Raw genomic sequence first — 62,957 nt, 5'->3', positions numbered from 1 at the left:
TTAAGCGTTTCTCACCAACATGTACAGACGTAACATGCTGCTTCTATCATATGTTTGTGGCGTTTTATTGGTATGAATCGACTTACGGCACATTTGAAGGGATTATTATCAATACGAGTCACACATTAAATTTTGTTTCTCAAAATGGGTAAACTGGGTATGGCGCCATACCCAACATTTTTTGCGGAGTTTTCGTTTTCTTTTTTCAAATTAACCTTTCGACAAAATTAATTACTCTAATTATTACTGCATGATTTTCTCAACCCTAACACTAAACGTAACCCATTTCCTTTCTGGGAGAGGCCTCCCATACCCCCTGCTGACTGTGTTTGCATTCAGTCCCATGGTCCCATAGTATGGGACCCATATCCAAAAATGTCTTTCTAGCCGAAACATTGTTATTGGGAGGAGGTGGGGGATGGCGGTGGGGAATCCAACGCCATGTGTGTGTGTGTGTGTGTATATATATATATATATACACATACACACACACGCCATTGATTGGGTAGATTTGGCTATTTCTCGTTCTAGCCAGTGCACCACGACTGGTATTAAAGACCGTCGTCTGTGGGATGGTGCACATAAAAGATTCCTTGCTACTAATGGAAAACTGTAACTGGTTTCCTCTCTAAGACAAGGTATTAATCTAGCTTAAATCCAGCCACGCACTGCATATTTACCCCCACTCTCCACAGAACTGCCACCTTGCATCTTAAAATCTGTGTTCATTTTCAGATGACCGATATGACAAGTTATGTGCCTGTCATGCACAGAACTCTGGCGATGTCAGAGATTGTGCCCACGACAGGTGTGCTCGAACAGTTCTCTGATGGAAGCATGCCAAAAATTACTCACACCCCACGAGTTATGTCTGCATTTCCAATCAGTAATTCAGTCCTATTCAGCGTTTCACTTCGGATATATCAGTTATTACGGGTATAACAACAGGTTTGCTAAATAACTAATTCATACATATTATAATCAATGTTTCATCAGATACTGGATTAATGTTTTGTGTTTATAATCGCAAAATACAACAAAGTATCCTAATAACCTGAACTCACCTGTGTGCGGGCAAATACAACAAAGTATCCTAATAACCTGAACTCACCTGTGTGCGGGCAAATACAACAAAGTATCCTAATAACCTGAACTCACCTGTGTGCGGGCAAATACAACAAAGTATCCTAATAACCTGAACTCACCTGTGTGCGGGCAAATAGCTATATCAACACAAATGAAACGGATGTAGACCTATATTAGCTCCGGAAATTTCTTTTTGACCGACCACGGTCAGGCTGCTGGTGCTCACTTACACCTGCCAGTGCAGGCGGTCCCTCGCCCCCACCTTTCCTGTCCTGGACGGAAGAGCCGAGGCCGAGGCCGGCTCTGGTGCCCAGGACAGGCGTGCGCTACAACAGCTTGCTCTGAATGTGCACGTAAAGCCCCATAACCTGACCGGGGTGGGGGGGATGATCCCCCGGGAAATTTTAACAACTAAATGTTTTGAAATGCGTTGGGTTTTTGGGTCTTTTTGGGGGGAGGTCTTTTGTAAAAAAAAATTGTATTCTACAAGAGTAAAAGGAAGGAAATGGAGTTTTTAACGACGCACTCAACACATTTTATTGATGGAGGAAACCCACTGTCGCCACTTCATGGGCTACTCTTTTCGATTAGCAGCAATGATTCTTTTATATGAACCATCTCAAAGACAGGATATCTCATAGAGCCTAACAGGTATTATATTTTCAAACAAAAGGTACACGTTTAAGAAAATAAACACTTGTTCGGAACGAATCTGGATTGAAATGGTGCATCACTTGATATAAAATGTTCATGAAATTCGAGCACTTTATAAAGTCTAATATACCCATCACTAATGATGGTTGCTGGTAAATGAAACGCTTTAAAACAAAAATGCATTTACAAATAAAAACACGCACGCGCGCGCGCACACACACAGACACACGCACACAGACACAAACACACACACACACAGACACAAACACACACACAGACAGACACAAACAAACACACAGACACCAGCACACACACACACACACACACAAACACAGCAAAGTTTGGTGTCAGGTGATCAAAAGGTAGCGCGTGTTCTGTAGTAATTGGATTAGTGTCCTATTAGAACCCCAATCTTTGCCTACCGTGTGTGCTCCCTTAAACCGGCCAGCGCAGGCGGTCCTTCCTCCTACCCTACCCCCCCCCCCCACCTTTCCTGTCCTGGACAGAGACACCGGTTGTGGTCGGTGTCTGTGCCCAAGACAGGCGTGCGCTACGACAGCTTGTTCTGAGTGTGCACGTTGAACAACCCTTCCTTCCTCCTTACCGTGTGGTAGACAGCCACCCCGTGTTCTCGCTATACAGATACACATATCCGTCTACCGTGTGGTAGACGGCCACCCCGTGTTCTCGCTATACAGATACACACATCCGTCTACCGTGTGGTAGACGGCCACTCCGTGTTCTCGCTATACAGATACACACATCCGTCTACCGTGTTCTCGCTATAGTCCTTTCCAATAAGGTATTACGCAATGACAATAATTATCTCCCTTTAGTGCTCTCGTGTTTATAAAAACACCGTAAAGTCGTACGATCTAACGACTTTCACTTCCGGAGAGGAAAAGTGCACTGCTGTGAACGGTGAAGCGTGTTAAACGATGGACGAAAAAATATCAAAGTCAAAATCTGTGAATCGGCATTATTGTTGTGTGTGCAAAAATTACAGGGGGAAACTTGTAGACTGTAAAAATATAACATTACACCGATTTCCCTCGAACGTAGTTGTGAGAGCGGCCTGGTTGAAACGTATCAAAGTTATTAGTCAGAATTTTAAACTGAATGAGAGATACGATCGTCTATGTTCTGCTCATTTTAAAGGTGACTACGTGAAAGGCAACGTACCTTCGGTATTCATACTGGATGATGGGAGAGTCAAGACCTTTGCAACAAATACAGTAAGTTTTTGGTTTTATTTCACTTGTGAATTTATTTCGTTAATTTTTAACAAAAATAAATTTCCAAGAAAAATATTGTAAATTAGGCCTGCATCATAGACCTATAAATTAAAAATAAAATAAAACGAAATACATTTTCACACAGATTTGTTTTTATTACTACTTCTAGGCTGAAACAAATATTTATATAGTGTACATTGCATTTAAATAAAATTTTGAAATGTGGGTAGACTGGTCAAACAGTAACCAAATTGAAACATTATCAAACATTTTCATTGCTAAAAGTGTTAAGCTGTGCATAAAACATCAACGTGTGTATGTATTTGTAAATGTGTGTATTATGGTAATAATATGATATAACTCGGTCTCAAATGACTAAGCTCCTAAACCGTGATATTTAATTTGTCTTTAAAAGAACCAGTGGTCCAACTGGTTCATTAAAGGTCGTGGTATGTGCTGTCCTGTCTGGGAAAGTGCATATAAAAGACCCCTTGCTGCTTATCAAAAAGAGTAGCCTATGTGGCAGCAGCGGGTTTCTCTAAAACAAACTGTCAGAATGACCATATGTTTGACGTCCAATAGCCAATGATGAAAACAATCAATGTGCTCTAGTGGCGTCGTTAAATAAAACAAACTTTACTTTATTTGTCTTTAAAAGGGTTAACTGCATACATTATTTACTTGTGACATAATATATATCTATTTCAGGTGGAATATGGCGATGTGCCAGAGGTGAATACAACATCTGACCAGTTTGAGTTGCAGATTTCAGAGGATATCACCAATGTCACATTTGTCTCCGAATTATCAAATGAATACGCATCTGTTATGCTTCATGACTACTGTGGACCGGTTTACTCAAATATTGATAATTTTTGTCAGAACTTAAATAAGAACGAACAGACACATACATTGTCTACACACGATTGTTCAACTCAGACACCATGTATTCCTGAAATGACGTCAGTTTGTACACAAACCTGTTCCATTCCTCTTGTGGATATCACTGAATTAGCAAAAAGTGGTATAATGAGGAAAGATATGAAATCTGTAGGAATACAAGCAGTAAGACCTGATCTCGTTATTGAAGACATTATGGATTCTGATGACAAATGTATGTTTTACACTGGACTACCAAATGCTGCTACATTCAAAGTTTTGTTTAGTGAACTGCCTGATGCAGAAACATTCACTCACAGAGCTGGCAGTGGAAATATTCCAGGTCGACCTAGGATGCTAAGACTGATTGATGAGTTTTTTCTTGTGCTGCTTCGTGTTAGACTGGGGCTTCTATTAGAAGATATTGCACAGAGGTTTCATATTTCTACATCTACCTGCAGTAACATTACCATTCATTGGATTTCTTATTTAAGTGTGAAGTTATCATCTTTAACACCATTTCCATCAAAAGATATTGTACAGAAAACAATGCCTAACAAATTCAAAAAAAAATATCCTAACTGTCGAATTATAATTGATTGCACAGAAATTTTTACAGAAAATCCTCAGTCATTAAAAAATAAAAGTTTAATGTTTTCACATTATAAATCACACATGACTTACAAAGCTCTTTTGGGAATAAGCCCATCAGGTGTAATAACATTTGCTTCTGACCTGTGGGCAGGAAGTATTAGTGACAAACAACTGACACTAAATTGTGGCATACTGGACCTTTGCCAAAGAGGCGATTCCATAATGGCTGACAAAGGTTTCCTTATCTCAGATTTAACAATTCCAAGAGGAATTAGGTTAATTATTCCACCCTTAAAATACCAACGTTTCACAAGAAGACAAGTTGAGGAAACAAGAAGGATTGCTAATCTTCGAATAGATGTTGAACGAGCCATGGAACGTGTCAAAAATTTCAGAATTTTACAAGGTGTTATACCAATTACTTTAGCACACCAAGCTACTAAAATATGGAAGATTTGTGTTGGTTTATCCAATTTGTTGCCCCCACTTGTTCATGATGAAGATGACTGATTAACATTGATAACATTTTTAAAAATCTATTACATGTGGACATGCTTCATCATTTAGCATTCATGTACGCACTAGTTTGTAAATTAAAAAAAGTTCATACATGTAATTACTAGTGATGCGCAGTATTATCAGTATACCTATATGTTATGATTCAAAAGCTAAATAATACATATTAGGATACACCCCTCCTGTACCGATACACTCGGTAATCTCCGTAAACGTCCGTAGTTAATCGGAAACACCAATCTTTTGATTGATTAATTGCTTTGACTGGTTCTTTTTATCTACAGTTGTGAACTATAGAACCAGCCGACCATTGTTTAGTGATCTATCACTAAATAAACTTTAGTATACTGAGATGATGAATGTGTTTCGAGGTTTAAATAATAAACTTCCAACTTATATGCTGCATTTTATTTATTTTGTAAGAAGCTTTTCTCAAAATACTGTTTAAACTGTTTTAAATAATTGATTTGTCTTAAAAACAAATGCAGTTGATAAAAGTTACAAATTGGGAAATGTTTCTCAGACCCATATGTAGCTGCAAATTATTTGTTAATATTAATTTCAGCCCTGAACACAAACACCTACGTGAATTTTTTTTACAAGAGATGTACTACTAATTAATACATTCAATGTTAAATGTGATTTTATATTTATGTATTCTATTTAGAAATATACACATGACGTTATTAACATCCACTGTAACTTAACATAAATGAATATCAGACAACATATATGTTCTTTCAACATTAAAACAATATTAAAAGATAATGAAAATTATTCATGTTTGAAACTACACAAATTAAGAGAAATAGTTTCAGCAAATGTTAGTCATGTTTACTTGAACAGAGTTAATCCACGCTTAACTCTTTCTGAGAAAAGCTCTGGAATGACAGCAGATTTATAAAATTTGTTTAATTTTGACAACAGATTTTCCCAAGCATTTTTATCAAAGTGAATCCTCTCAACTGAGTGTCCTTTCAAAGTCCAAATGAAAAAATCACACCATTTCCTGTTCGTAATTGCCAGTTGTCCAAGTATTTGAAAATAATAAACATGGTTCTTTTTCAACTGGACTTTATTTTTAACTAATTCACAACAGAATGCTTTGTCTTTGGCTGCTTCTGATGGCAACATAAAACGGTACTTGTATGGGCATTTAATTTCAAGAACTCCATCATTTTGTTCACAATGTGTACAGTTCAGAAGAGCATCTGGGCTGCTTCCCAAGTGGGGGTAAAGAGAATTAACAATTAAACCACACTGCATAATTTTCATAGCTGGGTGAATTTTCTGTATACTCTTCGAATACACACGTCTGGCAGCAGCTTCATGTGAAGACCCCCACCTAACACTTGCTACTTGAAATTCAGTATAATTAAGAAGTGTTTTTAATGTGTTGTCTGGAGGTGTGGTGTCTTTAAGTTTATATATGGTGCCAAAATTAGAACTGGTCAATCGGCCAACACGAGCAACCTTCCACTGATAGCTTTTGGATTGTCGTTTGGTATTTTCTTCAATTATATGGCAGTCTGCTTCAGAACACTTTAGTGAATAGAAATAGTCTTCAAAATATGTTGTACATTCTTTGTTCATTAGATTAACATTATCACCATACATAAAGTTTATGTTGTGTAACACAGGTACATCAGATTCTGGTGTGATTTCAATTTCATTTAACGAACTGGTGTCACACAATAAAATTGCTGCATGAGGAGCACATTGTTTCAATTTCTGGCACAAACTGGATGCATCCATTGGTTGAATGTTGCTGGTGTTGTTCTGTCTTTTGTTAGAAACTGTTTGTGTTCTGCTACTAGGGTCAAATTTGTGTTTTTTAAAAACTAAATCCTGAGATTTTTGTGGACTCAGATGTCTCTTCCGGGGCTGTATCCATTTGCAGGTGGTGGAAGTAGAAGATTGCAGTCCATCTTTCTTCTTTGTGCTGATGTCCACAAGAGCATACAACAACGCTGCAATATGGTTGCATGATTCGCCTTCCCTAAAAAAAACCCACATTTAATTTTTAAAATATTACATTATGTTTAATATGCCGAATGAAACAACAATTATAACCAATCTATTTTTGAAAGACCCATTGAATATGATAAAAATATGTGAAACAAATTTCATTCTGGAATTAATAAAAACATACAATACATGTGGATTAAAATACTGATATTAATTTTAAACGATGATGGGCACATCACAATAATTAATCCAATAGGTACATTACGTTCAGATAGAATATGAAACTTTTTTTATTTACTTCCAGATAGAATACATAATTTATATTAATTATAAACAGTTCAACTTTGATATTCATGGTAAATTGTTACTACAGTAATAATTAATTTTTTTTTTAACAAACTGGATTTTTTTCGTATTATTAATATTATTTAATTGGCAAAACTTACCCTGCACTGCAGGTACATCCAGCAGCATGTACATTCCCAGACACTTTGGATAATGACACCCATACGTCGTAATCCGGTTTCTGTTTTACTGTTCCAGTTGGCAGGCTGGGAATAACTTTACATTTTACATAACAGTGTGTACATTTAACAGTGATGTTGTGGTACATTATGGCATGGACATGTTTGTCTTCATAAAATACTTTGGCTCGTAACTGGCGTTTAGCATTCGTCGAGTTCGAATCAAAAGTTCGATTTCTATTTAAAACCAAATAGTTATATAAATCACCAGTTCTCATGAAAGGAATTTTTTCAATGTCACTTTCCCAATTGTCATTTAATGTCCAAGGTTCAGGCAAATTTTCGTTAAATACAGTGGTAAATTTCTGGACTTTTCGATGCTCGGTATTTTCCAAATCGTTCGCTTTCAATTCCTGCAACGGTTTAAATTTCATTACTTGAACACCCTTCGCCCTTTTCACAAGCTCGGGTCGTGTACCTGACACATGAGCACCCCTGTCTCTTAAATAAACCTTCAGGCTACGCACACTTAACTTTTCAAGATCAATAGAATCACTCGGTTTCGCTTTGTTACACGCCATTGTTTTGAACAAAGAGAATGTTTGCTCTCCGGAAGTTCGGTATTTAACTAATCGGTCAAGGGACATAATTCATCAAGGGAGGTAAGAACCTTATTGGAAAGGACTATACAGATAGGCCTACACATATCCGTCTACCTCTCGAACAGTGGAGTATTCCGGCTAGCCAGTTGTTAGCCCGAGTACTGTAACGGTAAGAGGGCTAGAAGGACATCTGGACAGTTATAACGGTAATGGGCCTTATAACTGTTCGTCTGGCTCTCTTAAAGTCAAGAATGTGGAACTGTATTAACGTGCCTATATCCAATGAAGGTTGTGCTATGGAATTTGGAATGTCCCGTAGGATTAGTGTCAAAGGGAAAAAGGTCCGCAATTTGAATGAAGGAAATTTCGCGCATTTTTTATCGGTCCGCCGAATTAAAAAGGGAAGTCATATGCTGCTTCAGTCACATTTTAAGGGCTTATAAACAATACAAATCAACTTTTTCTTTTACAAATAAGTCATAGTAATATTGTTAAATTAGAACAGTAACACTAAAATAATACATAATTATGGTATCATGAAGCAGGTTTTTTTTTTTATCTACAAGACCGTAAACGGTAGTATGTAAGCACTCTTGCGCTCTAACAAAACTAAAAAGTTTGCTTTGTTTAATGACACCACTAGAGCACACTGATTTATTTATCATCGGCTGCTAGATATCAATTATTGGTAATTCTGACATGTAGTCTTAGCGAGGAGCCTATTAAATTATAATACCAACATAAGTTACAAGTTAATATATATTTTTAAGGAATAGTCCTTAAAAAGACATTCCTCAGTTTGCTGCAATGTTTAAGATGTTATTAACTAACAGAGACTTTTTAACGATTATAATTAAATATCAAATATATTTTTCTGCATAAAATATTAGTGGCTGTATATTAAGCATGTTTCTGATTGTTCTAATATTTGTACTGGGCTAAATTTCGTTTTATTTCCTCAAATATATTTTTTGAAGACAAAATCAAGTTTGGGCTTCTTACAAATATTAAGACGACCTGTAACACATAGAATATACAGACACTGATATTCTAAACAAGAAAATATATTTAATATGTAAGATTTATCGTAGCAATAGTTTATTAGTCGGAAACATCTTACAATGCAGCAAACTCAGGAATGTCCCTTTAAAAATTGCAACCAGTAACAGCATGAATAAATAAATAATATAAATAAATAAGAGCTGAATTACTTGTACTAATTATTTTTAATCAGTCACAAAATCCTCATCAGAAATTAATACACACATTTCTTTCTACAAGTTTAATGAAGGGCAAGGTCACTACCAGCACCTATGTTAAAACAGTGAATGAACGGAAATATATGCCAGGTTCATTTATAATCCCTTTTGATGTTCTCACTGTGTAAGTAGTAAGTACACAAACTTTACAATTATGGAAATATTTACATCAATAATATTAATGTCAACATTACGTTATAGCTTTTGTATGCACGGGAATCTGGGAATTAAATAAAGTAGATGGCCACAAGGCCGAAACACGGACTTCGAACATTAAATGACCACATTTAACGATCGTAATATTTCTAAACATAGTTTCATAAACTTTAAACACATTTTTTATAGAATGCAACTAAATGTAACCCGCATTATGTAACTAAACTATCACTAATAACAATAGTTAACACAGTTCGGTTTTGTCTGTAGTGCGCGACACGACAAACTGCACTACTAAGAAGTTCAGTAAACAACAACTATAATAAACGACATAGTTCCAGGCAAATATGCAAATAATTACTACTAAATTTAACAATAAATATTCTGTTTTGTCCAATATTAAAATGACTTGAGAAAAGGTAAGGTCACGGCACACAGTTAAGAAAGTTGCTGGATAGCCATGACAATATGTTGTTTGAAATTTTAACTGTGTGAAATATTTTGTGCACACTTCACATTTGGAATTTGCCTCATCAATATGAATCAAAATATGCCAGTCCTTGGCTTTTGAAAAAATATGGCGAGTGAAAAATCGCACACCTCAAAATGCCCAGGCGAGTAAAACATCGCACTCACCAAAATGCTAAGGCGAGTGAAAACCAAGCATTATTAATTTATGAAGCAACCCTAAGACTACGTATTTCTTCTGGAACAATAAAAAAAAAAAAAAAAAAAAAAAAAAAAAAAAAAAAATATATATATATATATATATATATGAAGCAATTGGTACATGTAAATGTGGAGACACATGCTGCAAAAAGTAACCGATAAACCAATAATATTTTATTCTAATTTTCTTTTCTTTGGTTCATTGGTGTAGACCGACTCTTTTCCCTTTCAGGAATTGAGTTATTAAATTTCAGGAGCGGTTCTATAGAAATATAATTATGACATACACTGATGCAGACAAGTTACTATGTACTATTCAGATAATTTAATACACATAATTATAGATACATTTTCATTGTTAGACAGTTTGATGCAAATCTCACTGGCTTTGAGGAGGTGGATCAATTAGAACTACGACCCAAGCATCTCAGGTGTGCACTACCGACTGAATTAGATCTGTCATATTGTCATTATTTTTAAATAACTCGTTAAACGTAGGCCTACAATTAGTTCAACTGATAGTGCTGGTTGGAGCATTGACATTCACATGATATTTTTAATTAAAAAATTACGCAACCAGTCTTCCTCCCTGAACATTATGTAACAAGTCACTTGACCTATCACTACCAGTTACGAACGGCTCTGACATCCATCGGACTACAGGCTGGTAGGTACAGGGTTCGCAGCCCGGTACCGGCTCCAACCCAGAGCGAGTTCTTAATGGCTCAATGGGTAGGTGTAAGGCCACTACACCCTCTTCTCTCTCACTAACCACTAACCAACTAACAACTAAACCACTGTCCTGGACTGACAGACCAGATAGCTGAGGTGTGTGCCAAGGACAGCGTGCTTGAAGCTTAATTGGATATAAGCACGAAAATAAGTTGAAATGAATTAATTAATGACATCTATGTCAAGTCAGCGTTACCTTATTGATCTAGAACAGCCCCAATGTTGTTGATAAAACAATATACAAACTACGACAAAATCTGTCATTACAAAGGATTTTATTCCAAACGTGGGATGCCACAATAAAGATAATCTAGACGCCCCTCCCCCCTCCCACCCCCACCGAAACCCAAACAACTTCATTTTAGACACCATCATAAATGCGAAACAAGTTGTCAAGTAGACCAGCGTGTGCGTGCAGCCAGAGTTCCAAGAGTAAAAATAATCTGACCCCGACAGCTCTGATTGGTCAATATGCCAGAACTGCACATCAAATCATTTTCCAGTCACATGCTCTGTGACTTTCTAATAAACGTATTAAAACAAACACATATTAAATAGTTGGTTATGATCATTGTTTACTGTTACAATATTTTTTACATATATACATATATAAACAACAGATGTACATTCGTTAACCTCTGGCTGAGATACAAATATTTAAATGAAGTTTTATTTGAATTGTTTTTAAAGATAAAAAAAGAAGAAGTTTTGTAACGATACCTACGCCTATTCCTACATACCTGTTATTATATCTTTTCCTTTTTTTTATTATTCCATCTACTTTTGAATTGTCAATGTCTACATTTCATTTCTCTTTTTAAAAAAGAAGAAAGTTACATGATTGCCATTTTATTGACCTCACGTAAGCTTTGTAAACAGTTATGAACTAATCGAGACACTTTTACCGACTTCGCTGATTTCTGTAACAAGTTCATTTGTGTAGGCTACAGAAGCCACTATGTAATTCAATTCCCTTTTTTCATAACTATATGAACAGTATAAATCAGTGTTCGAGATTGAACATTTTGTGCATTATCCCAGTTGGATACCAACTTTTTAAAATCTGGTATCCCACTTGAGAATTTAGTATCCCACTTTTGGATATGGTTACCTGATATTCAAATATCAAGCAAACCAATTTTAATTTTAATAAATAGAAAAATGCTGTATTGGTTGAAAACATTTTATAATGGCTACTTTCCTTTTGCGTGTATTTCAGTGAGGAAATATTGTTATGGCATATCATTAGGTACGAGCTTAAAACAACTGTTACTTAACTTCGCCGGTAAATGATGACATTATTGTTTCAACGAAAAATAAAAATTACAAAACAACATTATATGGTATCCCGGCGGGGTACTGGGTTCTTGAAGTCTGGTATCCCAAATTAAATTCTGCTATCCCCGGGATATCAGGATACTGTTAATCTCGAACACTGGTATAAATGAGTTGGCCTTATCAGTCGTTGTGGTCTATTACCATACAAAAGTAGACTGTTTCTAATTAATAATAACTTAAATAGGCAAAGGAGTTTTGATCGGATTGGTATGTCTTTCAAGATGTCTATTAAACCAGTGTTTTCCATTGTGTACAGCAAAGTTAAGTACCAGTGATATATTAAAGGTTTACATGGACGCTGCCGCTACCATTCCCGTCACATTTCGTTTTCTGGTATTATTAAACAGGTCTTTCTATCAGCTACATAAGGTAAATAGTGGCAATCAATATACAGCATTATTTTACGTGCTGTTTGTTAAATGTAATGTGCGTTATTTTAAACACTTGCCAAATTGAAATTATCTGCAATATCCGAGCGCGATCGCAATCGCGCACCTTAAAAGACAAGGACTGATATGCTGTTTCAAGCTGGAACTCTGTACATAACATTTTGTGCACACTTCAATTTTGAAAGGTTTCTCGCCATAATGAACCAACATTTAGTTTTTTCAAGTGCAAAACATGCCAGAAATATGTGCACATTTCACATTTGAAAGCTTTGTCGCCAATATAGATCAACGTATGTTGTTTCAAGTTGTAACTGTATAAAACATATTATTTGCACACTTCACATTTGAAATGTTTCTCAACAGTATGAATCAACATACACTGTTTCCAGGTGGAACTTTATGTAAAACATTTTGTGCACACTTCATATTTGAAAGGTTTCTCGCCAGTATAAAACCACACATGTTGTTTCAAATTGTAACTCTGTCTAAAACAGTGTGTGCATACCACACCCTTCAAAGCGTCCTCACTAGTATGAATTAACACACGGTGTTTCAAATATACGAACTATGTTCCTTCCAGTGAAAACTACATAAAATATTTCTCGCATAGTTCATGTTGTTTTAAACTGGAATTATACGTTTCTCGGCATTATCGACAAACATAAGTTGTTCCAGGTGGCAACTCCTTGTTAAACATTTTGTGCTCACTTCACATTTGAAAGATTTCTAGCCAGTATAAAACCACACGTTGTTTCAAATTGTAAGTCTATGTAAAACATTTTGTGCATACTACACATTTCAAAGTTTCTGCACCAATATCAACCAACATATGTTGTTTCAAGTGAAACCTGCATAAAACATTTTACACAGTTAACGTTTGAAATGTTGCTCACCAGAATGAATCAACATATGGTGTTTCAATTTTGAATTATGCATAAAACATTTTGTGCACATTTCACATTTGAATGGTTTCTCGCCAGTATGAATCAACATATGCTGTTTCAAGTTGGACGTCTGTGTAAAACATTTTGTGCACACTTCACATTTGAAAGGTTTCTCGCCGGTATGAACCAGCATATGCTGTTTCAAGCCAGAACTCTGTGTAAAACATTTTGTGCACACTTCACATTTGAACAGGTTCCCAAAAGTATGATTCAACCTATGCTTTTTCAAATAGTAACTACTCGTAAAAGATTTTGTGCACACTTCACATTTGAAAGGTTTCTCACCAGTATGAATCAACATATGCTGTTTCAAGCCTGAACTCTGTGTAAAACATTTTTTGCACACTTCACATTTGAAAGGTTTCTCACCAGTATGAATCACCATATGCTGTTTTAAGCAAGAACTGTGCGTAAAACATTTTGTGCACACTTCACATTTGAAAGCTTTCTCACCAGTATGAATCAACATATACTGTTTCAATCTGGGACTCTGCGGAAAACATTTTGTGCTCATTTCACATTTGAAAGGTTTCTCACCAGCATGAATCAACATATGCTGTTTTAAGCCAGAACTGTGCATAAAACTTTTTGTGCATACTTTACATTTGAACAGGTTCCCAAAAGTATGATTCAACATATGTTTTTTCAAATAGTAACTACTCATATAACATTTTGTGCACACTTCACATTTGAAAGGTTTCTCGCCAGTGTGAATCACCATATGCTGTTTCAAGCGAGAACTCAGTGAAAAACATTTTGTGCACACTTCACATTTAAAAGGTGTCTCGCCAGTGTGAATCACCATATGCTGTTTCAAGCGAGAACTCAGTGAAAAACATTTTGTGCACACTTCACATTTGAAAGGTGTCTCGCCAGTGTGAATCAACATATGCTGTTTCAAGCCAGAACTCTGTGTAAAACATTTTTTGCACACTTCACATTTGAAAGGTTTCTCACCAGTGTGAATCACCATATGCTGTTTTAAGCCAGAACTGTGCGTAAAACATTTTGTGCACACTTCACATTTGAAAGCTTTCTCACCAGTATGAATCATCATATGCTGTTTTAAGCCAGAACTGTGTGTAAAACATTTTGTGCATATTTCACATTTGAAAGCTTTCTGACCAGAATGAATCAACATATGCTGTTTTAAGCCGGACCTGTGCATAAAACATTTTGTGCACACTTCACATTTGAAACTAGACTCTTCGTCAGTATGAATCATCATATGTTGTTGTAAGTAAGAGCTCGAGGAAAATCCTTTGGAACACACCACAGATTTGAATTTGATTTGTCCACTGTGGATCTTCATGTGCGTTTTAATGTTACTCTTGGTCGAAAAATCCTTTGAACACATTCCACACCTAAAAGGCCTTTCACCAGTATGAACACGCATGTGTATTTCTAGAAGAGAATTGCCTTTACAATGTCTTGAGCAGACTTCACATTGGAAACGTGATTTATCCCTGAGTGACATATTGGTTTCCAAATGCAGGTCATCAGGTGACGTTTTCCAGACTCGACTGCATTTTGTGCACAGTAGGTATCTGACTTACATCCAAAGCTGTAATACTAGTATGTATACATTACATCTAGCTCTGAAATAGAAAATCACAAGTGAATGAATAAAAGAGAAACTAAGAAGGGCAAACACTGGCGTTTGTGGAACAGGTGTCGCGTCATCCACCTTCACTCTGACAGGAGCACACTGGCGTTGGTGACACAGTTTCACGTGATCCAGCTTCAGGCTGATGGTGTCTGCGTCAAGACTACTAATCATTAACATGAAAGAAAATAAATGTGTGTGTCTGTTTCTGTGGCATAGGTAAATTAAAAATGTATCAGTTTAACTCTAAAAATGCATAATTGATTGTGTGGGGTAAATGTTATCTTTAATTATTCCTGCAAAACTAAATATGTTGGAGTTGGTGTTTGCTTTTAAAAGTACATAAAAATATGATATTAAATGAAACATTAAAAATGGAATCAGGTATATAAAATTAATTTTACATCAAATTACCTAAAACACTTTTTTTTATATAATGCTTATTTTCTATTTATAAACTTTGATTAATAAAAGGAGAAATACATTATAATGTGGAGGATGGAGGATGTGTAAAACAACGAAAATAATATTAAATTAAACAAACTTTAATATACCAATAGTGGTGCGCTGGCTGGAATGAGAAATAGCCCAATGGGCCCACCGACGGGGATCGATCCTAGACCGACAACGCATCAAGCAAGCGCTTTACCACTGGGCTACGTCCTGCCCCTAACTAAATAAATAATTAAATGAATAAAAATAAAATAATGTGCATAACATTACTTTTTACTATTTACCAACACATTTTATTAATTTTTTTCTTTTCGTTTTAAAAATGTTTTTGGTGATTTCTCTTTTCCTATCAATGATAACTGATTTAAATAAACAATTGTGAAAACAAATCTTGCTTGAGAAGATATTTATCAAATCATGTTAGACAACAATTTAATTGAATAAAACAACAACATGAATTAATGCACGAAAGACGCCCTTTTGCCACCACGTAGTGACTAGATCAAAGTGCTTTCTTTCATATCAAGACAATTCGCATGTCACGGCCCTATGAGCGAGCTCATAGTTGCATATCATAGTTGATCGGTTGGTGATTATAATCGAAGATCGATGATTAAATTCCAACCTGTTCTCCACAATATGGCGCACCCGAACCTCATTATAAAAAAACCTTAAATGACACTCTTTTTGTTATCAATAAATTTATTATTATTATTTTTGTTTAATTATTATTATTTTTTGTTCCATACGGTGGTTCCATATCTTCATTTTTCGAGAGGTATATACAGGGCTGGCCATATCCTAAAATTTTGAATTGCACGCCGGATAAGAAACTCTCAAATTATACTTGCCCACAAAACAATTAACTCGTCCCAAAACGTAAGCTGTTGAAATCAAAATTAGTCTGTACGTGGCAAACAATTTCACACCATACAAAACACTTGTAAGCCCTGTATTACTAAATATGTTTATTTCGTTTAATTTGTGATTGTAAAAAACCCCAAATGCTATCGGAATGAAGGAAAATTGGAAATGAGTTTATGATTTAAAAAAAATAAAATTAACACTTTACTTTAGAATGATCATCGAAAATATGCTACTTTGAGTTAATGATTTCACAGTGCATGACATTAATGTCGCGGGGTGGTGGGGGTTCTTCTTTTTTTTTTGGGGGGGGGGGGGGCGGTCATGACGGACGAGTGTACTAAAGAGATGTTTCAGGATGAATTGTACTTGTAGAATGCAGGACATTGCATTTCTGGACATTTAATTTTCATAATTTTCAGAAATTCCGGCGTTTGGCACTCTCGATTGAGTCCGATACACAGACTTTGATCCCATTACAAATTTCCCTGCACGTATGCCTACTCACTGTTCTTTAACATTTAGTCAATTAAATGTTAATTGCATGAGTAGAGGGAAATTAAGAAGTATTCGCACCGTCGGCAGACGGTGCTGTAGGCGTGGCCTATTGATTGACAGGAGGCGTGGTCTAATATATCACGTGGTCATATGATTGACAGATGTAGGTTAATTATGCATGACGTCATTTGATTGACAGATGTAGGTTAATGATGCATGACGTCATTTGATTGACAGTTATGATTGACAGCAGGTATGGTCGAGGTATATCAGGTGACTTATTGATTGACAGGTGGCGTTTAGCGAATAATGATTGGATGACTTAGTTTTTTTTCAATAGGAACAAGTGCATGTTTTAATGAATACAAATGTCTTTATTGAAAGTACGGCTTTTGTTAAATAGTTATTTAGTACAAATGTATAGGTTCTTGAAACCAGTTGTACGTAGTGACATTTCCTTTTGTCCTACCATAATGGGGGTGGGGTGGGGTGGGGCCCTTTCATTTAAGGTTTTTTTTGTTGTTGTTGTTGTTGTTTTTATTAAATGTTGTTTAAGAAATGAACAGTCGAGATGGACTACGAACATGTGATAGTTATGAAAGCAATTTATTTTCAACAAACTGTCGTATGTCGAAAAGTCGGTGAGCGATTCTGGCCACGAACCTCAATGAACGGGTTACTATTATACGTTAAAATTTACACTGGCTATAAAGTAAACATTTTAGTTTTGATCGAATTTCTAAGGTACGACACACATAAAGCGTACTCTGTCGCTAACAATAGATGCGGGGTCAAACGTAGCCAGGCAAATATTGAGAATACAATACGATAGCTCTGTCGCTGACAAAAAAGCAGGTCTTGTTTGTTGTAGGTGGTGTTTAAATTAGACATTTTCCTCATCCGCTCACGCCGTCAAATCGACATACCATACACTAGTCTGGTTACAACGAAATTTAATTTAGCTGACCTGAATTATTATATTTTTCGACGAAATAAATATGTCCCACCATTATTTGATATGAAAAAAAAAAGTTTTTTGTTAGTAATAATTTTTTTTTTTTAAATTGCGCCTCGTTTTTAATATGGCGATAACACTGTTTCGTGAATTATTTTTCAATTTCGTCTTGTCATAGTAAATTTCAATTGAAAATTTTACAGCGATGTAAGTTCCTATCAAATTTGTACGTGAGTGACATTAATATATATATATATATATATATATATATATATATATATATATATATATATATATATATATATATATATATATATATATATATATAAATTCAACAATTTAAATTCATCCAATCAGTATCGTTATAATTATAAGTATGATGTCATCTTATACTATAAAACCCACTGTCGACTTGGCATTGTCATTAATCGTGGCTATCATTATGAAGAAGCAGTGTTTTTATGCTTGGAAATACGTTCAAAAATCCCCCGATCATCTATCGGAGAATACTGTGAGGGAATCGCGAATGTGGTTTCAAGACCGACATCAATGTGTTCAGAATGCTAAGAGTAGTTATCAAGACGATTCGGAACAGACCAAGCGAGTGATCGTGAAGAAAATGTTGCCAATGTGTCACGTAGACGAGGTGGACTCTGTCGACATGAAACATTACATCGAATCTCTGCTGACACTGTGCTATAGCATGAATCTGGCCAAAATTATCAAGATATTGTCTACAGAGCTCTGTTTCGGGTGTATGCTTGAGGAGGAAGTCATTCACGTCTGTTGTGATAAAACTGCCACTGAAAAAAATTGAGCAGTACTATAACATGGCTTGGACCGAATTAGACGAACTGGGCGTCATTCACAAATGGCTCAAACTTGTACGTGATGATCCCTACACAAAAGACCGTGTATCTAGCAGTGTACTGTTGTCTTATCAATACCGAGACTATTTAAATACACATTTTAAGACAGATAAATGGTTGAACGCTTTGAAATCTCAAGTTTTGAAATACATACAAATGGAGCGTCTTTTTTATCTTTGTAAAAAGATGACTGTTACTATGCATAACTATGTCCTGGCAGACTGGTTATAAAATAATTTTAATAGATGGTTTGATGAGAAAGTCGAAGGTGATTGGCTAGTATTATGGTCTTGACCCTTTAAATAACCAGAATTTCATTCCACACATCATTTGTCTATCAACCTAAGCTCGACGTTTCACGCGAACACAAAAAAAAAAAAAACAGAACAGTGACAGAAGATACCATGGTTGATATTTGCACCGATTCTGTGGGTTACAGGACTAGCAGTTGTTCAGATTGGACTTTATTTGAAAAACGTTTGTCATCATTTACAGATTGGCCACCACAAATGAAACAATCTCCCATAGACATGGCTCATGCAGGTCTGGTGTATCTTAACTGTGCAGATGCGTGTTACTGTTTCAAATGCAACATCGTTCTGAAAGGCTGGGAAGTTATGGATAACCCTTGGGAAGAACACGAGAAATGGTCACCAAACTATGGCTATATTAATATGATCGGTGTGGTCAGACAGAAAAATGACAGTATCAGAAAGACATTATAGCATAATTATTATAATTACACGATTACATCGTGTACTCGTATCAGTCGATGTGTGAGCTTTACAGCATGAGACCTTTAAATAATATATGTTGAATAAATCATCATTAATTAAACATGTTTGTTCTTTTTGTATTTATTGGGAAACATTTTTTTATTTGGCACCATTTGTCTTATGGCTACTGACGAGAAACAGTCAGTGAAGGGAGATGATAGGAAAACTTTAGAACAGTATTATTTTAACCCTCGTATGCCTGGATCATTTTATGGTCCTTCTAAATTTCAAAAGTCGTTGAAGAGGCGAAGTTTATCCAACTTTAAACTCGACAAAGTGAAAAACTTTCTAAATGATCACGAGGCCTATAGTCTTCATAAACCAGTAAGACAACGATTTCGTCGTCTTAAAGTGAGAGTTAACACTGTAGATGAACAATTTGATTTAGATTTAGCCGACGTGTCTCGTTACAGCAAATGGAACGATGGTATGCGTTATCTGCTCGTCGCTAATGATATTTTGTCTAGATATGCATGGGTTGTTCCTTTAAGAAATAAAAAACCAGAGACGGTCTTAGAAGGTTTTAAATCCATGTTAAAAGATGGACTTGTTCCCAAAAAGGTACGAGTAGATAAAGGTGGTGAATTTAGAGGTGTTTTTAGAACTTATGCCGAAAAGATGAAGATTAAATTAATTGTAACACAAAACGAGAACATTAAAGCGAATTACGTTGAAAGACTCGATAGAACTCTCAAATCACTTTTGACGAGGTTCATGACACACAATAACACCAAGCGGTATCTCGAGGTGTTGCAAGACTTAATCTATAATTACAACCATACCATTCATGCGAGTTTAGGTAAATGGGCTCCAGCGGAAGTGAATCATGATAACCAGATCAAAGTTTGGCGCCATCTGTACTTAGAACCTATTATAGCACGAGTACAGGCAAACACACCATTACAAAAGTTTGTATTTAACGTGGACGATCTGGTTAGAATATCATACCTCAGGAAACCGTTCACTAAAGAACTAGATCTTCGATGGACCGAGGAATTGTTTAAAATAGTCTCGCGCATACGCCGACAGGGCATACCTATTTATCGAGTGAAAGACTTTCACGACGAATTGATTGAAGGTAGTTTCTATACAAGTGAACTGCAGAGAGTCAAGAAAGATCAAGACGTGTTGTGGAAGGTCGAAACAATACTGAAGTAGAAACGAGGTGGGAAACTGTATTATCTCGTGCGCTGGCTTGGTTGGCCATCTTCTTTTGATTCTTATGTCGAGGAAAGCGAATTGAAAAACGTGTAACAATGGAAAGATATCTTATTCTCAAAAGTACAGATTCTAAAAAAAACTATTTTCCAGACAATACTCCCCATCACTTCCAAGTGAAATTGAACCAGAGATTAACCTTCGATGGTCGTTGGGTGGTTGCACTAGCCGAACTAAATTTAGGAACAGTTGATTTACAACACATGACTGACTTCCACGTAGATGTGACTTGTAACATATGCGATAGCACACTTGTTGGCGATAGCAAGGTACCTCTACTGAGGTGTGTGGATCTACGTGATGGACCGAGGTATGCATTTCACAGGCTATGGAATATTCCTGTTATCGTGAAAGAGACACCCACTGTGGAAATCTATATCAGAGCAGGAGTGGGCACACCCGCGTCATTTCTGAAAGAGGAGACTCAGGTGTCATTACTCTTGCGTCGGTACCCCTTTTTGGATTAATACCATCATGGACTCTTCACCCATCTACATCCCCGATTATACCAAATGGAAGCAATATTTTGAAAAAAACATGGTTGGTTCAAAACACATTTCTACCACGAGAAACAGCAGAATGAACTACATCATTCCTCTGAATCACGTGACCATTTCTAACAAGAGCAATTTCACGAAATTATTACTAACAAAAACGTTTTTTTTTTCATATCAAATAATGGTGGGACATATTTATTTCGTCGAAAAATATAATAATTCAGGTCAGCTAAATTAAATTTCGTTGTAACCAGATGAGTGTATGGTATGTCGATTTGACGGCGTGAGCGGATGAGGAAAATGTCTAATTTAAACACCACCTACAGCAAACAAGACCTGCTTTTTTGTCAGCGACAGAGCTATCGTATTGTATTCTCAATATTTGCCTGGCTACGTTTGACCCCGCATCTATTGTTAGCGACAGAGTACGCTTTATGTGTGTCGTACCTTAGAAATTCGATCAAAACTAAAATGTTTACTTTATAGCCAATGTAAATTTTAACGTATAATAGTAACCCGTTCATTGAGGTTCGTGGCCAGAATCGCTCACCGACTTTTCGACATACGACAGTTTGTTGAAAATAAATTGCTTTCATAACTATCACATGTTCGTAGTCCATCTCGACTGTTCATTTCTTAAACAACATTTAATAAACAACAACAACAACAACAACAAAAAAAAACCTTAAATGAAAGGGCTAGATTTAAACGTAGAATATATAGATTAACTTGTAAATTGTACTCACACTTTCATAATATTTAAAATTAGAATTCAACAGAAAAGACCCCCCCCCCCCACCCCACCCCACCCCCATTATGGTAGGACAAAAGGAAATGTCACTACGTACAACTGGTTTCAAGAACCTATACATTTGTACTAAATAACTATTTAACAAAAGCCGTACTTTCAATAAAGACATTTGTATTCATTAAAACATGCACTTGTTCCTATTGAAAAAAAACTAAGTCATCCAATCATTATTCGCTAAACGCCACCTGTCAATCAATAAGTCACCTGATATACCTCGACCATACCTGCTGTCAATCATAACTGTCAATCAAATTACGTCATGCATAATTAACCTACATCTGTCAATCAAATGACGTCATGCATAATTAACCTACATCTGTCAATCATATGACCACGTGATATATTAGACCACGCCTCCTGTCAATCAATAGGCCACGCCTACAGCACCGTCGGCAGACGGTGCGGATACTTCTTAATTTCCCTCTACTTGCATGTATAATTAATACATCAATGTAATTGGGAAACAAACGCGAAAACTTGCAGATGGACAACCTAATTTTATCATACTAAACGCTACTATATTAGTGAAAAGCTGACCGTGAGGTGGGAATTCGCTGTCGACGCCAGTTCCCATAGATAAAGCGAAAACTAACGTGCTGGATCGTAGGGTTGCAAACAGCTTTTTCTCGGCAAATTACTTCACGGACACCAACATGAAATACCATAATTTACGAATAAAGGCCTAATTTTTTAAATGCCTTAAAAAAGGAGGGACGCTTATTCAAAGACGTGGGCCTATATCCGGTCAAATACGGTACTCTATATAATAATCAGGAGCCTGACACACACACAAACACACATTGTATGTGTATAGGGAATGGATGGAGAGAGAGAGAGAGAGAGAGAGAGAGAGAGAGAGAGAGAGAGAGAGAGAGAGAGAGAGGGGGGGGGGGGGGGGGGGTTGGGGTCAGTTATAGTTTTCTTACTTGCACAACCAATCATAGTCTGTGACCGGCCTCGCGATTCTGACCAAGCTTTGAAATGACCGACGACACTTGCTGTAGACTATGGAATTATAAAAATTGCAAGTGTAGCAAAGGGAAAAAGAAAGAAAGAAATGTTTTATTTAACGACGCACTCAACACATTTTATTTACGGTTATATGGCGTCAGACATGGTTAAGGACCACACAGATTCTAAGAGGAAACCCGCTGTCGCCACTACATGGGCTACTCTTCCGATTAGCAGCAAGGGATATTTTATTTGCGCTTTCCACAGGCAGGATAGCACAAACCATGGCCTTTGTTGAACCAGTTATGGATCACTGGTCGGTGCAAGTGGTTTACACCTACCCATTGAGCCTTGCGGAGCACTCACTCAGGGTTTGGAGTCGGTATCTGGATTAAAAATCCCATGCCTCGACTGGAATCGGAACCCAGTACCTACCAGCCTGTAGACCGATGGCCTGCCACGACGCCACCGAGGCCGGTAGGGAAAAAGAGGCAGTTTGAGCCCGTCGGACGACTGAGTTGTAAACTGTGCTCCTGTAAGCAAATATTTACTGTTTGGGGCGAGCGGACGAGTACCTTTGGCCAGCCCTGTATATAATATATAATAATTTGTTTTGTTTTGTTACAACAGGCCTAATTTTATAATTCATTAATATTCTCTTGTCATCTATTTTCTTCTAAGAGCAATAGAAAATGCAGTAAAAGTATTTTGTGTATCATATTAACCTAACCAATTACACAATGTGTGGTCGGAACGTCCCATCCAATGCACTACGACTGGAATACCAAAAGGCCGTGGTATGTGGTATCCTGTCTGCGAGATGGTGCATATAAAAGATACCTTGTTACTAATGGAAAAATGTAACGGATTTCTTTTCTAACACTATATGTCAGAATTACAAAATGTTTCACATCCAATAGCCATATTCTAATGGTGTCGTTTTTAATAAACAATTTGTTTTGTTTAACGACACCTCGAGCATATTAATGAATTAATAACAAGACTTTATTTACATTCGGGCCGTTGCACAACGGCATAAGAGGAATATATCATAAACCTTTTGTTATATACAAAATAAAACCTGCTATATTTTTCGTAATGCAAGAAAGGATATTCTATATACACTTTCCCACAGACAGGAAAACACATGCCACGGCCTTTCACCAGTTGTAGTCCACTGGCTGGAACGAGAAGAAACCAAATCAGTTTAATGGATCCACCGGTGTGGTTCGATCCTGCAACGCAAGCACCTCAAGCGGGCACTCAACCGACTAAGCTAAGTCCCGTCCCCTATCGTTAAGTAAAATAAACGTTTACACAATATGTATGTTGGACCACCACCAATAATTGTTTCGCTGCCCTGCACACAACAGTAGTCTACGTGTTGCAAATACGGCAGTCATAATAAATGGCCTCACCCGATTTGAAAAATTTGTTATTACCCCTAAATACCAGAAGCGGACTACATCTCTTCGATATTTAACGAGGAATGTTCACCTGAATATGATTAAATGATCTTAACCTGTTCGTCTCATGCACGATCAGTACATGATCGACCGCCGTCAGTGGACCCATTGGGCTATCCCTCGTTCCAGCCGATGCACTACGACTGGTATATCAAATGTCATGGTATGTACTGTCTTGTCAGACGGATGGTGTATGTGAAAGACCCCTTGCTATTAATGTAAAGATGTAGCGGGTTTCCTCTTGAAGACTACGTCAAAATTACCAAATGTTTCACACCCAATAGCCGAGTTTTAATAAATCAATATGATTTAGTGGTGTTGTTAAACACAACTAACTAAACTGGTCTTATATCAGCCATGTTTAACTCGGGACGACAGAACGGCCGTCAATGTGGTCTATTCACCTTTGAGTCTGTGTTTATTTTTAAATGTCTGATGTGGCATTCCATAGTCACACGAATCTGACCTGCTGTTCGGACCATACTCAGTGCGGACAGCTATTATCATGATGTGTGTGTGTGGGGTGGGGGGGTCGGGGGGTTGGATTGGATACATGGTGTGAAAGACTGTTTACTCAATTTGTTAAAACAATGCGGACAATCAATTGACCTAATAAAAACACATGTATTCATCATTCTATGACTGTCAAGATATCTAGTCTTGAAAACTGTGTTTTGTCTGTCAGCATCTTAAGATAGTTTGTTTTCTTTAACTACACCACTAGAGCACATTGATTTATTAATAATCACCTATTGGATGTCAAACATTTCATAATTTTGACGTATAGTCTTAGAGAAGAAACCCGCTACATTTCTTTTTCATTAATATTAAGCAGTAAGGGATATTTTATATTCCTAATCCAATAGACAGGCTAGCACATACCACGGCGTTTGATACGCCAGTCGTGGTGCACTGGCTGGAACGAGATATAGCCAAATGGTCCCACTGACGGGGATCGGCATTTTCAGATAGACTTCCCATTACCTGCTAATTACATAAACTGTCTTATTAAAGGGACTATCCTGAGTTTGCTGCCGTTGTAACATTTTTAACACCAACAGATCCTGTTTGATGACTAAAGTTAGATATTAAAGAAATGTTCCTGTTTAGAATATATCAGTATCTGTATGAACAATGTGTCACCCTCATGTTTGTATTAGCTCAAGCTCATTGGGCTATTTTTTTATTTATTTTTTGTCACAGCCAGTGAACCACGACTGGTATATCAAAGGTCATGGTATGTGCTCTCATGTATGTGGGATGGTTCATGCAAAAGATCCATTGTTACTAATGGGAAAATGTAACAGGTTTCCTTTATAAGACTATGTCGTAATTACAAATGTTTGACATCCAATAGCCGATGGTTATTAAATTAATGTGATCTAGTGGTGTCGATAAAGAAAACAACTTTAACTATCAATGTGATGACCGATACATACACACGCCTCGTTTAAAGTGTCAACTTCAGTTTCCATGTTCTACAAGCGAATACCTTCAGTAAAAGTCTGGGTAACACCTCTAAGTTAACTACGTTTTCTCTCCAGTGGTCTATTTTGGGTTGCTCCCCAAAAGGTAAAAGAGAATATTGAAGTGTGATGCTATTAGACACACACACACACACACACACAGAGAGAGAGAGAGAGAGAGAGAGAGAGAGAGAGAGAGAGAGAGAGAGAGAGAGAGAGAGAGAGAGAGAGGGGGAGGAGAGAGAGAGAGAGAGAGAGAGAGAGAGAGAGAGAGAGAGAGAGAGAGAGAGAGAGAGAGAGAGAGAGACACACACACACACACACTATTCATTCTGATTTGTATGTTACCAACAATGTTTCAGCATCATTCTTTAAAATAAAACTGGATTCGGAGTAAAAAAAGAAAAAAAGAAAAAGAAAATACAAAACAAAAACAACAAACCCCACAACAACAATATCGAACTTAATTTTGCCCACAAACCACTTTCAAATTGAAACTATCTCCAAGTCTGATAGCCTCTCAGTCAACCAATAGGGCCCGCTGTAGTCCAAATTTCACGTTTTGTACAAATGAACAGCTGAGTGGTTCAATAAAACAATTACAATCAGATATTTTATAAATATTAATATTATTATTAACAACAGAAGATAAATCATTCTTTTGGAATATTTTTAAGCGTTTCTCACTAACATGTTCCGACGTAACATGCTGATTCTATCAAATTTGTGTGTCTTTTTATTGGTATGAATCGACTTATGGTACATTTGAAGGGCTTATCAACAGTACGAGTCAACACATTATTTTCTGAAAATGGAAATGTTTAAAACAAGCTCTGCACATCCCACATTTGAAACAGCTACCATCAGTATGAATCAACATAATGTTTATAGCTCTACAGTTGGGAATACATTTGCCATATTCCAGATATGACACTTTCCTCACAAGTAGGCAAGACAAGACAAGGAAATGCAAGACTTTCCTCACAAGTAGGCAAGACAAGACAAGTAAATGCAAGACTTTCCTCACAAGTAGGCAAGACAAGACAAAGAAATGCAAGACTTTCCTCACAAGTAGACAAGACAAGACAAGATAAGACAAGGAAATGCAAGACTTTCCTCACAAGTAGACAAGACAAGACAAGACACGATAAGACAAGGAAATGCAAGACTTTCCTCACAAGTAGACAAGACAAGACAAGACACGATAAGACAAGGAAATGCAAGACTTTCCTCACAAGTAGGCAAGACAAGACAAGCAAATGCAAGACTTTCCTGACAAGTAGACAAGACAAGACAAGACAAGGAAATGCAAGACTTTTATTCTCCCAAAACTGCCCTGTATGCAATACACAGAAGACACAGATATATACAATTAATTAATAAAATGTTTTCTGTAATGGAGCTGGAAATACATTTTAATATAATATAATTCTGGAAAAGTCTATTAGACAGTCAACGTATCGGCTTTGAAAATCTGGTAGGCAGGAGATTGTGGTCGCCGAAAGTCTAAAACACACCTACTACTGCAAATGTCGAGTCCTGAATTTTCACTGCTTAAAAGCAATTCTGCAACTAAACAATTAAAATATTGCTCACCAGTATGATTTAACATGCTTGTTGTTTGTTTTGTTTGTTTAACGAAACCATTTCCCGATAAATCTGAGTTGTTTGAGGTTTTTGTTTTAGTATTATCTTATTTATTTTTATTTGGGGGGGGGGGGGGGGGGGGGGGGGGAGGGGATTTATTTTTATATATATTTTATTGTACATTTCACATTGTAAGGTTACTCGCCAGTATGAACCGACATATGGTATTTCAAGCTGGATCTCTGTGTAAAACTGTTTGTGCACACTGCGCATTTGAAAGGTTTCTCGGCAGCATGAATCAACATATGTCGTTTCAAGTTGGATTGATACACAAAACATTTTGTGCACACTGCACATTTGAAAGGTTTCTCACCAGTATGAATCAACATATGTTGTTTCAAGTTGGAATCACGCAAAAAACATTTTGTGCACACTTCACATTTGAAAGGTTTCTCGCCAGTATGAATCAGCATATGCTGTTTCAACCATGAACTCTGTTTAAAACATTTTTGGCACATTTCACATTTGAAAGGTTTCTCGCCAGTATGAATCAACATATCTTGTTTGAAGTTGGAACCATGCATAAAAACGTTTGTGCACCCTTCACATTTGAAAGGTTTGTCCTCATTATGAATCAAAAGATGCTGTTTCAAGAAGGAATTATGTGCAAAACATTTTTTGCATACTGCACATTTGAAAGGTGTCTGATCAGTATGAAACAGCATATGTTGTTTCAAGTTGGAACTCTGCCTAAACGATGTTGTGCACAATTCACATTTGAAAGGTTTCTCGCCAGTATGAATCAACATGTGTTGTTTTAAGTGGGAATAATGCGTGAACCATTTCATGCACACTTCACATTTGAAAGGTTTCTCCCTAGTATGAATCCGCAGATGTTCCTTCAAGTGGGACCTCTTCGTAAAACATTTCGTGCACAATTCACATTTGAAAGGTTTCTCCCTAGTATGGATCCGTAGATGTTCCTTCAAGTGGGACCTCTTCGTAAAACATTTCGTGCACACTTCACATTTGAAAGGTTTCTCCCTAGTATGGATCCGCAGATGTTCCTTCAAGTGGGACCTGTACGTAAAACATTTCGTGCACACTTCACATTTGAAATTCTTCTTGTCTGTATGAATCAACATATGCTGTTTTAGGTAAGACCACAAGGGGAAACATTCCAAGCATGTCATACATCTGAAAGGTTTGTCTCCACTGTGGATCGTCATGTGTGTCTTAATGTTACTTTTGGTTGAGAAGTCCTTTAAGCACATTCCACACATGAAAGGTTTTTCACCTGTATGAACACGCATATGTGTTTCTAGATGAGACTTGGCTTTACAACTCTTTGAGCAGACTTCACACCGAAAACATGATTTATCACCAAGCGACATGTTGTTTTTCAGATGCAGGTCTTCAGTTGACATTTTCCACACTACAAATTGTTCCCAGTAAACATCTGACTTACCTCCAAAGCTGTAATACTAGTATGTATACATTACAGCTAGCACTGAAATAGAAAATCACAAATGAATCAACAAAACAGAAACTAAGGACACATACTAATATACTTGAGTTGGTGGCACATTGGTTGACGTCATGCACCTTAAATCTGACAGGTGCACATTGTCTGACGTCATGCACCTTAAATCTGACAGGCGCACATTGTTTGACGTTGTTTGACGTCATGCACTTTAAATCCGACAGGTGCACACTGGCGTTGGTGAAAAAGTTTTCACGCCAAACACCTTCAGTATGACAAGTGCACACTGGCGTTGGCGATGCAGTTTTCACGCCAAACACCTTCAGTCCGACAGGTGTACACTGGCGTTGGTGACACAGTTTTCACGTCAAACACCTTTAGTCTGAGAGGTGCACACTGGCGTTGGTGATGCAGTATTCACGCCAATCACCTTCAGCGTGACTGGTGTACACTGGCGTTGGTGGCAGTTTTCACGCCAAACACCTTCAGTCTGACAGGTGCACACTGGCGTTGGTGATGCAGTGTTCCCGCCAATCACCTTTAGTCTGACAGGTGCACACTAGCGTTGGTGGCACAGTTTTCACGCCAAACACCTTCAGTCTGACAGGTGCACACTGGCGTTGGTGATGCAGTGTTCACGCCAATCACCTTCAGTCTAACAGTCAAACGTTTGTTTTGTTAAACAACACCTCTAAAGCACATTGATTAATTAATCATCGGCTATTGGATTTCCTACAGCTGGTAGTTCTGACATAAAGTCTTAGAGATGAACTTGCTACATTTTGTTTTTGCATTAGTAGCAAGGAATCTTTTATATGCACATACAGGAAAGCATATACCACGGCAGTTGACCAGTTGTGATGCACTGGTCGGAATAGATAATAAACCAATGAGGTGAACTGACCCACCAAAGTGATTAAATGAATGAATGAATGAATGTTTAACGACACCCCAGCACGAAACATACATCGGCTATTGGGTTTCAAACTATGGTAATGGAAACAAATAAGGTGATGATCAACATCAATAGACAAATTCAAGATATAAATAAAAACTGTAAAGAACCGTGCAAAAATACAAATACAAATATCACAGATGATACTGACTTTTACTCTAAACTTCAATTTGTGCTGTATTGGCCATTCTCAAAGATAATGTTACACCCCTGCACCACGGTGAGGTTACAGCACGCGCAGGGGCCAAAGTGATTAGGTCAACCAACTGAGCTAAACCCTGACCCTTTCACTGTGACAGGGGCACACTAGCGTTGGTCGCAATTTTCAAATCTGTTGATCATCACTTAATGTTTTGCATTAACCAGTAAAACACCCAATAGCCGAATAGTATTTTTCGTGATGGGGTGTAGTAAAACATCTATTCCATTCTAGTTTTAAACCATGCACCTTCAATCTGACGATGATGGCGCCAAGACTACTACAGATTTTGCATGAGGAGTATGCTAAACACGTATCCGTTTGGCTCTAACAAAAGCAATCTTTCCACCACTGATGATGAAATCACATAAAACACTTATACCATTCTTCTAGAACCAATTTTCAAGGCAGCAACACTTAATCCAATTCTTCTAGAGCAGACGTTATGCCTCGTGGTCGTGAATAAAAAACATTTCTGACTTTCCAAGACCGGCCTTTTCGAATGTCATAGGTTCGGGACAAGAGTCGGTGGGTTCACATTCTAAAGTTCTCCGTGACGATCAATTATAAAAATCCATAATCGTTTGAGTGGGAAAAATGCTATCTGTAATTATTCCTGTAATTTAGTGTAATCAATGTATGAGATATTTTTCAGATCACATACTTTCAGAATTTTATGATTTTGTCAATTAAAATCGAGGTTACGAAACTACAGTTTGCATTCATAGTCATCATACAAAAAATTCCAACGTTCAGAAAACAAACCAGGATAAGTATTAAGTTGTTTTTTTTTTGTTGTTGTTGTTGTTTTTTGTTTTTTTTTTGGGGGGGGTTGGGGGTTTTTTTTAGGGGGGGGGTTATCACGCAATCACTGTATACATTGGTAACATATATGATGACTAGATAATGTTTTATATTTTCGGTCACTGACCATAAAGATAGGTCATGTGACATAAGCCCGATTCGACTCGAGTATTTCAGAGTAGATTTTGAATAAACATACTCTTTAAATAATTTCTTTAAGTACAGGGTTGATAATAATAATACAGCGACTTGCGATACCAAAGTTTTTCGGAATGTATATAATATATAATAATTAGGTGGGGTTTTTTTTTTTACAACCTAATTTTATTATTCATTAATAATTATTCTCTTTATCATCTATTTTTTTCTAAGCAAATGAAAAATGCAGTAAAACTATTTCGTGTATCATAAATATCTTATACAATCGTTATTTCTCGTTCCAGCCAGTGCCCGATGACTGGTATATCAAAGGTCATGGTATGTGTTGCCCTGTCTGTGTGTAGGTGCATATAAAAGGTCCCTTGCGACTAATGCAACAACATAGCAGGTTTCTTTTCTAAGACTATGTGTCAGAATTACCAAATGTTTGACATCCAATATGGTGTTGGTTAAGAAATGAATGTGCTCTGGTGGTATCGTTGAACAAAACAAAGTAAACTGGTCTTATATCAGCCATGTTTAACTCGGGATGATAGAACTTAGAATCCTCTGTTGATTTTAAATGTCTGATGTTGCATTCCACTCTGTCCAAATCAGTGTTTCATTTCGGTTATCAGTATAGCAGTATAGCCCGAAAGTAAATATCAGTTGGTGTATAAAATGATAAAACCACATATCATTATTAATTTACCCCTCCCCTCTTCCCCCCCCCCCCCACCCCCAATAAAAATGCCATCTTGCATCTTCAAATATGTGTTGATTTTCAAATATTTGATATTACAAATTAACTCTCATTTCCACTCAGTAATTCAGACCTATTCAGCTTTTCACATCGCACTATACATTTTTCATCATACCCACCAGGCCCCGTGCTTATAAACCTTAAAGTCCAGACTTTAACGTCATGGCAACGCCATTCAAATAGCATTACGTTAAAGTCTGGACTTTATTAAAGTCTAGACTTTAAGTTTTATAAGCCCGGGCCCAGATACTGCATCATTGTTTTGTGTTTGTAATCGCAAAATACAACGAAGTGTGCTAACAAACTGAATCAAACTACACAGAAATAGCCATGTCAATTCAAAGGAAATGGATATGGACATACTATTTTGATATGCTGTTCGGACTATGTATTAAAATGCGGACCTCTGATATCATAAGCATATGGGACGGCATTTCGAGGGTGGGGGACTGTCCTGATGCATGGAATTGCATTTCAGGACATCACGTTTTTATAATTATGTTATGGTTCCCATGTTTTAAGTAGCCTTCCTTCCCATCACTTGCTAATGACATAATCTGCCTGAACGAAAGCACGTGTTGCAGGGGCGTAGCGTGATCTGGACCGGGGGTGGGGGGTGTGGGGTGGTTGGGTTTGAATATGAACCAAGTGGACCTTTTTCTATTGTTTTTGCACCACCAGAAACTCCATATGTATAAACCTGTATGTTTAGTTCTGAAAGCGGACCATTTGCTTCAGTCGTCCGACCCCCCTCCCCCCCCCCCCCCAGCCTACGCCCCTGTGTTGTTGCTGCATGCTGCAATGTGCTTCAAAGTTAGGCATAAGCTGGTCAGTAGATTTCATTATTGTTTAAAGTATAACTGTTACCACGGCAGGCACATAACAGGCACCACGGCGTAAACAAGTAAGCATTGGGGTGGGGGATGGGGTGAGGGTGACAGATCGAAGGAAGAAAGCAAAGTTAATAAGAGGTTTGAGGGTATACTACCCTGTACAATTTTCAAAACTAGATGTCCTGAAATGCAATTTCCTGCATTCTACAAGTAAAATTATTCTCTGCCTTAAAGGCGCTCAATCACGGATTACACTATTGTTATAATTATAATTATTATTATTATTATTATTATTAGAAAAAGTATTAAGTTTTTAGTTTTGTTGTTAGTTTGTATACTGTTCGCAGTTAATTTCTCTTTAAGATAATCTACGTCAGCAACTGGTGATTTGTAATTTTTATTTATTTATTTATTATAATTTTTTGTTTTGTTAGTACTGTAGGGGCAATATTACGATTCATATACCTCCCCCGCCTCCCCTGTTCAGTAAACGCACTGTTCGTACAGTACTTAGTATGTATTCCTCCTGTTCCAGATAGTTCGGTAATATGGATCAATCAAATATTTATTTATCGCCTATAAAAAAATTTGCTGTGAATATAGCCAGCCCTCATTAGCGGAGGCTATATACACGGCCGTCGTATATATAGTCACATCGTATATAAACACCGGCTAGTTCAGAGTAGTGTTTTCCCCAGCTTGTTTTAGCATGGTGCAGCACCATGCCTCAATAGTCTAGCACCATCTTGCCTTAATCAACGCCATGCTGCCCTGAGATTAAATAAGCCTTTTTCACTAATTAATTCTAAAACTGCCCTTATAAAACACCCAAAAATTTATTATTAATTAATAAAACATGCCTTTTATATCTTTTGCCATTCATTTATTAAACCAAACGCATACATTACTTTAATGTTTATTTTAATAAATTTTTGTGTATTTTTAATGAAAAAACCATTACCCAGAAAATAGTGAAAATGCCCCAAAAGTGTTTGGTCTACCATGCTTTGCCTAATTTCTAGGTAAATCACTACAGAGTATTCTTTTAAAATGTAATAATTCCTATTGCATATTTTGCATACAATGAATTCGACAAGATGGAAACTGAAGGCGTTTGTGATCCAGATGTTTAAAGTTTTTTGCGTACGACTAACGATAAATTTACCTATAGATGCAAAGGCCCAACTAGTCGGGATTGTCGACGTTTAACATGCTTCTGTTACTAAAATAAATTAATGTATTTATAAGCTCATTATCACTTAGTACATGTTTTTATTGATTTTTAATCACTTATTTTCATTGTTATTTTTTTCTATTTACCCTACATCACAGAGGACGGTAAAGCGTTCTCGTTTTACACGAGCTTGGTAAATCGTTTTGACACTGCGGTTATTCGGGGGATGCCCGTCACATGACTCAAAATAATACGTCACACCTCTGCTCTCCAAATAGCCGTTATTTTTCGCTTAATTATGGACGTTGACATAATTCAATTATCTTGATAAAATATCAATAATAAGTAGAATATACTCGTTAAGTACTTTTAGGTGCAAATCAAATGTATATATTGTCATATAATACTTTGTTGGTTCAATAATTAGGTCAGCCATCCGTGACAGCGCCTTTCATTGTAAAATCCAAGTCTAAAGTAAACATTATAATATTATATGGTCTCATGCTACACTTTTAAAAATCAAAGGATCTGAATGATCTTTCCTGTAACTTTACAAATCAATAATCCGATTTACAGAATGCAGGGCTAGAAATTAAAAAATAAAAAACCTACATGCACCAGGTGCATGCTGAAAACAAACCTACATGCACCAGGTGCATGCTGAAAACAAACCTACATGCACCAGGTGCATGCTGAAAACAAACCTACATGCACCAGGTGCATGCTGAAAAAAAAGTTACATGCACCAGGTGCATGATGAAAACAAAGTTACATGCACCAGGTGCATGCTGAAAACAAACCTACATGCACCAGGTGCATGATGAAAACAAAGTTACATGCACCAGGTGCATGCTGAAAACAAACCTACATGCACCAGGTGCATGCTGAAAACAAACCTACATGCACCAGGTGCATGCTGAAAAAAAAGTTACATGCACCAGGTGCATGATGAAAACAAAGTTACATGCACCAGGTGCATGCTGAAAACAAACCTACATGCACCAGGTGCATGCTGAAAACAAACCTACATGCACCAGGTGCATGATGAAAACAAAGTTACATGCACCAGGTGCATGCTGAAAACAAACCTACATGCACCAGGTGCATGCTGAAAACAAACCTACATTCACCAGGTGCATGCTGAAAACAAACCTACATGCACCAGGTGCATGATGAAAACAAACCTACATGCACGGTTCCGCATCAACATCCGATTGTTGTCGTTTGCAGGTGCATGCTGAAAACAAAGTTACATGCACCAGGTGCATGATGAAAACAAACCTACATGCACCAGGTGCATGATGAAAACAAACCTACATGCACCAGGTGCATGCTGAAAAAAAAGTTACATGCACCATTAAAATTCTGCATGCACCAAAAATAAGGCAACTTCGTTTTTTTTATACGAAGCTATTCGGAATTATTCGGCAGTACCTATATTTATTTATTAACAGTACCGGAACGTTATACAACTGCGTTTATTACGGATTCTTGATCAAATTTGAAAATTTCACCCAACGTAAACGCCTTACAGAAATCTATAGTAGGCCTATTACAAAAACGTACGAATATTTGTGTTTTGTAATAAAGGGACACGCCCTAGTTACGGCTAGTTGTTAACCATTACGGCGTTGTTTTTTGTTATTAAACCCATTTTTTTCACAAATAAAATTGCACTTAACATACATTTCATTATTTAGAAAACACATTTCCATTCACCTGAAGTGCTTTTTGGTAATCCTGGTAATCCTGATGTTTGTAAAACCACGAAATGCATTTTTTGTATTTCTTAAAAAGCCGTGTGCACTCGAGAAAAAACCGTTAAGCAAGCGAGGTCCAATCTATTTTTAGAGGGAATCTTCCTGTGTAAACGTCACAGACGTTGGTATACCACGTGACCGTTATCATTTTGGTTCGGTTTGTTTTCTCGTGCACGGTTCGCGCAATCAACATCCGATTTGTTGTCGTTTGCTTGTTCATTTGTGAGATTTTTCTTCACAGTTCGTGAACATTTTCAGTAACAATAAAGTTCAGACAAGTAAGTATCTCAATACAAAACGTTACAAACCCTTAAAACCAATAAATTTGCTAAGTCTTACGATATCTGGAGAGGGGATACAACCAGGACAGAACAGTTGGAACATGTCCAGGAGAGGTGAAAGGAACGCACCCCAAGTCTGTGCGCACTCTGTGAAATTTGTCGTGACGTAAGCATTGTTGTGCTTCGAGCGACATCTACCGGTGACATCAGAATACTAACTTTCAAAATTATTTCAAGCAATTGGGACATGGGGATTCCCATGGTATTTATCGATATAAAACCTGCTTTTTCACTCCATTTGATAAAAACGTGATCTAAGTGTGTTACAGGTTTGTAGATTAACCAAATTATAATTTATTTTTGCAAGATGGAACTAGGGCGTGCGGCTTTAAGCAAGTTATCAACTTTTTTAACTCGATAAGATCTGTTGGTATAATATAAATTAGCCTACAGAATTCGACGAGAAGTTGCGATTGAAATAATCACTGGCTGACTTCGAGTCAACTACGCGAGTAACGCACCTGCAAGTTCGCAACCATCTGATTAAGTGCCCATATCTGAGGTCGAAAATGTTCAAGGCAGTTACTATACTTTGTATTGATCACAGATCTGGCGGAGTTCAATTTGTCAGTGACAACAACAACCGTGTTATGCGCGTGGATACCCCAAAGTCGGTCTCGAGCACCTTCCCCAATACCGTTCACGGATATAACCGAGATATTGCCGGCAATTTTCGCAAATATATTTCACGGAAATGACCGAAAGGGCGCCATTGTTGTAAGTAGGATTATGGGATTCAAAATGGATGCGCCCATAAGATAGAAGTTATCGTTTTCATGTGGCGAACAGATTACGAAATGCATACGCAAAATTCAACAACTTGAGTCTGAATCTGGTAGACAACAGGATACTAGTATACGCAATACACAGTACTTGAAAAATATTAGCATGCACCGCGTGCACCCAGTTTTAAAGGTTACATGCACACGCAAAAATCAGCATGCACCGGTGCATGTACTAACACTGCATTTCGAGCCCTGGAATGGCTGATTAAAGTGCTAACAGTGTGCTAGGAGATGTTAGTATAAGAAATGCAGAGACCGAGAATAAAATTAAGAAACCAAATATAAGTAGAAAAAGGTTGTGGTATGTGCTATCTTGTCAGTCGGATGGTGTATATGAAATACCCCTTGCTATTAATGGAAATATCTAGCAGGTTTTCTCTTGAAGACTACATGTGAAAATTATCAAATTCACACCCAACAGCCGAGTATTAATAAATCAATATGATCTAGTGGTGTCGTTAAACACAACTAACTAACCTGGTCTTAAATCAGCCATGTTTAACTCGAGACGACAGAACAGCCGTCGATGCGGTCTGTTCACCTTAAGAGTCTGTCTTCATTTTTAAATGTCTGCTGTGGCATTCCTCTCAGTCCGAATCAGTGTTTCATTTCGGTTATCAGTATACAAGTATAGCCGAAAGTAAATAACATGATAAAAAAAAAAAAAAAACCTCATGCGGATATATAATCATAAATTTTTCTGCGTACTCACCTGATACTGAATCGTTATTTTGAGTTGATAATCGCACAATACAACAAATTATATTAATAAATTGAATCCACCAACACAAAAATAATCCGCGCGTCAACACAAAGAAAGCGGAAATAGACAGACTAATCTGACCCTCTGTTCGGACCATAATCAGTGCGGACAGCTATTATTCATGCGTTGGGTGAAGGTGGTGGTTGTGGTCGGGGGGGGGGGGGGGGGGGGGGGGGGCACGTGGTGTTAGATAATATTCAATCAATCCGTGAAAAAGAATGCAGGCAATCAATTCCCTCACCCCCCGCCCCCATCAAAAACACCAAAAAAACAACAACAAAAAACATTCGTGACTGTCAAGACATCCAGCCTTGAAAATTTTGTTTTGGGTTTCTCAGCATCTTCAAATAAAGTTTGTTTTATTCAACGATAAAACTAGAGCACATTGATTTATTAATCATCAGCTATTGGATGTCAAACATTTGATAATTATGACGTATAGTCTCAGAGAGGAAACCCGATACATTATTTTTTTCATTAATACTAAGCAATAAGGGATATTTTATAGTCATCATCCAATAAACAGGATAGCACATACCACGGCGTTTGATATCCCAGTAGTGGTGCACTGGCTGGAACGAGAAATAGCCAAATGGCCCACTGACGGGGATCGGCATCTTCAGATAAGATCCCATTATCTGCTAATTACATGAATTGTCTTATTAAAGGCAATGTCCTGAGTTTGCTGCCGTTGTAACATTTTTACCACCAACAGATCCTGTTTGATGGTTAAAATTAGATACTAAAGAAATGTTCCTGTTTTGAATATCAGTATCTGTTTAAACAATGTGTTTGTTGTCATCCTACTGTTTTAGGACCACCAACCTAATAGAAATATATTTCCATAATTTTCTGATATTTTAATTTTTATGCACGCAAACGCCCTTTGTAAAACCAATCTGATTAAAATTAGCTCTACTGGGTCTACCAGTAGATCTAACAGCATTTTGTGGACTCCCATGTCCAAGTGACATTTCATTTATAAATAACAATTTAGATATCGACCAATTACAGTTCGCCTTTTATAGCGTTATTCGGGAGCATACAAATTAAAAAAATATCGGGCGAGACTATTTATGCAATAGGCGAACTTGTTGGTCTATTTCAACATTGAAAAAATAGGGGGAAAAGTGCAGTAATAAACTCTGGATTGTATATTAGTATAAACAGATTTTATGGCTATACCATCACAGGTGGTTTTTTCGTCTTGAAACGAATTTTATATAAAATTTTATACTGCAATTAGTTTCCGGCATACTTCGTAATTCACCCGAATCATTTCATATACCCTCGGCATTATCCCGAATGTTTTCAAATTCTTTTCAAATCACTGACATGATTTTGCAAGTAAGGTTTTGATTGGTCGAATGAAAGGTCAACTGGACATGAGCTCCAACTGGCTGCTGTTAGATCCACATGTAATAGTGGAGCTAATTTTAATTAGATTGTTGCAAAACACAATTTAAAGTGGGCGAAAACGCCATTTTCATCAAAGTAATTTTAAATAGCTTGAAAAATGTCATGTTTGACATATACCTGTAAAATGACAATACAAATGAGTATATAATTATTTATATGTGAATTGGAACTTCCCCATAAAAAAGACCCCCTACACACACACACACACACACACCAAAAATCATCAAGTTTACATAAAAAAACACCTTAAAATCCCACTTTATTAGCAAATATTGTATTACTGCCTAGCCCAAAAGTAAATCCAAATAACTAATGCGTACATATTATAATATATTTTATTGTCCCCAGCTCATTTTGACGATGCCAAGTTTGGGGTGCCCTGATTCATCGCCTCACAGAAAATGAATTAAATTATACACGCTAAATACTAGGAGTACATACACATTGTGACAGTATGATGATTATAGTAAAAGTAATACTTATACAAATAACGTAGATGATGATATATTTAATATTAATGCATATGTACATGTAGATAGTAATATTAATAACACATTATAAAAGGCTAGTTAATAGAAATATATTTAAATAGGCTGGGACATGAAATAAATATATAAGTTTAGAAAGAAGGACTGTTAAAAACAAAAGCTATAGTAATAATTACAGTGATAAGTAATAATGTCAAAATTCACGTCATCCACTCACCAGATACTGGATCGTTGTTTTGTGTTTGTAATCGCAAAATACAACAGAGTATGCTAATAAACTGAATTAACTTGTGTGCAGAAAAATATCCATGTCAACACAGAAGAAACGGATGTAGACATGCCAATAGTATTTTTGATTCACCCCCCCTCCCCCCCCCCCCCCCCCCCCTCCCGCTCCACCGTGCTTGAACTAACCGTACTATATCTTCTCCAAACACCAAGCAAAAATCGCTTAAAGAAATAGTAAAAAAAAATAGTAATAAACAAAGATTTTTGTTAAATATTTAGCTCAACTGGGGGGTGGGGGGTGGGGGTGGTTGGGTTTTTAAAAATATTTTTATTCTACATGGTAGGGATGCGTTTTATATAAATTGTGAATAATACCTATCGCGATTTTTCGGGGTTTTTTTTATTAGCATACTGCTATTTTGCTGTTGGTACGTGTGTTAGTCATACGCAGCCTCGGCAGAAGCAAGTACACATAAGGGGTGGGGTGACGTGGGACTGACAGATTGATGGCGAAAAACAAAGTTTCTAAGGTTTGTATCCTCATAAAATTTTGAAACTTAGATGTCCTGAAATGCAATTCCCGCATTCTTCAAGGACAATTCATCTGTACCTTAAGATTTGCTATCAATAATACTTTTGATTCAGAATTATTGGGGTGGGGGGGCTAGAGCCCAAACCCTCTAGCCCCCATCCACCCCTACTCTGCCGTGCCTGACACGTACCGTTTAAAGGGACATTCCTGAGTTTGCTACAATTTTTAAGATTGTTATCGACTAACAGAGACTTTTTAACGATTGTAATTACATATCAAATATATTTCTCTGCATAAAATATTAGTGGCTGTATATTAAACGTGTTTCTGATCGTTGTAATATTTGTACTAGGTTAAATTTCATTTTATTTCCTAATTTTTCTTCTTTTTTGTTCATACGTACGAAATTATTTGAAGACAAAATCCAGTTTGGGCTTCTTACAAATATCAAAACGACCAGAAACACATTGAATATAGGGACACAGATATTGTAAACAAGAAAATAAATTTAATATGTAAGTTTAATCGTAGAAATATTGTTATGTAGCGCGTGTTCTGTAGTAATTGAATTATTGTTGTGTTGGAGCTGTGCCGTTGTTTTGCTATACAGATACAAATATCCGTCTACCTCTCGAACAGCCGAGTATTCGGATTGGTCTGTTGTTGGCCCGAGTACTCTGACGGTAAGAGAGCTAGAGGGACACCTGGACAGTTATAACGGCAATGAGTCTTTTAACTGTTCGTCTAGCTCTCGTAAAGTCAGGAAGGAAATGTTTTATTTAACGACGCACTCAACACATTTTATTTACGGTTATATGGCGTCAGACATATGGTTAACGTCCACTTCATGGGCTACTCTTTGTTTTTATCAGCGCAAGGGATCTTTTATATTCACCATCTCACAGACAGGATAGTAAATGCCACGGTCTTTGTTACACCAGTTGTGGACCACTAGCTAGAGCGAGGAATAGCCCAATGGGTCCACCGACGGGGATCGACCCTGGACAGACCGCGCATCAAGCGAACGCTTTACCACTGGGCTACGTCCCGCCCCCCCCCCCCCCCCCCCCCCCCCCCCCCCCCCCCCCCCCCCCCCCCCATAAAGTCAGAGTACTCGGGCTAGCCCGTTCTCAGCACAGACGCGGTGGGTTTTATAACATTCGATAGGCCTCGGTGGCGTCGTGGTTAGGCCATCGGTCAACAGGGTGGTAGGTACTGGGTTCGGATCCCAGTCGAGGCATGGGATTTTTAATCCAGATACCGACTCCAAACCCTGAGTGAGTGCTCCGCAAGGCTCAATGGGTAAACCACTTGCACCGACCAGTGATCCATAACTGGTTTAACAAAGGCCATGGTTTGTGCTATCCTGTCTGTGGGAAGCACAAATAAAAGATCCCTTGCTGCTAATCGGAAAGAGTAGCCCATGAAGTGGCGACAGCGGGTTTCCTCTCAAAATCTGTGTAGTCCTTAACCATATGTTTGACGCCATGTAACCGTAAATAAAATGGCTGGAGTGCGTCGTTAAATATAATATTTCTTTCTTTCTTATAACATTCGACTCAGTGCGTTTCGTTTTCGGCTGGTACAATACCCGACAGACCCACACCCAGCTTCCGTTTGTTACAATGAGAATCGCAAGTATTGAAAATGATAATAGCACGAAGTCTATAACCTTTTCTTTCAAGCGGGAACTTCGTATCGACTATTTTGTGGACACCTATTACTTGGAGCCGAGACGTAGCCCAGTTGTAAAGCGCTCACTTGATGCACGGTCGGTTTGGGTTCGGCCCCCGTCAGTGGACCCATTGGGCTATTTATCGCTCTAGCCAGTGCACCACGACTGGTATATCAAAGGCCGTGGTATGTGCTATCCTGTCTATGTGATGGTGCATATAACAGATCCCTTACTGCAAGTCGAACAGAGTAGCCCATGAAGTGGTGACAGCGGGTTTCCTCCCTCAATATATGTGCTATCCTTAACCATATGCCTGACGCCATATAACCGAAAATAAAATGTGTTGAGTGCGTCGTTAAATAAAACATTTCCATCCTTCCTTTTCTTTGGAGGGTTACTCACAATGAAACAACATCAAATGCTGCTTCAGTAACATTTTAAGGGCTTATAAACAATGGAAGTGAACTTTTTGTTTTACAAAACAGTCACAAGTGTTAAATTAGAACAGTAACACTAAAATAATACACAATTATGATATAATGAAGCTGAGGTGAGGGTTTTTTTTTATTTATCTACAAGACCTGAAAACCGATAATAGTATGTAAGAACTCATGCAAATCTACCAGAACTTAAAACTTTGGTTTGTTTAACGACACCAATAGCAAGGGCCGATCCAAGGAAGGGGACTAGGGGGACATGTCCCTCCCCTAAACAATTGAAGTGCACCCTTTTGAAGAATTTATTTACAATTTTCATTGAAGTGCCTTTTTCAGGGTCTTGCTCCTTGTGGCCTTTTGCTATTGGTCCCCTCCCTAAAATGTTTCCTGGGTCCGCCCTTGACTAGAGCACACTGATTTATTTATCATTGGCTACTGGATATCAATTATTGGTAATTCTGACATATAGTCTTTGCGAGGAACCCATTAATACCAACTCAAATCATTAGTTAATATATATTTTTAGGGAATAGTCTTTAAAAACTTCAACCAGTAACACTTACAGCATGAATAAATAAATAAATAAATAAGAGCTGAATTATATAGTCTTAGCGAGGAACGCATTAATACCAACATAAATTATTAGTTAATATATATTTTTAGGGAATAGTCTTTAAAAACTTCAACCAGTAACACTTACAGCATGAATGAATAAATAAATAAATAAATAAATAAATAAGAGCTGAATTATATAGTCTTAACGAGGAACGCATTAATTCCAACACAAATTATTAGGGTATAGTCCTTAGAAACTGCAACCAGTAACACTTACAGCATGAATAAATAATTAAATAAATAAATAAGAGCTGAATTATTTTTAATCAGTCACAAAATCCTCATCAGAAACGAATACACACATTTTGTTTCTACAAGTTTATCCATAGCGAAAACAGTACCAACTTGACATAATACTGGACATTGTTAAAGTGCATAAACATAAAATTAGTATTTCTTGATTGGGTTTTCAGTCTAAAATTAGGGTAAAACAATTTCACAGAAATAGCATTTAGAATATGCATAAAAACAACATTATTTACCATACACAAAAAAAGGCATTATGATGCATTGTAAATACACTGGGAATTAAAGCTAATAATACAAACAAATTCTAAAGTTCGTAAACGTGAGACTATTACTACACCATTGCGTTTTTGGTCTAACTTCAATATAAAATAGTTTGAATGAAAACGCCTTTAGAATATTTATAAAAACATTATTTAGCAGGCACAAAAGCACTGCAAATACATTGGGAATTCAAACTAATAATACAAACACATTCTAATTGCCTTTTTGGTCTAATTTCAAGATAAAATAGTTTTAATGAAAAATGAAAAAAAACTGCATTTGTATACTGTTGTTTACAACCATTGTGTACTATTATATCTGACCTTAGCAGCCTGTGTGTGTAAACACGTTTAACTAAGAAAGTAGCTAATCGATCGTACAAGTTCTGGAGTAAAATAAACTTTATTGAAGGGCATGGTCACTACCAGCAGCTGTGTTAAAACAGTCGAAATAAACTTTATTGAAGGGCATGGCCACTACCAGCAGCGATGTTAAAACAGTCGAAATAAACTTTATTGAAGGGCATGGTCACTACCAGCAGCGATGTTAAAACAGTCGAAATAAACTTTATTGAAGGGCATGGTCACTACCAGCAGCTATGTTAAAACAGTCGAAATAAACTTTATTGAAGGGCATGGTCACTACCAGCAGCTATGTTAAAACAGTCGAAATATATACCAGGTTCGTCATATATAAGCCCATGGGATTTTGTGAGCGTGTAAGTACACACACTTCGCAATTATGGAAATATTTACATCAATAATATTAATGCCAACGTTATGACATAGCTTTTATATGTACAGGAATCTGGGAATTAAATAAAGTCGTTGTCCACACTTCACATTTGAAAGCTTTCTCGCCAATATCTATCAGCATATGTTGGTTCAAATTGTAACTCACAAATTGTCACATTTGAAATGTTTCTCAACAGTACGAATCGACACACACTGTTTCAAGCTGGAACATTATGTAAACAATTTTGTACACACTTCACATTTTAAAGGTTTTTCGCCAGTATAAAACAACACATGTTGTTTCAAACTCTAACTCTGTCTAAAACAGAGTGTGCATACCACACATTTCAAAGTGTCTTCACCAGTATGGATCAACACATAGTCTTTCAAATATTGCTTCAAGTGAAAACTGCATAAAATATTTGTCGCACAGTTCATATGTTGTTTTAAGCTGGAATTATAATGAAAATATTTCATGCACACTTCTCATTTCAAAGGTGTCTCATCAGTATGAATCAACAATATATATATATATATATATATATATATATATATATATATATATATATATATATATATATATATATATTTTAATTCAATCTTTTATTCAGAGCTTCAAACACATATTATTACAGTACATAATGAAATGTAATTTTTTTGTTAAAACACAGTTATTAATTAATACAAGAAAATATGTATTACATGTGAAGTACTCTACTAAGATATTGCCACTTTTTTCTTATTTTACTAGCTTTTTCCGGGGGGTAAAGATAAAGAGAATACAATTCAATCTGCTTATAACGACGTATGTTAGCTAAACATGAAATATAATTTGGCTGAGTTTTTTTCATTCTACAAATATGTATATAGTATTTTATTAAAAGCAAACAAAGATCGATAATATCAATATTTGGACTATTAATAAAAATACCAAAAAGAAGTACCTCAGCGGCATTAGGTATGACACTGACGCATTTTACATTTAGGTCATCTAGGAAGCAACACCAAATAGTTTTAACATACTGACATTCAACAAATAAATGAACAAGAGTTTCTTTAGTATCACCACAAAATGTACATAATTCAGTTTCAATAAGTTTGAATTGCATCAGCTTACTTACTATCAGTATAGTATATTCGGTGATTAATTTTGAACTGAAAAGATTGTAATTTCGCATCGTTAGTTATTCGAAAAGGCATTTTATAAACATTTTCCCAACTGATCCCTTTATTTAATTTGTGTTGCCATTTTTGTTGTGATTTAAGTGGTTTTTCGTTTATTTTATCAATGAAAAGCTTGTAAAATGGCTTTGTTACTTTCTCGTGTATTTTTTTTTAGAAGAATTACATTCGAATTGTGTATTTTATCTAATTTATTAAAATTGTTAAATCTTAGTGTGTTTCCATTCATTTGGTATTGCATCCAAAAGTCCATAATACTGTAAATAATTTACATTCATTTGATAAAACCTAAAAGTAAAAATAAAACCTAAAAGTAAAAAAATTACCTTGATTATTTATCCTATCATTAACAAAATAGATGTTTTTTGTACACAAAGAATTATAAAAAAAACTTACTTACTGTTTACTTTAATACATGGATTAAACCACAGAGGCTGAGATAGAATGTCTTGTGGGTTGTGGTGGGGTTTTGTTGAACTTCAGCCCAACATGAAAATACATCCTGCCAAAATTGATTAAATCTAGATATTACTTTCTTATAGCAGTCCTTATATAAAAATAAAATTTTGTCTCCTCCCAGATCCTCCAAATCATCTACAAGGAGGCTCTTCCAAGCAGATAACATAAAAGGATCAACGAGTTTTTTTAACCATGATATTTTTAACGCACAAGAGAAAGACATGGTATGAGGTATTTTCAGGCCACCTTTTCATATTCCTTTACAAGTACATTTCTTTTAACTTTATCAATATTTCCATTCCATATAAAGTTAAATAGTGTGGACTGTAATTCTTTTAAATAATGAAGTGGTGGATCTGGGAGGACTGTCAAGATTTGAATTAAAATTGGTAATGCCAGTGATTTTATTACAGTTGATGAATCAATAATATGTAGTTTTTTTAAAAAGAAGGAATCACGTAAAACATTTTGTGCTTTATCAAGCCAGACCTCTGTGCAAAACATTTTGTGCACAATTCACATTTGAAATGTTTCTCGCCAGTATTAATCAACATTTTCTGTTTCAAGCAGGAACTGTGCATAAAACATTTTGTGCACACTTCATATTTGAAAGGTGTCTGACTAGTATGAATCAACATATGTTGTTTCAAGCAGGATATCTGGGTAAAACATGTTTTACATACCTCAAATTTGAATGGGTTCTCACCAGTATAAATCAACATTTGTTTTTATTTCAAATAGTAACTACTCGTAAAAACATTGCACACGTCACATTTGAAAGGTTTCTCGCCAGTATGAATCAACATATAAATATATATATTTTTTAAAACAGGGAACTATATGTGAAATTGTTGTGCTCTTTCAAGTCGGATCTCTGCCTAAAACATTTTGTGCACACTTCACATTTGAAAGCTTTTTCGCCAGTATGAATCAACATTTGCTGTTTCAAGCCAGAATTCTGTGGAAAACATATTGTACATACTCCACGTTTGAAAGGTTTCTATCCAGTATGAATCACCTTATGTCTTTTCAAGCATGAACTGGTCATAAAACATTTTGTGCACACTTCACATTTGAAGATATTCTCGCCAGTATGAATCAACACATGTTGTTTCAACCTGGAACTTTTTGTAAAACATTTTGTGCAAATTTCACATTTGAACAGCTTTCAAAAGGTTTCTTGCCGGTATGAATCAACATATGTTGAGTCATGTTGGAACGACGCAAAAAATATTTTGTGCACACTTCACATTTGAAAGGTTTCTCGCCAGTATGTATGGACATATGCTGTTTCAAGCTGAACCGGTGTGTAAAACATTTTGTGCACACTTCACATTTGAAACTTGTCTCGCCAGTATGAATCAACACATGTTGTTTCAACTTGGAACTCTGTGTAAAACATTTTGTGCAAACTTCACATTTGAAAGGTTTCTCGGCGGTATGAATCAACATATGTTGACTCAAGTTGGAATGACGCAAAAAACATTTTGTGCACACTTCACATTTGAAAGGTTTCTCGCCAGTATGAATGGACATATGCTGTTTGAAGCGGGAACTGTGTGTAAAACATTTTGTGCACACTTCACATTTGAAAGGTTTCTCACCAGTATGAATCAACATATGCAGTTTCAAGCCGGAAATCTGTGTGAAACATTTTGTGCACACTTCACATTTGAAAGCTTTCTCGCCAGTATGAACCAACTTATGGTTTTTCAATTGGGAATGGTGAATAAATGATTTTTTGCACACTTCACATTTGAAAAGTTTCTCGCCAGTATGAATCAACATATGCTGCGTCAAGCTGGAATTTTGCGTAAAACATTTTGTGCACACTTCACATTTGAAAGACTTCTTGCCAGTATGAGTCAACATATGCTGTTTCAAGCTGAACCTGTGTATAAAACATTTTGTGCACACTTCACATTTTAAACTTGACTCTTCTCCAGTATGAACCAACATATGGTCTTTCAAATGCGAATGGTACATGAAAGATTTTGTGCACACTTCACATTTGAAAGGTCTCTGACCAGTATGAATCAACATATGTTGTTTTAAGCTGGAACTCTGTGCAAAACATTTTTTACATACTTCACATTTGAAAGGGTTCCCACCAGTATGATTTAACATATGCTTTTTCAAATAGTAGCTACTTGTAAAACATTGTTTGCACACTTCACATTTGAAATGGTTTTCGCCGTTATGAATCAACATATGTTGTTTGAAATAGGTATTGGTTTTAAAAGACTTTTCGCACACATCACATTTGAAAGGTTTTTCACCAGTATGAATCATCATATGTTGTTGTAAGTAAAAGCTCGAGGAAAAACCTTTGGAACACACAACACATTTGAACTTGACTTGTCCACTGTGGATCTTCATGTGCGTTTTAATGTTGCTCTTGGTTGAAAAATCTTTTGAACACATTCCACACCTGAAAGGCTTTTCACCAGTATGAACAAGCATGTGTAAGTTTAGAAGAGATTTGTCTTTACAGCATCTTGAGCTGATTTCACATTGGACACGTGATTTATCCCTGTGCGACATGTTGCTTTTCTGATGTAGATCTCCAGTTGTCGTGTTCCAGAATCGACTCCACTTTGTGCCGCCCAGTAAGCATCTGACTTACATCCAAAGCTGTAATACTAGTATGTATACATTACATCTAGCTCTGAAATAAACAAAGTCGTAAGTGAATGAATAAAAGAGAAACTAAGAAGGGCACACACTGGCGTTTGTGGAACAGGTGGCACAACATCCACCTTTAGTCTGACAGGTGCACACTGGCGTTTGTGGAACAGGTGGCACGTCATCCACCTTTAGTCTGACAGGTGAACACTGGCGTTTGTGGCACAGGTGTCACAACATCCACCTTCAGTCTGACAGGTGAACACTGGCGTTTGTGGAACAGGTGTCACAACATCCACCTTCAGTCTGACAGGTGCACACTGGTGTTTGTGGAACAGGTGGCACGTCATCCACCTTTAGTCTGACAGGTGAACACTGGCGTTTGTGGCACAGGTGGCGCGTCATCCACCTTTAGTCTGACAGGTGAACACTGGCGTCTGTGGCACAGGTGTCACAACATCCACCTTTAGTCTGACAGGTGCACACTGGCGTTTGTGGAACAGGTGGCGCGTCATCCACCTTTAGTCTGACAGGTGAACACTGGCGTTTGTGGCACAGGTGGCGCGTCATCCACCTTTAGTCTGACAGGTGAACACTGGCGTCTGTGGAACAGGTGTCACAACATCCACCTTCAGTCTGACAGGTGAACACTGGCGTTTGTGGCACAGGTGGCGCGTCATCCACCTTTAGTCTGACAGGTGAACACTGGCGTCTGTGGAACAGGTGTCACAACATCCACCTTCAGTCTGACAGGTGAACACTGGCGTTTGTGGAACAGGTGGCACAACATCCACCTTTAGTCTGACAGGTGCACACTGGCGTTTGTGGAACAGGTGGCACGTCATCCACCTTTAGTCTGACAGGTGAACACTGGCGTTTGTGGCACAGGTGTCACAACATCCACCTTCAGTCTGACAGGTGAACACTGGCGTTTGTGGAACAGGTGTCACAACATCCACCTTCAGTCTGACAGGTGCACACTGGTGTTTGTGGAACAGGTGGCACGTCATCCACCTTTAGTCTGACAGGTGAACACTGGCGTTTGTGGCACAGGTGGCGCGTCATCCACCTTTAGTCTGACAGGTGAACACTGGCGTCTGTGGCACAGGTGTCACAACATCCACCTTTAGTCTGACAGGTGCACACTGGCGTTTGTGGAACAGGTGGCGCGTCATCCACCTTTAGTCTGACAGGTGCACACTGGCGTTTGTGGCACAGGTGTCACGTCATCCACCTTTAGTCTGACAGGTGAACACTGGCGTTTGTGGCACAGGTGTCACGTCATCCACCTTTAGTCTGACAGGTGAACACTGGCGTTTGTGGAACAGGTGTCACAACATCTACCTTTAGTCTGACAGGTGCACACTGGCGTTTGTGGCACAGGTGTCACGCCATCCACCTTCAGTCTGACAGGTGAACACTGGCGTTTGTGGCACAGGTGTCACGCCATCCACCTTCAGTCTGACAGGTGAACACTGGCGTTTGTGGCACAGGTGTCACGCCATCCACCTTCAGTCTGACAGGTGCACACTGGCGTTTGTGGCACAGGTGTCACGCCATCCACCTTCAGTCTGACAGGTGCACACTGGCGTTTGTGGCACAGGTGTCACGCCATCCACCTTCAGTCTGACAGGTGAACACTGGCGTTTGTGGCACAGGTGTCACATCATCCACCTTCAGTCTGACAGGTGAACACTGGCGTTTGTGGCACAGGTGTCACAACATCCACCTTCAGTCTGACAGGTGCACACTGGCGTTTGTGGCACAGGTGTCACAACATCCACCTTCAGTCTGACAGGTGCACACTGGCGTTTGTGGCACAGGTGTCACAACATCCACCTTCAGTCTGACAGATACACACTGGCGTTTGTGGAACAGGTGTCACAACATCCACCTTCAGTCTGACAGATACACACTGGCGTTTGTGGAACAGGTGTCACAACATCCACCTTTAGTCTGACAGATACACACTGGCGTTTGTGGAACAGGTGTCACATCATCCAACTTTAGTCTGACAGATACACACTGGCGTTTGTGGAACAGGTGTCACATCATCCACCTTTAGTCTGACAGGTGAACACTGGCGTTTGTGGCACAGGTGTCACATCATCCACCTTTAGTCTGACAGATGCACACTGGCGTTTGTGGCACAGGTGTCACAACATCCACCTTCAGTCTGACAGGTGTACACTGGCGTTTGTGGCACAGGTGTCACAACATCCACCTTCAGTCTGACAGGTGAACACTGGCGTTTGTGGCACAGGTGTCACAACATCCACCTTCAGTCTGACAGGTGAACACTGGCGTTTGTGGCACAGGTGTCACAACATCCACCTTCAGTCTGACAGGTGAACACTGGCGTTTGTGGCACAGGTGTCACAACATCCACCTTTAGTCTGACAGATGCACACTGGGATTGGTGACACAGGTGGCACGCCATCCACCTTTAGTCTGACAGATGCACACTGGGATTGGTGACACAGGTGGCACGCCATCCACCTTTAGTCTGACAGATGCACACTGGGATTGGTGACACAGGTGGCACGCCATCCACCTTTAGTCTGACAGGTGGACACTGGCGTTTGTGGCACAGGTGTCACAACATCCACCTTTAGTCTGACAGATGCACACTGGGATTGGTGACACAGGTGGCACGCCATCCACCTTCAGTCTGACAGATGCACACTGGGATTGGTGACACAGGTGGCACGCCATCCACCTTCAGTCTGACAGGTGAACACTGGGATTGGTGTCACATCATCCACCTTTAGTCTGACAGATGCACACTGGGATTGGTGACACAGGTGGCACATCATCCACCTTTAGTCTGACAGATGCACACTGGCGTTTGTGGCACAGGTGTCACATCATCCACCTTTAGTGTGACAGATGCACACTGGCGTTTGTGGCACAGGTGTCACATCATCCACCTTTAGTCTGACAGATGCACACTGGCGTTTGTGGCACAGGTGTCACGTCATCCACCTTTAGTCTGACAGATGCACACTGGCGTTTGTGGCACAGGTGTCACGTCATCCACCTTTAGTCTGACAGATGCACACTGGCGTTTGTGACACAGGTGGCACGTCATCCACCTTCAGTCTGACAGGTGAACACTGGGACTGGTGACACAGGTGGCACGTCATCCACCTTCAGTCTGACAGGTGCACACTGGGACTGGTGACACAGGCGGCACGTCATCCACCTTCAGTCTGACAGGTGCACACTGGGACTGGTGACACAGGTGGCACGCCATCCACCTTCAGTCTGACAGGTGAACACTGGGATTGGTGACACAGGTGTCACGCCATCCACCTTCAATCTGACAGGTGCACACTGGGACTAGTGACACAGGTGGCACGTCATCCACCTTCAGTCTGACATGTGGACACTGGGATTGGTGACACAGGTGGCACGTCATCCACCTTCAGTCTGACAGGTGAACACTGAGACTGGTGACACGTCATCCACCTTCAGTCTCACAGGTGCAGACTGGGATTGGTGACACAGGTGGCACGTCATCCACCTTCAGTCTGACAGGTGGACACTGAGACTGGTGACACAGGTGGCACGTCATCCACCTTCAGTCTGACAGGTGCAGACTGGGATTGGTGACACAGGTGGCACGTCATCCACCTTCAGTCTCACAGGTGCAGACTGGGATTGGTGACACAGGTGGCACGTCATCCACCTTCAGTCTGACAGGTACACACTGGGATTGGTGACAGGGTTCGTCTGATGCACCTTCAGTTTGACAGGAGCACACTGGCGTTGGTGACACAGGTTTCACTGAATCACCTTCAGTCTGATGGTGTTGGCGTCAAGACTACTAATCATGAACATGAAAGAAAATAAATGTGTGTGCGTGTGTGTGTGTGTGTGGCGTACATAAAATGTATCCAGTTGGCTATAAAATCCATAACTGATTGTGTGGAGTAAATGTTATCTTTAATTATTCCTCCAAACTAAATATGTTAAATGATATTAAATGAAACATTAAAAATGGAACCAGGTATATAACATGAATTTTACATCAAATTATCTAAAACACTTTTTGATATAATGCTTATTTCCTATTTATAAACTCGGATTAATAAAAGGACAAATACATTATAATGTGGGGGATGGAGGATGTGTAAAACAACAAAAATAATATCTAATTAATTGTGGTAATTAATTTACTGGTAAATAAAAAATTAAAAAAACTTTATTTTAGAATATCATCGAAAAGATGCTACTTTTAGTTAATGATTTCACAGTGAATAATATTAATTTCGAAGGGTGGGGGAGAGGTCTTTTTGGGGGGTGTTCATGACGGACGAGTGTACTAAAGATATTTTTTGGTTTTAAGTGTTAAAAATATATACCCCTCTATTTTTCAAAATGAATTTTACTTGTAGAATGCAGGACATTGCATTTCTGGACATTTAATTTTCATAATTTTCAGGGGGAGTATACCCTCGGTTTTCCTTAGAAAGTCCGGCGTTTGACGCTATCGATTAAGCCCGACACACAGATTCAGTCGGAGACTGCTCTGATCCCGTTACACATTTCCCTGCACGTGCGCCTACTCACTCTTCTTTAACATTTAGTCAATTAAATGTTAACTGCATGTATATTTAATGCATCAATTTAATTGGGAAACAAATGCGAAAATTTGCAGATGGACAACCTAATTTTGTAATATGAAATGTTATTACATTAGTGAAAAGCTGACCATGCGGTGCGAATTCCCTGACCTCATTTCACGTAACACGTGTGTTGCGCGAGCTCACATAAATGAAGCGAAAACTAACTTTAGAAAGTGTCTGTTTATCAATTTTAGTAACATACTGGATCGTAGCGTTATAAGCAGCTTTTTCTTGGCATTTTACTTCACGGACACCTACATGAAATACCATACGAATAAAGGCCTAATTTCTCAACTGCCTTAAAAAGGGAGGACGCTTATTCCGGCAAATACGGTACTCTGTATAATAAGCAGGAGTCCGACACACACAAACATACATTATATATGTGTATAGGGGATGGATGGATGGATGGATGGAGAGAGAGAGAGAGAGAGAGAGAGAGAGAGAGAGAGAGAGAGAGAGAGAGAGAGAGAGAGAGAGAGAGAGAGAGAGAGAGAGAGAGAGAGAGAGAGTGTGGTGGGGGGGGGGGGGGGGGGGGGGGGTCAATTATAATGTTCTTACTTGCAAACCAATCATAGTCTGTGAAGAGTCTCGCGGTCTTGGCCAATCTTTGAAATGAATGACGACGCCTGCTGCAGAATTACAGAAATTGCAAGTGTAGAATGGGGAAAAAGAGGTAGTTTGTGTTCAGAAATTTCCGTTGCCCGGCGGACGACTGAATTGTAAATTTTGCACGTCTCAGCAAATGTTTACTGTCTGAGGCGAGCGGACGAGTAGTTTTGGCCAGCCCTGTATATAATATATAATAATTTGTTTTGTTACAACAGGCCTAATTTTATAATTCATTAATATTCTCTTGTCATCTATTTTCTTCTAAGAACAATAGAAAATGCAGTAAAAGTATTTCGTGTCTCATATTAACTTAACCAATTACACAATGTGTGTGTGTGTGGGCAGAACGTTTCAGCCAGTGCACTACGACTGGAATATCAAAGGCCGTGGTATGTGCTATCCTGTCTTGTCTGCGGGATGGTGTATATGAAAGACCCCTTGATATTAACGTAAAGATGTAGCGGGCTTCCTCTTAAAGGCTATATGTCAAACTTACCAAATGGTTCACACCCAATAGCCGATGCAGGCCTGGCATCTTAACAACGCATGTTACACTCAACAAACAGCGCACGTAAAATTGATGGGTATATTTATTTCCACTGTTTACAAAAATCTAAAGTTTTCATAACTCATTTAGCTATGAAAATCAAAAACGTGACAGTGGCTTCCATGCTGTCATTAAACTGGTATTTCCCTTTGTTGAACAAATCGGGAAATGGGTGCTTCTGTGATAAAAGACGCAAACCCAATTCGCCAACATTTAAACACCGATATGTGCCACAATAACGGCGGTTTTCAGTTGGGACAAAAATTATTTATGAAGGACATGTTACCACTTTATGGGTCAATGCTATATTCCACGTTTTGGAAAAGAAAAGCTCACTAACAGGGATCTTGAATATGCGGTACCCCTCCAAATCAGCATGTCGCCAAAGGCCTATTGCGAAATGTTTCTTAATATTTTTCGAATAAATATTGTAATAATCTAAGGTTTCTTTGATTAAGTAGTTTATATTCAGTTCGGAATTTAATATGCAAGTGACAAAAAGTCAATAAATGTAAAACTCACGAAAAAAACGTGTCGGGAAGGGTCAAAATTTAGTGTCGCCAAGTTTATGTCAATGCCGTAACGAATACATATCGATCCAACATCTCCCGGAGTAGCAGGGTAAATGAAGAAAGTCAGTGACGTCATCAAGCCTCTTCATACTGGCGCCATTTGTGAATGTTTGCTGAGACTCGCAGAGGTAAGTTTCTACGGTTTTTGACCGATTTCTTTGATTTGATAGAAGGTTATGCTTATTCATAGTCAATAACGTAACGTACATTATCCTAAGACACACGTTGTTTTTCAAATATTTGTTTTATCAACAGATTCAGAGCGTTGAACAAGTGGTCGAGGTGTCACCAAAATATGCATTACGCCAATATATGTAATACAATGAACACTTCTTGTACATGTTGTCAATGCCGTAACGTCAATACCGTAACGTATGCCGTGTACTGAGGATGTGTTACGGCAGTGACATGCATTTAGAGTGGGCCTATGCTCATTTCAAACAGCAACTTTGATTTTATTTACCTATTTTCTGATGTTCAGACCCCATCGGTCTATTGTGGATGCGTTAGTCCTATATAGTGCTATGCATTTTATTTGCAGGCAATGCCATCTAAGAAGAAAGAGCCCCTCAGTAACAAAGAGAGGCAGAGGCTATGGCGGGCTCGCAAAAGGGCAACCGTGCAGACCCATGCGAGCTATCTAGAAGCAGAGAGGGAACGCCACGCGGAAAGAAAAGCTCTAGGAAAGATAAAAACTATAAAAGATATGACCAGAAAAGAAAAGGAGGCGCAGAGAAAGAAATGGCGGGGAAGCCAGAAAAAACACAGGAGCGCCGACGCTGATGCTGAATTGGAGCGTTTAACCCCTCCCACGAGTCCCACTGTCGCAGTAGAGCAGCCCCCACCGGTTCAAATAGGAAACCAGCAGCAGGGGTCGGCGAATCAGGGTCGGAAAAAGGTGCGCCGTGATAGGGCCAAAGCCTACAAGACAATAACGAAACTTAAGGTGAAGCTGCACCATGCTAACAAACGAGTAAAAAAGGTACAGAAACGGCTTGAGAGAGCGAGGGAAACCGTACAACTAGAGAAGTTTACAGGTTCCCCAAGAAGCAAGGCAAACAGACTATTAAAACTGAGGGACGAAAAGACATTAAGAAAACATTTGACATTCTATTTTACCATTTCTGATGCACTGAAACAAAAATATCATGCTTTAAACTCGCAAAAAGAAAAACGCGTCGTGAAGCGCATTGCCGGTACTAATTTTCTCATTAAATATCGCCTCTTGAAACACGCAGCGACTGCTTTGCGCATCGAACGTAGCGTTCTAAAGTCGACTATGTTAGTGAGAAAACGGAGACGCGATCGTCACAATGATGAAATCATTGAAAGCGTTAGAGCGTTTTACCTTCGCGATGATGTCAGCACTATGCGCCCCGGCAAAAAAGATTCTGTGACAGTGCGGCATGTGGATCATCAGAAGCGCATACTAAACGATAGCATGACAAATCTGCACTTGAAATACTTGTGCGAAAATCCAACAAAAAAAGTCGGTTATGATTTCTTTTGCCGCCAGAGGCCTGGATGGGTATGTCCGCCCCAAATACGCGATCGCGAATCTTGCTTATGCAAAACACACCAAAATCTGCAGCTAATGAGCGACGTCCTATTCCGTAACAATGTCATCACAGTCAGAGACCCAGAGTTGATTCTGGAATCTCTTTGTTGCTCGACTCGAAACAATGAATGCATGTATCGGGAATGCAACGAGTGCAATGAGAAGCGGGTAATCTTCCAACCGTTTGAACAAACCCAATCTGTTCAGTGGGAAGAGTGGAGGGTCATTGAGCACGAGTTTAAAAACAAAACCACTGGGGATGTTGAAACAACGCGGAGGACGGGTAAGGTCAAAATTGACGGCAATATTGGTGAACTGACGGACAGGTTTGAGACAGCGCTAACGCGAAAATTGGCCAGGCACACTTATAATATACGACACCAGTACCGCGAAATCCGGATGAAAAAACTCTGTCTGGCCGAAAATGAAATATTGGTGCACTGTGATTTCAGCGAAAACTACACCCTTAAATACGCAGAAGAGATACAGAGTTGCCATTTTGGGGGTTCGAATCAACAAGCCACCTTACACACTGGAATGTGCTATCTCAAGGGTGAAGAATTCGGCTTTGCAACGGTATCGGGTTGTAGGAGGCACGACCCAGCCGCCATATGGGCTCATTTGAAACCAATACTGAACAAAGTGTTGCAGGAACACCCACATGTTGATACTGCATACTTCCTCTCAGATGGCCCCACAACCCAATACCGTTGCAAAGCAAATTTCTACCTGTTGAGTACATTACCACACGACTGGGGGATGACTAGGGGTGTCAATTGGTCTTTCTTGGAGGCGGGACACGGGAAGGGGGCCGCGGACGGGATTGGGGGTGCCATTAAACGAAAGGCCGATCGCATAGTAGCACAGGGGAAGGACATTCCCGACGTTATCACCCTCGTGGAAGTGCTGATGTCTGAGAATACAAGTATTTACATACATCACATAACTGACGACGACGTCATCAAAGTGGATGACTTCCTTAATGCCGCACTGCCGCTCCGCACACTGCCTGGAACAATGACCTTTCATCAGCTGATTTCTTTGCAGAGAGGGCAGCTTCTTTCCCGTCGATTGAGTTGTTTTTGTCAGGGGCTACACTGTGGGTGTTTTAAGCTAGTGAAGCATGTATTTTTGCAAGGTGAAAACAGAAATCTGCAAACTAGGCCTACTACTGGTGGTGAGTCCATTCCGTCGACTGAACGAATCAACCAGGAGCCCACACCAGCTCAGGTTGGTCCCCTACACTCGAAACATGCAGCTGATGCAAAAGTTGTTTCCTCCTTACAAGCAATTCATGAATTTTCCAATGACTTAGTTGGTAAATTCTGCGTCATACAGTATGATGGAAAACCCTATCCAGGCGTCATAGAAGACGTTGATGACGATTCTCTGAGGATAGATGCCATGAGCCACGTTGGAAGGCACGGAACAAATCGATTTTTTTGGCCGAAAATAAAAGATGACTATGTGTGGTACGAGGAGTCTGACATAGTAACTGTAATTCCTGAACCAACACGAATTGAAGGATCGGAAGAACATTTCAAGGTTGACGGGGTCGTATGGGAAGCAGTGACCAAGGCATTAGATGAATGGGTCAGATAGGCTAATCTGGACTGACATGCATGCACGCGTGCGACATCTTATGAGGCATAACTTCAGTGTAGTTTCGAATGCGAAAGTGGTATAAGTATAGCCTACTAAGTGTATAGTTGACCCAGTGTTCACATGGGTTGACTTCGCGGATAGCTTTTTTGCCGCCGGTGGGTTATGATATGGTTTCCTTTGATCGTGGCAGAAATTTTATTCTGGTTGATGTTCGTTATTGTTCCAGTTCATCGATTTAGTGTTAAATGATTTTTTTTCATGTTCGAGTTTTATACATTCAAAGTCTTTATTCTGCATTACCTACTGAGGATTCGGCTTCATGCCGCACACTGATGTCCACGTTCTATGCCTAACCATGATAACCATAGCTCTTAGATACTGGTAAGACCGTCTGTCAAAGATCTCTGATAGAAACATGGAACTTGCGTCAAAAACAGAATCTTCAGTAGGCCGAATAAAAGGTCATAAAATAGTAAAATCCATTATCATATACTAGACTATGTAGGCTACAATGCTAGTCTTGCATTTTGCGTAATAAATGTTATTTTTGTATACATGTATTTAAGTTGTTATTCCTTAGAACTGTCTTTCCTCTAAAAGGCCACTGTTTTGAAGCTATGCCTCCAGATCGTGCGCAACTCAGCTGAGTCCCGGAGTCTAGAATATTATTAATTGTCCGAGGTGTCGGCATTCGATAGTCCTTTGAATCAATGGAAATTCAGCCATGATATTCAGTCTCCAAGGACAGGATCAATGTGGTCAATACCGTAACGCATGTCACTGTCGTAACGTTTAGTAGTCAGCACGAATTTACATTTTATTTCGGCTGAAATCCTATATTTAAGTGTCCGATTTCTCCGATATGCCATTCTTTGTCATGCAATCTAATCGCAAAAGATGGTGTATCCTGTATAAATGTTGCCAGTATTCCAAAATTCATAAATGCTGCCTTAGCTATGGATCAACCTGTACAAATTATAGTCACAGATTGTGGTTTTTAGGAAATTATTTTGATTTCTTGGTAATAAATAAGAAAACATATCTCTAATATGTTAGAAAATTCACCAATTTCGAATATGGTCCGCACCACGTCTAGATGTACTGCAGCTTTGATGATTATTCATGCCTGAAACTATGCGTTACGGCGGTGACATGCTAGGTAAATAGGAATCAGGACCCATATAAAAATGACTGCATATGTCGTGGACTGCGCAAAAACGTGCACTGCTGACACAAGAGTATGTAAGAAGAGTAATAACCGAGTCAGAAAATAATGAAATCTTTCCAAAATATCACTGTTATTTTTTTACCATTTCCAATTGCTAATTGGGTGTTTTATCCCAGAAGCACCCAAATACTGATTTAATAGACAATTTTATAGACGTACCAGTCAAAATCCAACCGGAGCTACACTGCCTATTTTATTAATTTTGGAGAGTGATTTTTCGCTCGCCTTAGCATACTGAGATGTGCGATTTTTCACTCGCCTATAATTTTCAAAAACCAAGGGCTGGCCGATGATTAATAAATCAATATGATCTAGTGGTGTCGTTAAACACAACTAACTAAACTGGTCTTATATCAGCCATGTTTAACTCGGGACGACAGAACGGCCGTCGATTCGGTCTATTCATCTTAAGGGCTGTGTTCATTTTTAAATGTCTGATGTGGCATTCCACTCAGTCCGGACCGGCCTCGGTGGCGTCGTGGTTAAGCCATCGGTCTACAGACTGGTAGGTACTGGGTTCGGATCCCAGTCGAGGCATGGGATGTGTAATCCAGATACCGACTCCAAACCCTGAGTGAGTGCTCCGCAAGGCTCAATGGGTAGGTGTAAACCACTTGCACCGACCAGTGTTCCATAACTGGTTCAACAAAGGCCATGGTTTGTGCTATCCTGCCTGTGGGAAGCGCAAATAAAAGATCCTTTGCTGCTAATCGGAAAGAGTAGGCCATGTAGTGGCGACAGCGGGTTTCCTCTCAAAATCTGTGTGGTCTTTAACCACATGTCTGACGCCATATAACCGTAAATAAAATGTGTTGAGGGCGTCGTTAAATAAAACATTTCTTTCTTTTTTCCACTCAGTCCGAATCAGTGTCTCATTTCGGTTTAACGAGTTATCAATATACAAGCCGAAAGTAAATATACGTTTCTGTGTACAATGACCAAAAAAAAAAACTCATGCGTATATATCATTATGCATTTTTCAGCGTACTCACCTGACACTGAATACTGTTGATAATCGCACAATACAACACATTACACTAATAAACCGAATCCACCAACAGAGAAATAAATCCGTGTCAATACAAAGAAAGCGGAAATAGTCACACGAATCTGACCTGCTGTTCGGACCATACTCAGTGCGGACAGCTATAATCATAGTGAGGGGGTTGGGTTGGATACATGGTGTTAGGGGCCGTCCATAATTTTCTACATTTTCACAAGTGTACAAAGAGTACACTTTTGACCGCCCCCCGCCCCCCCCCCCCCCCCCCCCCCCCTCAAAGTGTACATCTCCAAATGAAATATGTTGATTGACTTTTTTCATTTTCAAAAAGTGTACGCTGGTGCCTTAACCTGGCCTAAAAAAAACCATATGTTTTCATCATTCTGTGACTGTCAAGACATCTAGTCTTGAACATTTAGTTTTGTGTTTGTCAGCATCTTCAGATCAAGTTTGTTTTGTTTAACGATACCACTAGAGCACATTGATTTATTAATCATCGATTATATGATGTAAAAGATTTGATAATTTTTACATATAGTCTTAGAGAGGAAACCTACTACATTTTTTCATTTATAGTAAGAACTATTTTATATGCACAATCCCATAAACAGGATAGCATATACCAGGGTATTTGGTATACCAGTCGTGATTCACTGGCTGGGACGAGAAATAGCCAAACGGTCCCACCGACGGGGAACAGCATCTTCAGATAGGCTTCCCATTAACTGCTAATTACATCAATTGTCTTATTAAAGGCACTGTCATCCTAACGTTAATACTAGCTCCAGCTCATTGGGCTTTTTAATCGTCCCAGCCAGTGCACCACGACTGGTGTATCAACATCTTCATAAATCAAGGCTAATATTCGTTCCTTGAATACGAGGAACGAATATTAGCCTTGATTTATGAAGATGGTGTATCAAAGGCCATGATATGTGCTATCACGGCTGTGGGATGGTGCATATAAAAAATCCCTGGTTACTTATTGAAAAAATGTAGCGGGTTTCATGTATAAGACTATGTCTGAATTACAAATGTTTGACATCCAGTAGCCGATGATTATTAAATTAATGTGATGTAGTGGTGTCGATAAGCAAAATAAACTTTAATGTGATGACTTGCACATGCACACGCTTCGTTTAGAGTGTCAACTTCAGTTTCCATGTTCTACAAGCGAATACCTTCAGTAAAAGTCTGGGTAACACCTCCATGTGAAGTACGTTTTCTCTCAAGGGCCTGTTTTGGGTTGCTCGTCAAAAGGTAAAATACAATATTGAAGTGTCATACAATAAATCGTTATTATACACCCACAGATTATTAATTTTGATTTGTATGTTACCAACAACGTTTCAGCATTATTCTTTAAAAGAAACCTGGATTCGGGGTAAAAAAAACAACAACAACACAACAACAATGACCACATCTAACTTAATTTGAATGAATGAAAGAAAAGAAAGAAATGTTTTATTTTACGACGCACTCAACACATTTTATTTACGGTTATATGGCGTCAGACATATGGTTAAGGACCACACAGATTTTGAGAGGAAACCCGCTGTCGCCACTACATGGGCTACTCTTCCGATTAGCAGCAAGGGATCTTTTATTTGCACTTCCCACAGGCAGGATAGCACAAACCATGGCCTTTGTTGAACCAGTTATGGATCACTGGTCGGTGCAAGTGGTTTACACCTACCCATTGAGCCTTGCGGAGCACTCACTCAGGGTTTGGAGTCGGTATCTGGATTTAAAATCCCATGCCTCGACTGGGATCCGAACCCAGTACCTACCAGCCTGTAGACCGATGGCTTAACCACGACGCCACCGAGGCCGGTCCCTTGAATGAACGAATGAATGAATGAAAGTTTAACGACACCCCAGTACGAAAAATACATCGGTTATTGGGTGTCAAACTATGGTAATGGAAACAAATAAGGTGATGATCAACATCAATATAAAAATTCAAGATTTAAACAAAAACAGAGCAAAGAACTGTACAAAAATACAAATATCACAAATAGATACTGACTTTTACTCAAAATTTCAATTTGTGCTGTATTGGCCATTCTCAAAGAGAATGTTACACCCCTGCACCACGGTGAGGTTACAGCACGCGCAGGGGCTAACTTAATTTTGCCCAGAAATCACATTCAATTTTAAACTATCTCCAAGTCTGATAGTTTCTCAGTCAACCAATGGGGCCCGTTGTAGTCCAAATTTCATGTTTTGTATAAATAAACGAACAGAAAGAAACAAAGAAATTTTTATTTAACGACGCACTCAACACATTTTATTTACGGTTATATGGCGTCAGACATATGGTTAAGGACCACACACTGATTTTGAGAGGAAACCCGCTGTCGCCACTTCATGGGCTACTCTTTTCGATTAGCAGCAAGGGATCTTTTATATGCACTATCCCATATACAGGATAGCACACGCCACGGCCTTTGATGTACCAGTCGTGGAGCACTGGCTGGAGCGAGAAATCTGGTAGGTTGGCGATTTTGGTCGAGTGAAGTGTGAAACACACCTACTACTGCAAATGTAGAGTTCTGAATTTGCACTGTTTAAAAGCAATTCAACAACTTAACATTTAAAATACTGCTTACTAATAAGATTAACATAGGTCTTTTTGTGTTACTTGTTTAATGCAACCACTTTTGGATAAACGTGAGTAGTTTTTTTTTTTTTATTGTTTGTATATTTTGTTGTTGTTTGTGTGTGTGTGGCGGGGGGAGTTGCTGGTTTTTTAAATTTATTTTATTTTTTATATTTTCATTTGTTTGTATATTTC

At 38.4% G+C, this 62,957-nt stretch overlaps 6 protein-coding genes across 6 annotated transcripts; 2 read left to right on the top strand and 4 right to left on the bottom strand.

Annotated features, from left to right (window-relative positions):
* Window positions 1-2,650: 2,650 nt before the first annotated feature.
* Window positions 2,651-4,958, top strand: LOC121373635. Its single transcript, XM_041500333.1, has 2 exons — window positions 2,651-2,975; window positions 3,684-4,958. Exons 1-2 carry the CDS (start codon window positions 2,679-2,681, stop codon window positions 4,956-4,958), a joined length of 1,572 nt encoding a protein of 523 aa, XP_041356267.1. The 5' UTR covers window positions 2,651-2,678.
* On the bottom strand, window positions 4,485-8,043 carry LOC121373634. Its single transcript, XM_041500332.1, has 2 exons — window positions 7,379-8,043; window positions 4,485-6,963 (listed from the first exon to the last, which is right to left on the bottom strand). The coding sequence occupies exons 1-2, from the start codon at window positions 8,041-8,043 to the stop codon at window positions 5,799-5,801; spliced, it is 1,830 nt and encodes a 609-aa protein (XP_041356266.1). The 3' UTR covers window positions 4,485-5,798.
* Window positions 8,044-11,199: 3,156 nt separating this feature from the next.
* LOC121373636 (zinc finger protein 99-like) lies at window positions 11,200-15,071 on the bottom strand. Its single transcript, XM_041500335.1, has one exon. The coding sequence runs from the start codon at window positions 14,960-14,962 to the stop codon at window positions 13,412-13,414; it is 1,551 nt and encodes a 516-aa protein (XP_041356269.1). The 5' UTR covers window positions 14,963-15,071; the 3' UTR covers window positions 11,200-13,411.
* Window positions 15,072-19,626: 4,555 nt separating this feature from the next.
* On the top strand, window positions 19,627-20,664 carry LOC121373103. Its single transcript, XM_041499551.1, has one exon. It carries the CDS (start codon window positions 19,627-19,629, stop codon window positions 20,662-20,664), a length of 1,038 nt encoding a protein of 345 aa, XP_041355485.1.
* Window positions 20,665-27,218: 6,554 nt separating this feature from the next.
* LOC121373788 (zinc finger protein 234-like) lies at window positions 27,219-37,540 on the bottom strand. The gene is made up of 2 exons (XM_041500547.1): window positions 37,450-37,540; window positions 27,219-29,012 (listed from the first exon to the last, which is right to left on the bottom strand). Exon 2 carries the CDS (start codon window positions 28,927-28,929, stop codon window positions 27,700-27,702), a length of 1,230 nt encoding a protein of 409 aa, XP_041356481.1. The 5' UTR covers window positions 28,930-29,012; window positions 37,450-37,540; the 3' UTR covers window positions 27,219-27,699.
* A 9,332-nt stretch (window positions 37,541-46,872) lies between these two features.
* Window positions 46,873-48,414, bottom strand: LOC121372897 (zinc finger protein 665-like). Its single transcript, XM_041499334.1, has one exon. The coding sequence runs from the start codon at window positions 48,321-48,323 to the stop codon at window positions 46,893-46,895; it is 1,431 nt and encodes a 476-aa protein (XP_041355268.1). The 5' UTR covers window positions 48,324-48,414; the 3' UTR covers window positions 46,873-46,892.
* Between the last annotated feature and the right edge of the window lie 14,543 nt (window positions 48,415-62,957).

This window comes from Gigantopelta aegis, chromosome 5 (genome assembly GCF_016097555.1).
Source record: "Gigantopelta aegis isolate Gae_Host chromosome 5, Gae_host_genome, whole genome shotgun sequence".
NCBI lineage: Eukaryota > Metazoa > Mollusca > Gastropoda > Neomphalida > Peltospiridae > Gigantopelta > Gigantopelta aegis.
This window is presented reverse-complemented; position numbering and strand designations above follow the sequence as displayed.

Bases quoted from the DNA above. Each gene is read 5' to 3' on its own strand.
- LOC121373635 (XM_041500333.1), top strand. From the start codon at position 2,679: ATGGACGAAAAAATATCAAAGTCAAAATCTGTGAATCGGCATTATTGT. The intron at 2,976-3,683 runs GTAAGTTTTTGG...TATCTATTTCAG, and splicing joins AGACCTTTGCAACAAATACA to GTGGAATATGGCGATGTGCC.
- LOC121373634 (XM_041500332.1), bottom strand. From the start codon at position 8,043: ATGTCCCTTGACCGATTAGTTAAATACCGAACTTCCGGAGAGCAAACA. The intron at 6,964-7,378 runs GTAAGTTTTGCC...GGTTTTTTTTAG, and splicing joins GGATGTACCTGCAGTGCAGG to GGAAGGCGAATCATGCAACC.
- LOC121373636 (XM_041500335.1), bottom strand. From the start codon at position 14,962: ATGTCACTCAGGGATAAATCACGTTTCCAATGTGAAGTCTGCTCAAGA.
- LOC121373103 (XM_041499551.1), top strand. From the start codon at position 19,627: ATGGCTACTGACGAGAAACAGTCAGTGAAGGGAGATGATAGGAAAACT.
- LOC121373788 (XM_041500547.1), bottom strand. From the start codon at position 28,929: ATGTCAACTGAAGACCTGCATCTGAAAAACAACATGTCGCTTGGTGAT.
- LOC121372897 (XM_041499334.1), bottom strand. From the start codon at position 48,323: ATGTCGCACAGGGATAAATCACGTGTCCAATGTGAAATCAGCTCAAGA.